The following is a 70,603-nucleotide window of genomic DNA, read 5'->3' on the forward strand; positions in this document are numbered from 1 at the left end:
GAATTATCAACATCATTTACTAGCAAGGCATTATTTATTTTATTTTTCTTGACTTTTTGTTTCTCAAATTCCTAAGGGTCATTTAATATGTAAGAAGATTCCCCATCAGTTCAATAATGTTCATAGGTTTAATGGGTCTAGTTTCATTGATTGTTATTAGTTGGGACATTCATCCATTGGATAGACTCCAAATAATTTTATCCACCTTTTGTGTGTCTATGAAGGTGGTATATAATGATACTAGTTTGCTTAGGATTCCATTAAACTTTTCACTCATACTTTCTATTGATTCCCCAGGTTTCAACCTAAAATTTTTATACTCATTTGTGAGGATATTTACCTTTGCTTTTTTACTTGAGTAGTGCCCTCATGGGTTACTTCAAACTTGTCCCAAACTTTTCTGGCACTTGTTGCACCAATAAGTTTAGAATGCTTTGTAGTAGTTAGAGAACAAAAAAAACATAAAAAAAAATCAAGGTTTTGCGATTTATATATACTTTTTTTTCTCTTCATTAGTGTATTCCTTGGAGATTTCTCTACTTTTTGTCACTTTCCCATTTGATGTGAATTTAGGGACCTTGAGTAGTGGCCTCCTATAGATCAAACTCATATCCTGAGTAGAGTCCTTCTAAATGTGTAGGGTACAAATTGCTCTAATATTGAGTAATTTTGGATCACTCATTTGTTCGTGTACGGGTTAATTGATAGATCTGAAGTATAGTATGTAAATATACCTCTAATTTTGTATAAATAATATATTTTATTTAAGAAAAAATAATTAAAACTAACTTATGTTATGTTTCACTGAAGGAGATGTCGTAGTTGGTGCAAAAGGCACAAGAGGTTGGTGAGTTGGTTGATGAGAATGACATCATGTGTTAGATTCGTGGAGCTAGGTTTGGCTATGTTAAGGGGTTAGGTTAGTCTCAACTACCTCTACCCAAGATGGCCTTACAAGGGGGGGGGGGGGGGGGGGGGGGGGGGAGTGTTAGTCAACAATGAACTTGAAATGAAGTTCACGCTCATTACATAGTTCATTCGATTAGGCTGTAATTGGTGAATGATGCTGGCACTCATTTGAAAATAGAAGGTCATCTACTCGGGATAAAATAGTGGAATTGAGTTCCAGCCCTATTTTCCAAATCTTTCGCTTGAAGCGTCACGTGGGATGCATCTTTGCCTCCCCCAACCAAAATATGTTCCTCATTTGTGCTCTGTTCTCCCTCTTGGCGTTCCTCTCCAAAAAAAAATTCTCCCTCTTGGCTTCTTCTCCCTTCTCCCTTTCTCGTCTCCCTCTCCCGATTTTGCTTTTCTCCCTCTCGGTTTCTTCTCCCTTCTCGGCCTTCCTCCCTCGATTTTTCCCCTCTCGGCCTCTGTCACAAAGCCACCATTGTCGAGCCTCCGTAGCAAAGCAGGGGAGGTCGAGCCTCCGTCACAAAGCCGTGCTGCCACTCCGTCGCAAAGCCTCTTGACCTCCCTCTCTTCTCCCTCTCGGTGTACCGTCGGAGCGCAGCCTCCATCGTAGTTGCTTGTTGGCCCGCTGTTGTCTCCTCCCATTAACGACACCGTGAGGAAGACAACGTTGTGATTTAATTTTTCGTAAGTTAGGAAAAATTAAACCAGCGTTATAACTTCATTATATTTATTTTTAAAATAATCCATCTTTTGTTATTGATAAAATTATTATTTTTATTTATTCAGCATATTCATTTTGTAATTACTGTATTAAATTAGTGATTTAATAGTAGTAATTAAAATATTGTTAAAGTAAACATTTGATCAATTATTTTGGTTTCATTATCTCATTACTATAATTAATTAAACCAATGGTTTTAAATTTTGTGGTAATATATTATTAATTAATAACACGTAAAAATATATAATATTATTGATAAAATAATATATTTATTTTTTATTACTATAATTAAATTAGTGATCTTTAATGTTAGAATATATCTTATGTTATTAAAAAATAATTTATTTATTTATTATATTTTCTTCTATTATTTTTTGCTTTTTCTACTTTTTAATAATTCATTCTAGTCACACGTAATTATTATATTAATTTATTATAAATTATAATAATTAGTTAATATAATACAATATTTCATTATTTAGTATATTAATATATTTTAACACTACACATTAAATCACTTATAAGTGTAGTCATGTTTATTTTGGTTAAGTATCTGTTTAGGTATATGTTCTATTTAAGTATATTATAAAAAGTTACTCATTCTCTTATTTCTATCATATTTTTCATTTGGGGGCACTAACACTGGAATATGTTTTCCAGTGCACTTGAACTCGTCTACACTAATAGCTAGGGGTGGCATCGAGCCGAGTCGAGCCCGAACCTGCCTATGTTCGAGCAGAGCTTGATTTAAATATTTCGAGCCGAGCCTCATCTCGAGCCTAAAATTGTTATCGAGCTCAAGCCCACCGAGTTCGAGCCGAGCTCGAGCCTCAACATACATTTAAAACTTTTCAAAAAATATATATCAAATAAAATATATATAAAATTATGCATACATTTTACATAAAATTGGGCATGACCTCTACATAAAATTAGGCATAACCTATATATTTAATACATGTATAAGATTGGGCATAACCTCTACTTAAAATTAAGCATAATCTATATATATAATACATGTATAAAATTCGACATGACCTCTATTTAAAATTGGGCATAATTAACTTACATAATACCTGCATAAATACTCCATAAAATTGTTTATATATTCCATAAACACTCCAAGAAATTGTTTATACACTCCATAAAATAGTCTAAATACTCCATACACTGCATAATATTATAAATAAATTCCATACAATAATCAAACACAACAAAATTAAATGAAATATCACGATCAATTTACAATCACCCAAATAAAAACTATAAATCCATTATAAATTTACAAACTATAGTTATTTCTCTTCATGATAGAAAATAATATACATCCTTGCTTGAGCAAAATCTCCACCTATGACAAAAACAAAAAAATAAACTAGTTATTGTCAGATAAAAAAATACTCTTCCACTATTAGTTACTTAATGTCATTAAAAATATTAAAATTATCATGATGAGAAAAACATGAAAAATCATGTAGCTGGTAGCATTATCTCCGCACTCTTCTTATCAAGCTGTAATCATAAAACAAAATTTTAATAAATGTAAGTAAAAAAAATATACTAAAAAATATCATAATAAATAATTAATAAAAAAATTCACCTTTTGATTTTTCTTTATACCGTGAAGAGTCTGAACCCAATCATTGCCACAAATCAAAGTTTAAAATGTATTTGGTACCAAGGAAGAACGATACGAGTCTATTACTCTATCACCAGCACTAAATAATGACTCTGAAGCTACTGTGGATATGAGAATTATAAGGGGGGTTAGTCAACAAACTTAAAATTTGAAGTTCATCTTCATCTCCTGCTTCAAATTCATTTAATTCATCTACATGATATTTAGACCCCAAATTAGGTAAAACAAACATGATTACAACACAAATAAGTAATTTAATGTATAATTAAAATAAATTAAAATATTAATTAATTAAATTAGATATTATATTATTTAATGATTGCAGTTTATTATACATTAATACAATAATTACGTGAGCCAATTAAATGTGTACATGATTAATTATAAAAAATAAAAAAATAAACAGGAAAATTTGATCAAATGCTAACTTTAACACACTATATTTTTACGTATTATTGCATCGTCCAGAGGAAAAACACGCTGAGAATAAGATTTGCAAGTTTTTTTTTTTTTTTTATAAAAATCTCACGTGCGAAACTCGCATGTGTGAACTGCACATGCGAGTTCGCACGCTGTGCGGGACGGAGCGTCGAGGGGGGAAAATAATCTCCCCCCCTCAACTTAGGTATCTGAACTTTAGGTATCCGAGGGTTCTGTGCCGTTCCGACGAGAGCGGTGGCCGGCTGATTTGACAGCGGCAGCAGGCGGTGGTAGGGGGGTGACGACGACGGGAGAGGGTCCAAAGCAGCCGCTCTAGTTGGGGTATGACGAGGCGAGGGCGACGCTACGGGAGTCGACGACGACAACAATGACAGGCAGAGAAGGCGATGAGCGGGGGGAAGGATTAGGTGTGGCAGCAGCGGAAGGGGCACCGACTACAAGAGGGAGAAGGGAGATGGAGGCCGAGAGAGGTAATTTTAGAGGAAGAAGAGAGAAAGGAAGGAGGAGACGAAGAGAGCGAGGGCAGGAGAGACCGAATTTGTTTTTTCAGGAGAGAGAGTGCGAGACTCCTGAAAATTTGCCCTATCCCGCCGCTCATTAAATTAACGAGTCGGCTCACGAGCCGACGAGCCGAACCTGGCTTTGCTCGAGCTCGGCTCGTTAACCTAAACAAACCCATTTCTGAGTTAGAGTTCGACTTAAGCTCGATATATAACGAATCGAACCGAGCCGAACACGAGCCGGCTCGGTTCGAAGCCACCCCTACTAATACCCAAGGAAGAGTTTAAGTTGAATCCAATCATTGCCTTAAATTTGAAGTCTAACTTCAACTTCAATGTTGACTAATCCCCCCTAAAGAGGCGTTATCCCAAACTTTGGAGGAGCTGAGAAATATATAACGTCATGCTGAGGAGTTTGACCTTTATACTGAGGAGCATGACCATAAGATAAAAAATTTAGAGATGGAGATGCAATGGTTCTTTGAACATATGCAGACTCAGAGCCAACCACCCCTATCCTCCCGTTGATGGTGAATAGTTTTTAATTATTTTTGTATAATTTGTATATTTTTATATTTTGGATAATTTATAATTTTTTTGGATTTTTATTCTACATATTTATACATTGTTAAATTTATATTCAATTAGTTATTTTTATTTTTAATGAATTTATTTATTAAATAGTGGAAATATTTTAAAAATAAAAAATAAAATAATTTATTTTCCTACTAGTAAAATAAACAATTCGTTGGCAGAATAGTGCCAATGAATTTTTCTCTTCTAGATGGTTTGCTAGCGAAATATTAACTTGTACCAGCAAAAAATTCGCTGACAAAAGTCTTATTGTTTATAGTCTATATATGTTAAAGTAATCTTATTTATCTTTTTAATAAGTAATATACAAGTGAGTGGGTAACCTTTCACTAGCTCTTACACAAATAAGGATGTTTGATTTTCAATTAGTCTAGATACAATTGCCAATCCTGGATAAATGACAATTTTTTACAGAGTGCTTTTATAGATATTCTAGGCCTTGAAAGGGCGAAATTACTAATATCACCATAGAAAATGAAAACTAAATCAACACCATCTAATCCAAAAGATGAAGATTATTTCAATTCACTCATCGACCAAGGTAAGTTTGATTAAGAGTTGGGTGTTGCAGGCATGCACTTTAAATATTATCTTGAGCATTAAGAATAAAATAAGTAAGCAGAAAAGATGATGCCAAGTGCCAAGAATCAGGATATAACATGGAAACCCACGCATGAACTCGATGCCAGGGAATAAAGCCATCCTTTGATGCCTTTAGTGATGAGATGGAAAGAAGAATCATCATAAAAGTCCCTCGAATGCCCCTCTCTTTTAAATTCTGTCTTCTTTATTCTTACCTTGGTGTTTAGAGCTGTTACTGCTGCATTTGAAAGGTCGATGATCCTAATTGGAGCCAAAATACGAGAATTTGTTCTGACAAATCTCTTTAGAACGTGAGCCAGATTGGAAAGTAAGGGCTTTTGGAGGTTTATTTGTGGGAGAAATGGAAAGGGTGTTTTTAGAACATTGTTCTTCATACAAGTAAAAGCAAGAGGAATTGAAGCTGTTATCTATTCAAAGTTTAATTTATACAACCATAAAGAAGGAAAGCATCTTTGGCAAGGCACAAAAACATAGCTTTTAGACTGTAGCTTTTGCTTTATAATTCCATCGAGTTAGTCTTTATTTTTTGCTTTCTTAGCTCACTTTGCTTCCCTCCCTGCTTTGCTGACCACGGAAGAATAGAATGCATTCACTGAAACACTTCCATGGCGAGCTCTTGAGATTACCAAACGATCCTTCAACGATGATAAACCAATAAAGTTTCCTTCTATCTCGATCGTCTGGGCAATAATCGTCTTAGATCAAAAGAGCAAGGTAGGTAATTAAACCTTTTTGCTTCCAAACCTTCCAGATTAAGGAAATGACGGGCTTCCACCTTTGTTGTTGATCAGTTGTTCTCTTTTAAACTGCCTAATTCTTTCTTTCATCCGTTCTCCCTCAGTGTCCAGGCGACTGTGATAGTCTTTGGAGTTGGGAATTTACCATCAATTCATCCTTTTAGCTCTCCCTTATTCAAAACAAAGCCTGTCATTTGCTAAAAACGGAGAACAAAATTCTTAACTGTTCCTTTCTTTTGTCTTTTGCTTTCTGGGTTCAATAACCACCTTTGCTTCAGAATCCAGGCTGCGGTTACTTGACCGGGGCCGCTTCCTCGTAGCTTCTCACTGCAGGGAAGCAACTAAACATAAAGGAGATGCAGCTGGCAGTGGACACCCATGATCTTATGCCCAAAGACGACCAGGAATCATCCAGTCCGTTTGTTGAAGTAGATTTTGATAATCAAAGAATTAGAACCAATACTGTCTACAGAAACCTGAGCCCAGTTTGGAACGAAAAGCTCTTCTTCCATCTCGAGGAACCCGAGAGCCTAAAGCGTCACGGAGTAGAAATCTGTGATTACAACGAGTGGAAGTCGTATCCCTGGCGAAATTTCCTTGGGAAGGTAAGGATTTCTTGGATCCCATATAGTAGTTAAACAGGGAGAAGAAGTTTTACACAGATTTCCCTTGGAAAAAAAAATGGTTTTTCTCTAATGTCAAAGGTGAGATTGGTCTAAAAAGTTTATCTCTCCTCAGTCCTCTCCATCATCTCCGCCACCTCTTATTACTGATAAGTCTTCTTCTGCTACTACAACCAGTACAGCACTACAGATAAAACAGCTCCTTCTGACTCTTCTGCTGTTGCATCTTGCGCTTACTCCCCGGGCTGCCGAAGATAGCACCCCAACAACTGATGCTTCTGAAGCATCCAAAGAAAGGCCCGAGACCCTGAGAGGGCCGAAGAGCCTTTGGAGGGTAAAGTTGAAACAAAGGAGCACATAAACACGCAAGTCGTGTCACTACAGCAGGGTGTATTAGTAGAAGAACGACGGCCGGAAATTGTCCCCTTAACCATGCATCCAGCAAGTCCGCCGGCCGGAGGTCCTGGTCCCAACCCTCAGGACTACAATTTGAAGGACACAAGTCCCCGCCTTGGTGAGCGGTGGCCGGTGGGGGGGTCTCGCAGCATCGGCGGGTGGATGAGCGGCGACAAATATAGCAGCACCTATGACCTCGTCGAACAGATGTACTATCTCTACGTCCGGGTAGTGAAAGCAAAAGACCTTCCCCCAAGTTCCATCACCGGAAGCTGTGACCCTTACATCGAAGTAAAGCTCGGGAACTACAAGGGAACTACAAAGCATTTCGAGAAGAAGCACAACCCCGAATGGAACCAGGTCTTCGCCTTCTCCAAAGAAAGGATTCAATCTTCCGTACTCGAAGTTTTTGTGAAAGACAAGGAGATGGTAGCAAGGGACGACTACCTCGGAAAGGTCACGTTTGATTTGAACGAGGTTCCGACTCGAGTTCCACCTGACAGCCCCTTGGCGCCTCAATGGTACAGACTGGAGGAGCGGAGAGGAGAAGGCAAGGTGAGAGGCGAGATCATGCTTGCAGTTTGGATGGGAACTCAGGCGGATGAAGCCTTCCCCGAGGCTTGGCATTCCGATGCTGCCTCTGTGCACGGCGAAGGCGTCTTCAACATCCGCTCCAAGGTTTATGTGTCACCCAAACTGTGGTACCTCAGAGTTAACGTGATCGAAAGCCAGGATGTCCAGCCGAACGAGAAAGGTCGTTTCCCAGAAGCTTTTGTGAAAGCCCAAGTGGGTAACCAGGTGCTCAAGACAAAAATCTGCGCGACCCGGACCCTCAATCCATTATGGAACGAGGATTTGGTGTTCGTCGTCGCAGAACCTTTTGAGGAGCACCTGGTGCTTACAGTGGAGGATAGAGTCCATCCATCGAAAGACGATGTGCTCGGGAAGACAACTCTCCCCATCTCCATCTTCGAGAAGAGACTGGACCACAGGCCCGTTCATTCCCAGTGGTTCAACCTGGAGAAATTCGGTTTCGGACTGTTGGAAGGTGACAGACGGAAGGAGCTCAAGTTCTCTAGCAGGATACACTTGAGAGTCTGCCTCGAAGGGGCTTATCATGTCCTCGACGAATCTACCATGTATATCAGTGACCAGCGGCCAACCGCTCGACAGCTCTGGAAACAACCCATCGGGATACTGGAGGTGGGCATACTCAGCGCTCAAGGTCTTCTCGCAATGAAGACCAAGGACGGCAGAGGCACCACTGACGCTTACTGCGTCGCAAAGTACGGCCAAAAATGGGTCCGGACCAGAACCATCATAGATAGCTTCAGCCCAAAGTGGAACGAGCAATACACCTGGGAGGTCTACGATCCTTGCACTGTAATCACACTGGGAGTTTTCGACAACTGCCATCTCGGCGCCGGGGAGAAAGTTTCCGCCGGTGGCGCTCCTGCCAGAGATTTGAGAATCGGAAAGGTACGGATCCGTTTGTCCAGCCTCGAAACAGATCGAATCTATACACATTCCTACCCTCTTCTGGTTCTTCACCCATCTGGGGTAAAAAAAATGGGAGAGCTTCAGCTGGCCGTCCGCTTCACTTGTCTCTCTCTAGCCAACATGATTTACCTGTACGGTCATCCTCCTCTTCCAAAAATGCACTACATTCATCCTTTCACAGTGAATCAATTAGACAATCTGAGGTACCAGGCAATGAACATTGTGGCCGTTCGACTCGGACGAGCTGAACCTCCTCTGAGGAAAGAAACGGTGGAGTACATGCTTGATGTTGACTCCCACATGTGGAGCATGAGAAGGAGCAAAGCTAACTTTTTCCGGATAATGTCCCTCCTGTCAGGGATGATAGCCATTGGGAAATGGTTCAACGATGTATCGCACTGGAAGAACCCGATCACCACCGTATTGGTTCATATCCTGTTTTTGATCTTGATATGGTACCCAGAGCTGATACTTCCCACCATCTTTCTGTACATGTTTCTGATCGGGATATGGAACTATCGGTTCCGTCCGAGGCATCCTCCGCATATGGACACCAGACTGTCCTGGGCTGAGGCGGTTCACCCGGACGAGCTGGACGAAGAGTTCGACACTTTCCCAACTTCGAGGCCTCACGACATCGTTCGAATGAGGTACGATAGGCTGAGAAGCGTGGCCGGAAGGATACAGACGGTGGTGGGGGACATGGCGACTCAAGGGGAGAGGTTCCAGTCTCTGTTAAGCTGGAGGGATCCACGAGCAACCAGTCTCTTCATAGTGTTCTGCCTCTGCGCTGCCGTGGTTCTGTATGTCACGCCCTTCAGAGTGGTGGCGCTAGTTATGGGGCTTTACATGCTACGCCACCCGAGGTTTAGGAGCAAACTGCCTTCTGTTCCCAGCAATTTCTTCAAAAGATTGCCTGCTCGAACGGATAGTTTGCTATGATTTGTTTTCCCCATCAGAAAGCGTTTGATCAATTTGGCCTGCAACTCCGGATGCGCCTGATTGTTTTTTCTTTCTCCTTAATCGTCCTTACATACATGTATAAAATGGGAAGATCACTCTTTCCTGGAGAGGATCGAGCTTCCCCAAACAATGGTTTTACAGATCTGTAATAATTGCCTTGTTTTATTTTGAGATTTCATTTGATCTTTAATATGGTTTCAGCTTACTGCCCTCAAGTTATTTATTCGTTTCCGATTTTTTTCTCAATTATATCAGTAACTCTCAAAATGAATATCCTTTTTACAATCATGTTTCAAGTCTCAAGTCTCGACTCCGAACCCGACGAAAATAAAAAAAGTAAAAGAGAGAACAAATGGCAGCTTCGGACATGCAGCAAATAGTACCGTGCTTTCCTACGGCCTTTCATTAGTGCAAAGCTCGCTCATTCATACCAAAGTTCTGCGTCTCGACCATGACTTGCCTTTGGGAAAAAAATCTTCAAAATGGTAGATAAAATGTTATCTATAGTTACTATAACGATTTGTGATGCATAAATTGTAAACTCATAAAATCTTTTTCACTTTCTTCTTCAATTATTTCATTCAAATACATCAAATTTATATAAAAAGATTACAGTTATTCAATTCTGGTCTCTCAGATCTCCGAAGTTGTGTTACAGAGGACTTCTTTCTCTGTTTTTACGGATTTGGAAGAAGTCCTCCTTATCTCACGCCTACAGTCCCCTCAAGTTGGTGCATATAAATCTTTGATGCCCAACTTGACAAGTAAGTTGTAGAAGTTCTTACCGCATACTGCTCTTGGTCTGAGACAAAATATGTCATATATTCGTTATTCTTAAGCACTCCATCCAGTATGGTTAGGGGAAGTCGATTTTCATGTTAGAGACCCTCGAGATTATTCTAAAATATTTCAAAATAGTCACCGATGTCACACATCACTGGAGATCATACACCTGGGAGGTGTCAATGCCATTAACATACATAGTAGTAATGTCGGTGGTCTAGATCGCAACTAAAGCTTTGCTCAAAGCTCCAATCATTCTCGTGGTCACCTCGACCATGAGCAAATGAGATCGAAGGAGATCGCCTTCCAAATACCTTAACTTGTCTTTGCCTGAGATATACATCTCGACAACCTGGGATAGGTCCAACTCAAGTCCGGGTCTGAATTTGGTACGATCTGGTTTGGTTCGAATTTGGTCTGAGTCGGGTAATGGTCTGAGTCATGTCTGAGTCGAGTCCGGTCTGTCCGGGTCAAATCTGGTCCGAGTCGAATTCGGACTGAATCTGATCCAAGTCGAGTCTGGTCTGGTCAGTTCGGTCCGGTCTGGTCTGAGTTGTTGGTCTTCAAAATTTAATCCGCCCTAAGTAAGTGGAATTAATTCGAACCATCGTCGTCCCCGAGATGCTGGTTTCTAAACAGCGCGGGACTCTGCGGCCATTAACGGAGCTTCCCTTGCCAGAATCGGACATCATCGTCCGTCACGCTAGGGCTCCTCGTTCGCCGCCTACACTCCTTTCGGCGAAGCCAAGCCTCGTCCCTGTACGAGTTTGTCGACAAAGACCGTTGCTTGTTTAGCGAGCCCAGTCGAGCCTCAAACATACGATACACCATTCCTTTGACGTACCACACCGGTCGTCCGTCAGGTTTCTGTTAACCCAGGTCGCCCTACATCACCCCTCACTCAAGGATTGTCTCCTTGATCCGATCATACGACGTCGTCATGATCATCGCCCGGTTCACCGTCAGTGAGGACACTCACCAGAGGCTTCTTAGCCTCTATGATTTCACCATCTGGCCGAACGCGACCACCACGCTCACGTAGTTCCAGCACTGCGCCGCGGGAAGTTGTCTATCAACTTGCATCCACACCTTCTACTCCTCGATTCCTTGCTTGGGAATCGGGTTCGTAGCAGGAAGCACAACGTAGGGAGAACCCGAAAGATCTTGATCAAATCTCTGGGTTATTAACCCACTCTGATACCATGTAAACTCATAAAATCTTTTTCACTTTCTTCTTCAATTATTTCATTCAAATACATCAAATTTATATAAAAAGATTACAGTTATTCAATTTGGTATCTCGAATCTCCGAAGTTGTGTTACAAAGGACTTCTTCCTTTGTTTTTATGGATCTGGAAGAAGTTCTCCTTATCTCACGCCAACATAAATTTAGTGTGTTATGGATCCTTCATTTGATTTTAACAAAGTACTTGTTTCATTTGATTTTGCCTAGAGAAGAAAGAAACACTAGTTCTAAATTAAAGTTTTGTGACTTGGGATTGGGACCCCACTCAAAGTCAGTTGATCTCGAGTTGATTGAAAGAGTTTGGTAGAATTATTACTCATTGAATTATATTAAAATTAATCAGTGATCGTTTCTAACATTATTACTAATTGAATTATTGAACTAATTTTATTTTATACTACAACTACAAATATTCTTGTTCAATTAACTTCAAGCATGGTCTGAAAACTCAGATAAATGAGAGTGGCAACCTAAAAATCTAACTTGGAAACCTTGCATAGATTAATTATAAAAAAAAATTATATACAACAAATAACAAAAATTAAAGGTCAAATCTTTGGAATACCTTATTGGTGTTATAAAATAGTTAGTGAATCAATATTTTTTCTCTTAATTTCCTAGTGACTATCTAACTTATTTTTTATATAATTTAATGTGTGTTAAAATTAAAATCAATATTATAAACAATTCGATGATAAATTTGCACATTCATAGTTCGATTAGAATAATTCTTATTAATAATTCTTTCATAATTATTAATTAAATATTATAGTATATTATTTTAATTAAATACATCTTATCCAATTAAAACTTACTTGGAGCTTGAACTCAAAGTCTAATCTATTATTGACCTATTAACTTTTCTAAAGTTCAAATAAAAGGAAAAGACACTTGAAGAGAAGAAGAAGAAGAAGCGAGGAAGGACGATGAAGGGGAAAATGATGCTGAGAAATGCTAGAAATTGTGTGGAATCTAGGTGGAGGGAATGAAATTTCTTAGGGTTTTGTAGGGGAATGGTGTGGATTTGGGGTGGTGTGTCAGGTAGAAGAACCGCCATTAGCCCCGACTTGCATACTTGAATTGCCCAAATTGCATTTTCCAAGGTGGTTCATGTATACAAGTTGGTTTTTCCCTACTAACTGATTAACTAGAAATTGGGATGACTCGATTGAGTGCGAGTCATAAGACCTGTCGTGTTACCAAACCATGATTCATACTAAGTTGTCACCAATAAAGCTAACTTGGGTGAAACCAACCAATGTTATAAAACCTGGAAGGGTCGGTTTGGTTTAAGTTTCTATTATACCAATGGAAAAAGAAAAATCCAACTGAGTCTTGCAAGTTTGCTAAGTGAAATTGGTAATTTGACTAGGCAGTCCATGTCCTTGCCATCATTGTACAAAGACAATGACAAAGGTGGATCCCTCTCCCATTGCCAAAATTGTAGAGAGGAAGGAAGGGGCTCCTCTCCCTGCCAAAACTATGTCACCTTCTTCTTCCTTGATGTTTAGTTTTTAATTTGACTCATATGTTAGACCGATGGTAAAATCATATTGGTCCCTATTTATTTTGATGATAACAAAATAGATAGTTTGTATAAGTGCTACTAAATGTGTTATTATTATATGTTAGACACATGCCTTCTAGTGCAAATTTAGGTGGCCTATGGAAAAAGCTCAAGACAATATGAATCAATCAAGTTGTCAAGTCAAGACTAGAAATAAAAATTCATTGAAGATTGTTGTTGTGAATAAGAACTTACACAAAGAAGAAGATTGCATATTTAAATACTAGAATTCAAACATTATTAAAAAAAATCTCAAGAACTCTAACTATATAAGTAGATAGTTAGTAAATTTGATTGTGAAATACAAGTATTCATTGGAGCACTAGGAAATAAAATATTTTATAAACCATATCTTATCAATGCATATAAGTATTAAAAAATTTTAATCCATTGGAACTAGACTTAATCATGCTTTGAACTTGATGGTATACACTACAAAATAGCATGATCAATCAACTTTCATTAGGCGTGATCAATCATACCTTGGCATCAACCATCTATATAATGATTGATCGACCAACCAATGTCAGTACAATCAATCAACAATTGTGCAAATAAGCAAAAATTATAAAACATAATCAATCAACCTATCTAGGCTTGATTGATCAACCAGAATCATGTCAAGCCAATGTGTAAAGTTTGATCAATCAACCCATATAAAGCTTAATTGATCAACCTATGACACTAATTGATTAATCTATTGAGCATGACTGATTATAAGGCTAAAAATTGTAGTTGTTGGGGCTCGATAGATCGGTCATACCTTTTCATTAATTACTTAACCCTTTGTGTAACATTTTGTAAACGATCAAATAACGACTATTTTGGCTAGACAACTTATATATGAGCTCCCACACTCATAGATGAGCATTGATGAGATTTCATTGGCATATCAAACTTCTAAAAAAAATTTATGCTTCAAATTTTGATTTTACCCTTTTGAAGAGAAAAACTCCAAATTTGCCAAAATATTCCAACTTCTCTTCACATTCTTGGCATTCATAGTTCCATCAACCTCCACTCACATTATTCTACTTGATTCCAAATTTGAAAACTTGGAACTCACTAGGAGAAGGGTTATCTCTCCAAAGGAAAGTTGTAAGTTTCATTTTTATCTTTTTTATGTTTACTTTCTTTGCTACAAATTCTCTAGTACGTTGAGAGTTAAGAGGAATTGGCATCTAGGACCTTGAATCTAGAAAGAGAATTGCCCACTTGAGCTAGAATCTAGTTGTATTAGATCTTTGGGAGGGATTTAGACAGTGTGATTGAAAACTACACTTGGCTTAAAGAGTGCCATAATGTCTTTGTAATTTTCACTACTAGAACATATTAGTGAAATTTTTTTGAGCAAGGGTTTTTGGGCGATCATTATCACTAGGGGGTATCAATAACAGAAAATCGTTGCATCTTTTTAGTTGTGTGTAATGAGAGCAAACCTTAACCATTTGAAATGTAAAATTTGACTTGATTTTATTCAATTGATTTCTATGACATCTCAAGAAGATATTATGTTCCAAGATGGTTGTGATCCTTGCACATCATGATCTAAATATGTTTAATCTATCAGTACTTTACTTACAAAATACGATATTCCTTTTTCATATTTTTTTATGTTAAAGTGCTTTGTTATATGCCCCTATATTGTTTCTTGACTTTATATTAATTTTAGGTAGAATATTGTTTTTGAGGAAGATAACTTTCTAAAATTTACGTATCTCCACGGCTAGTTTTCTCTCAATTTATTTTATTTTATTTCATATGTTTTCTCATGTTAATTTTATTGTTTTTTCTTCTTGTTTATTTTAGTGAATGTTAAATAAATTCGATGTCATTCAGATAACAAATAATTCTTATTTTAGAATTGTATTACCGAAATATAACTATTCACATGTCAATTTCTAGAGTTAACATTTATAATATAAAGAATTAAAGATTGTTGGAAGTATTATTCAAATTCCAAAGATAATAAAAATTATTTTACTATCATAATTAACTATACTTCTATAAAAAAAATATAGTTCATTTCTAGAGCACTCCCAAATTAATTTATTTTTCTTTGAATTTCATTGCTATACTACCAAATTAACATCTCTTGCTCTTCCAAATATAGGGTTCAAATATAAGGAAAAATAATAGAGTTTGAGTGGTTCATAGTGCAAAAGTCAAGGTACGTGACTTACCTCATAAACGATAATCATCTTATCTCATAAAATATCACTACTAAGAGCTTAAGATGGGTCGCAAAGCCCAAGATTCTCAAGGGCCAAAATCTCGATGTAAGCCCACAGCATTGGAAGTTGTAAAACCCTAGTTTCTTCTTCGAGGTTCTGACAAGTGTGGACTGTGCTGGTTTAGCCAAACCTTAAACCCTAAACCCTGAAGCATAGTCGGTGCAAAGCACTGGGATTCTAGTTTTAGGGGAAGAAGAATAGCTTGATGGTCGCAGCTCTTTGCGGTAACTGGTTCAACAACTTGGTCTAGCTAATCGTAAGCTTTCCCCCCTGCTCGTTGGGGTTGTCTCTATGCTTTTTCTTCTACACTACTGTTATTCTCTAATAGCGAAAAACGTTAATTTTATCATATTGGCCAGCATTTTGAAACTGGTGGTTAAATTTCTAGAATTTCGCTTGAATATTTTAAGCAATTTTGTTTTGAATCAGAGAAATGGGGAAGAAGCGAAAGCACGGAGAAGCAGTGCCTCCTGAATATCCCCAAAAGGAAGAAGTCGCTCCTGTGCGGCCTAAGCGTACGTTGTTAGGGTGGAAAGACAAGGAAGAGGTTGAGAGCAAGAGTGATTCTTCGACTTTTAGGAACAGGGAGAAGGTTCTGGTCACGTGTTCCCGGCGCATTGCTTTCAGGTGACTTACCTTACCCTGATTATTGACACTGTTCTTCGGAATTTGTTTTCTTCTGTAACGAGAATTCTAAAACTTCACAGGTATCGACATTTAATGTTGAATTTGATTTCACTTTTGCCTCATGGCAAAAAAGATAACAAAGTCGAATCGAAGGAAAGCAAAGGAGCGACTTTAAATGAATTGGTTGAGCTGAGAAACTGCTCGTCTTGCTTGTTTTTTGAGGTAACGCTTGCTTTTCTGATATTCCTAAGCTTTATCAATTCATAGCTATGATGTTTGAAATGATATCTTGGGACAGACCATTGCGAGATTCACATTGTTGTGGCCATGCTTCAATTGATATGTGTCTTACCTCTAAGCAGTGTTGCTTTATCTGTATTTTGGATTTGTATAATATTTTCTTCCCATGTTGTTTTTTTGATCGTGTACATGTTTCAATGTCTAATTTCAGTGCAGGAAACAAAAAGACTTTTATCTTTGGATGGCAAAATGCCCTAATGGGCCATCTGTGAAGTTCTTGGTTAAAGCTGGTAATTACTTCAACTGCAGCGCTAGCTTACTTCTGAAGACCATATTCTTTAGTAATTACTGTCCCATAAAGATGTTTCTCTATGATGATTCTCATTCTGTTCTAATTCAGTTCATACAATGGAAGAATTGAAGCTAACTGGCAATCACTTGCGAGGATCACGGCCAATTTTGACTTTCTCCTCCAACTTTGATAAAGAGCCTCACTGGATGCTATTAAAGGAGTTACTCGTGCAGGTAGACTATATTAAAATACTTATATTCCTTGAGATTAGAATACTCATTTGTCATTTTTTCCCTACAGTAAATGCAAATGTTATTTCACTTGAGCTAGTCGTGGACAGTAAGAGAGTTGTACAGTCAATGCACACTTTGTTATGCTCATAAATGTGAATGACAATGGTATACTCACTTGTCAATTGTTCTCTATGGTAAATGCAATTGTTATTTCTCTTGAGCTAGTCATGGACAGTATGAAAGTAGTGTGAAGAACCAGATGTCACAAATTAGGTGTGATGCTCAGCTTCAGCATGCTGGATGAGTTTCAGGAGATTGCTTCATGGTTCACTATCTCTGTAGCCGATGCGAGAATATCTCATACAGTTTGGCTGGGAGAAGGCAAATTATCAGCAGCTGACACACCGATATTTTTTACTTAAAAAAGCTAATGCATACTATGATATGGTGAACCATGGATTGCATGTGTGCTTGACTGGATAGTTTGGGTAATATAGACATGTATTACCAAGAAAACTTTTTTAGTGGATTTGAAATTAGAAGAGGTGGATTTTCTTGCTTATAAGGATATGTTTGGGTTTGAAACATTATAATCATACATAGCTAGCAGTATCTAAATATTATTTGTTGTATTAAGCTAATAAATGTTATATTTTATCTATTAGTGTAGAAAATGTGGGTGAACAACTTTATTCAAATTTCAGGAATAATTTTGTTCATATAAAAATGTTACTATTATCATATGATTTAATCTAAATGTTGGGTCTCTAAGGTAAAAATCTTTTGGGGAGGGGGGTGGGAGAGTTTAACAATCTTTGCTCAATTTCAGTCCTTATGGACTTTTCCAACAAGATGAGCATTTTAAATATAAGCAAGTATACTATCAATCAATCAAGCATAATTAACACAATGCTTTTTATGGTAGTTGACAACCCAAACCCAAACTCAGGTTGAATCTACTTCTGACGTGTTTTCACACCTTGGACTTCAATCCACTATGAACAATACTTACATTCAAAAGCTAAAACTGTCAAACGCCTAGTCAATACAGCCCAAAAGACTGGTCTGTTAGGTGCAGAAAGCCAAACTCTAACAAGAGTTGACGGAACCACTCTGACACCCACCATTCCCGGGTTCATTACCGCTTCCTCCGGGATTCGAATGCGGAACGTGGTGCCCAACTCTGATACCATGTCAATAGATTTCTCCAAACCAAGACTTATTGAGAGATCGATTTTCTGTTTCAATGCCTCCCGATTTTCTTCCATTATACATATATACACCACTTACTTTCTTGGCGACAAAGGCCTTGCAAAGATTGAGTATAAGGATGTGGGTTTCTTAGTCACATGAAAGACTTGTAATTAAGATTCAAGATAAATTTTTGGACAATTTCCAAGTGACTTAACAATAAAGATCATTAAGTCTAGCTTAAATCAAAGTCTCTCTTCAAAAAAAAAAAAAAAAGAGTCTAGCTTAAATCAAAGTTAAAGCAATCAAGGATATAAAAATACCAGTTCTATGTTGTTTAGTTTGAGGACATAAAAATACTAATTCTATGTTGCTTAGTTTGTCTAAAATTGCCAAATCATTCACTAGATTTGAACATCTATACTCAAATTAGCTCACTGAATAGTGGAGAATGATTAATCACTAGGGTCAATTCCAACAAGAAGTAAAAGTTCTTTGCAAAAAACAAGATTGATTGAGCTTTGGGTTGATAATCTGACCTCCATAAATGATTTGAAAGTGTAAGAGTTCTGTGCAGAGTCCCCCCTTGCTACTGCTAAGTTTCTTGATTGAAATCAGGCGGAAAATTTCATAAATAACAAAGTTCTAACATTATAAAGTAGAGGCATAGGTTTTCAAAATGGACTTTTTGTCTATTTGTACAATCTAAATAAGATTTTTGATAAAAAAATATGGATAAATACGTAAAATTCTTAGTTTGAACTGCAAAACATAATGGTAACTCATTACAAAGTTGGGTCACTTAACTTGGCCGAATTGAGCCTCGAAGTCCACTTTTGTTGAGTCTCTGGGCAGCACCATTCGGGTGCTGGACTGAAATTCAAATGCAGGGGCTTTTTGGCAGCTTTCTTGTCCTGCATTTGAATGCCATGCTTCTAGGAATCCAAATGCTAGGCTTTTGCATTCCTGTTTTGCCCTTTGATCTTCCAATATTTGAATATTCCTTCTTCCATTCTAATAGAAGTGTTATGGAGGCTTGAAATGCTTTAAAAATCTATCCGAAACTTCCTCAAAATACATGAGTAGTTTCAAATATTTGTTATCATCCAAACTTGGAAAGAGGAACTTGTTGGTCTCCCAACACTAAATACAATATTTTCTAGGTTACTTAGTATAACTTTTCTGAAGGAAGTATTCCTTTTAATTACTATCAGAGAAGCTTGCATGAAGTGGCATCATTTGGGCAGTCATGAATGTACAATAATCAAAGCTAGAGTTGAATCAAATTTAGGCTTTATGTAGTGAATGAAGAAAAGTCTTATTGTGAAGTTGGGGTCCAAAATCCACTCCAAAATGACTAGCCAACTTAGGAAACCTCTTTTCTAACTAATAAACTCAAGATCTTTGTACTCACTAATCCATGTGGGGCTATTTCTTAACAGTTATGTTAGTTGATATTGGATGGGTTAGACGCAAACTTGTCTGGTCTCGTTAAATTAAAATTTGTATCGCCCCCTGCCCCAACTGGTTGAAGTTGAACTTCCCTAGAAGTTATATTGGTAACACAGGCCAGTTGGTGTTGGTGGAGTGGTAAGTGCTATTCTGGTCAAACACTCATTTGTCTACTCAGGTCCAGCTGGCTATTGCAATTCTGTAGAAGCTGAAATGAAAGCCTTACTAACAGGAGTGAAGCTATATATCTGGCACTTCTCTAATTCTGTAGTGTAGGAGGAGACTCAAATTAGTGATTAACTCGTTCAAGACAGATCTCCTCCCATGGATCACAAGGCACATTTCACCATATCTGAAGAAACCAAGGTGATTTATAACTCTGTTCATATTGTATGGCCGCATACTCTACGTGCTGCTTATAGTCCTGCTGAGACACTACCCAAAGATGGGGTTTCTTGTCCAGGCCTTGTATTTTGGGATTTCATTCCTCCCGTGGATTGATCTTTTCCTCCCTCTGTATGCTTTAATTCTTGAAGCCTTTACATGAACTTTGCAAGTTAAAAAAAAAGAATCTTATTATTCGAACAGAAGTTTTTCCTCTTATATTAGGTCTAGAAGTCCTAAATCTCTAATAGTTCTAGGGAACTTTGATGAGGTAGTTATTCTTTAGTTACACATAAATCATCAAAGAATGGAGTAGGCTACTTCAATGATTATCAATGTTGTTTTCCTTTAAAGAAACTGTTCAAACCTGAACCACATTTTTCTTTCCCTTTTTATCCTGTTGAAGAAATTTTGAATTTGGGAAGTCATGAAGCTGTCTTATTTTTTGTCCAAGTGTTTGGTTAACCATTTTTTGCAAATTGATGCTTTGATGCAACTCCTTTAGGAGAAGTTGGTGAAGCCTGGGCTAATCTCTTCTTCTGTACTGTTATTGTTGTTTTTATGCATTTCCTTTCTTAAAGAGTCTTGATATGCTGACAGTTTTTGTTTTCTTGCAGATTTTTGGGATTCCAAAGGATCATAGGAAAGCCAAACCATACCATGATCATGTATTTGCGTTTTCGATAGTTGATGACCACATATGGTTTCGGAATTACCAGGTTATTAACATCTTGATTTTATTTTATTTATTTTTGTTTGTTTGTGTGTGTGTGTGATTAATTTGATGGTTTTCAGCATATTGTAGATGTATTTTGCTTCTAGGACTTAACTTTAAATTTCAATTATTGAGTTTTGTCTGTTCTCCATAAAAATCATGTAAGTCGGGCCTTTGGCTCAATGGCCACCCATTGAAGGGTTCTAGTGTTCTTGGTAACAAGGGACACTAATTTTTTTTATTTTTTGGGGGGAGGGGGAGTGGGAGTAAATGCATTCAAAACTTTATAAAAAACATCCAGCAATTCAGTTGTTATTTACCTTTTTTTTTTGGTTGGTTGGGGGGTGTTAATCAACAGAAAGCGACAGCACAGACAAAAGTACCAATATAAACTTATAAAAACAAAGCACGTGAAAAGGATCAACAGATTGAGTTCCTCAAAGGGGATGAAGTTTCTGCAACTCCATGTGCCGCTCCTCAGCCCCTTCTGAGCTCCAATAGGAAATGGTATCTTCTGCTGCTCCAAAAGTTGAGGTACCAAACTTTGAGGTTGTTGGGTGTCATCCATAAAACTCTGATTCAGGTATCTCTTTTAGGAAGCCGGATCAAGTCTTCACTTGTTTCTTTCTGTAGAGAAACAAAGTGAAGAGAGAAGAAAGGAGAAAGAAGAGGAAGAGAAAGCAGCATAAAAGGTTGCATTCGTTAAGGGTAGAAATTGACCCCTAATAGCCTTTATATTGCTCAAGTGAAAAGAGGGACAAAAAGACAAGAAATACCCCTTAGTACATGAGTTTATAATACACTCAATATAACATTTATAAAGTGAAAAAAACTGGGTAAACTTATGGACTAAGTTCCTATCATGTTGTTGGTCCACTAGGAGTAGACAAAATGATTAAAATACCCCTAATCACATTTTCTAATTCTCCCTTTCAACTGAAGCATAAATATCGAATAGCCCCAGCTTGTTACAAAGTATTATATGCTTACGTTCCCCAAGAGGTTTCATAAAAAAATCTCCCAGTTGCTAAAGAAAGCTCACACATATGTAACTATCTTTCCTTGCATAATGGCAGCTCGGATAAAATGAATTTTTTTTTAATGTGGTTTGTCATCTCATGAAACTCTGGCTTATTTGCAAAGAATATTGCTGCCTGATGATTGCATCTCATGACCATAGGCCTTGTTGACTTGAAGTCCCATTTCAACTAAAATTGATTTTATCCACATGAGTTCACTCACTGTGTGTGCCATGGTTCTATATTTTGCTTCTACACTTGATCTAGCCACCACACCTTGTTTCTTACTCTTCCAATCGATCAAATTACCTCCTACATAACAAACAATATCTGGTTGTAGATCTTCTATGTGATTTTGACCCAGCATAGTTAGCATTAGAATATGTCAAAATATCAATTGTATCATTTGACTTATACCACAATCCTTTCCTAAGAGTTTCTTTTAGATACTTCAAAATTCTGTAGATAACTTCCTCTTGTATTTTTTGTGGGGATTCCATGAATTGACTAACCACTCCTATTGCAATGGAAATATCTGGTCTTGTAACTGTTGCATACAATAACTTCCTAGCCCGCCGTTTATACTATGATCTGTCTCTAAGCTGAGAACTAGTGTCATCATAAAGGGCATGATTAACTTCCATGGGTGTCTCCACAATACAATAACCCAAAATCTACATTCCTTTAATGTATCCATTTCATACTTCCTCTAAGATAAAACAATACCTTTCTAAATTTGAGCTACTTCAATTCCAAGAATATATTTCAATTGCCCCGAATCCTTTGACTGAAATGTCGTGCTAGACATTTGTTAACCTCTTGAATCCTCTTATAATCACTTTCAGATGATACAATGCATCCACATTCACGAGGATCACAACCCCTGATGCCTCCAAGTACAAACATAAAATGTTCATAATGGTTCCTGAAATTCCAAACTCCATAACCACTTTGCTAAAATTTTCAAACCATGCTCTGGGACTATTTCAGACCATAAATAGTCTTCTTGAACCTTCACACTTTCCCCGTCTCCCATTGAGCAACATACCCAAGATGTTGCTCCATATCCAAGAGGTTGCTCCATATTTACTTTTTCCATTTGTTAATGTCAAGTTGAAATAAGGGCCACTTTTGATTTACAACCACTGAGATCATAATCCAAATAGAAGTAAGTCAAGCAATTGGGTAGAATTTCTCAAACACATCGATGCCAAAAGTTTGAGTGTACCCTTTTGCAACCAACTGAGTTTTGCATTGCTTAATACTCCCATTTGCCTTATACTTGTGTTATACACCCAACGCCCACCCACAATAGTAGCGCTTGTAGGTAGATCACAAATACTCGTATACCCCCAGAAACTAATGCATCCATCTCTTCATTTTGATTTGAATGAGGTATAGAAGACTTAGAAAAGGACATGACAAATGATCTGTAGGATGGTGACTGAGAATCAAAAGACACATTGAAATAGGGTGAGAAGTATATACCCTTTTAATTTGTTTGATGGCAACTGGTAAGTCTAAATGGGAGAAAGTAGGATTTGCAGGTAAAGAGGATGATGGTTGGTCTAGAGAAGGAGGCTCATGAGTTTGGACATCTGATGGCTATGCTTGTTGCCCTCTTCTATAAATCTATAGTGGCTTTTGGGATGAACCTAAGGTTCCTGTACTTGAAGCATCCATAATAGCTATAGGTAAAGGGCTATTCAAATGTACTTCAAACAAAGATGCAGGATAGTTAGAGGACACAAAATAGGGTGTATTTTAAATGAAAGTCACCTCAGTATTAACATATATTTTGCGAGTGTTGGAAGCATAACACTTATAGCCCTTTTGATTACGAGGATAGCTTAAGAAAACACACTTGACAGACCAAGGAGATAACTTATCAGTAGAGTGATTGAAGGAGTGGACAAAACAGGTAGACCCAAACACCTGTGGTGGAATACAAAGAATTTTTCAATGAGGTTTTAACAAATGTATGAGGACTTGTCCTTGTAGAACAAATGATGGCATATGGTCGATTAAGAAACATGAAGTTAAGATTGCATCACTCCTAAAAGATTTAAGGACACATTTGAAACAACAATGTACGTGCAACTTCAAGTAAGTGTCTATCTTTTTGTTCTGTAACCCCGTTTTATTTCGATGTATAAATACAAGAAGTTTGGTAAATAATACCTTGAAAATCACAAAATGAAGTAAATTTATGATTCAAATATTTAAGATCATTATCTGTACGAAGGGTATGAATAGAAGTGCCAAACTGATTTTTTATTTCATGAAAAAACTTTAAGAATACATAAAATACTTGTGACTTCTCCCTCAAAAGGTACATTTGAGTAACTCTACTAAAATCATCAATAAACTGGGCAAAGTATTTGAAACCAATATGACTATGTACCTGATAAGGGCCCCATACATTAGAATGGACTAATTCAAAGACTCGAGAACTATTGCTAGAACTTGCTAGAAAGCTTGCTCGACAATACTTCCCTAATTGGCATGATTCTCACTCAAAAACAAAGATCAATTTAAAAAAAAGGAAAAATTGACGAAGCTTAATTGGTGATAGATGTCCCAAGCATATGTGCCACATATATGGACACTTATTTGTTGCACTCGCCATTGCCTGTGGAAGAGAAACATCATTCAGAATCTAGAACCTACCTTTCTTGTGCTCTGAACCAATTGTCCTCTTCAATTGCAAATCTTAAAAGACAAATGAAGTGAGAGAAAATATTTTAGAACAATTTTAAGTCTTAGTAATATTGCTTACAGATAGAATATTCACTAGAAAATAGGAAACAAATAAAAGAATAAGCCAAGTTTATAATACACTCAATATAAGATCTACAAAGTGAAAGAAAACATAGTAAAGTTACAGATTAACTTCCTATCATGCTGTCAATCTACTAGGAGTAAGTATTATTACATAGACAAAAATGACTAAATTACTCCTTGTTGAATTTTTGGAAAGAGAAATACTTCACTGACTTGTTTTAATTTGAGTACATTGAGTCTCTATTTATAATAGAGGAAACTAGTAGAATCCAATTACAATTAAATTACCTTACCCTAGTTACACCCAAAGTCTAACACTTAAAGGTAAGTCCCAATAAAATTAAACAACTAAACATAAATAGAAGAAGAACATAACTAAAACACCTTTAATTGAGAGTCTTCTGTTAGACTTCCTCATGTGAGACTCCTGTAAGACTCTACCATATTAATTCTGGCTCTGTGAGATGTCTTGTTGTGAGAGTCATATAAGACTTCTATACTCGTTCTTCAATACTCCTAATTAATTTTCTAGTATTTTTGTTATATGATGTCTTTAGTAAATGGCTTATGCAAATTTCCAAAAAATGCATTGTGTTCTAATTTTCAGTTTGGTCTTTGGTTTTGGTAAAGATCTTGTTTGCCTCTATTCCAATACATGAACTTGAAAACAGTGTTGTCTATGAAAACTAGCCAAAACATAGGCAAGAAGACCTCTAGGAGAAGAATTTAAAGGTTGATGACCCTAAAATGTGGATTAGGCCACGATTCTTTTTTTTTTTGTTTTCTTGTTTTCTTCCTTTGTATCTATGAGAATGTGATCCAAATAGTTTAGCTATCACTAGTTTTAATTTTTGTTCTTTTAATATCTATGCTCATCAAAATTACTTTTGGCCTCTTGCAAATCTGTGTTAACATGTATGTAAGCTCATAAAATTTGGAATTCAGGTGTTTTGCCCTGGAGTAATGACAGCCTTTCTTGTTGCAGATTTCTGTTCCTCACAATGAAGCAGACAAAGTGGACCGTGGGGGCTTAGATAAAATGACCCTTATAGAGGTTTGTAATGGGTATTTGTTGCTTTGTCATTTGTCCTTCATTGGGTGATTAACATTCTCACTACTAGGGCATTTACTTGGTTGTGGACAGGTCGGCCCAAGATTTTGTTTACAGACAATCAAAATATTTGGTGGCAGTTTTGGTGGCTCAACATTGTATGAGAACCCTTTCTTTCTGTCCCCAAACCTGGTACATCTCGCACTCTTCATCTTGAGTTGGGAGCTATTTTTAGCCTTATCCTTTCTGCCATTTCCAAATCTTATTCCAGATCATATCTCATATCAACAGTTTAACTCAACTAGTGTTACCTGTACTTGTATGATTTTTCAGTAGGCCTTTCTATGATGGCCCCAAAAATTTATGAAGATCAAACAATCTGAGTTAATTGATCAATCAATATTGTATAAGTGCAAAATATATTATATATGTAAACATAAAATAAATTTTTTCCCTAGAGCAGTAAGTTCCTGTGTGAGCGGACTGCATGATGGCAGTTGGTACATATGAATTGCTGAAAGATTCCCAAGTACATTCTGATCTGGATGAGAAATCTGGAGCTTTTCATGCATTTAATCACTTCAGTGAAGACAATGGATAAAAGAAGAGATTAATATATTCTGCTGCATTACCTCAGATACGATCTATGGAGAAGAAGAAAAAGGCTGGGAAATATGCAAAGAAGATCAAGGCGAAAACAAGGAGGAAGGTGCATGAATTGGAGAATCAGTTGGAACGTGATGAATTTGCTGACCTGTGGAAGGAATGATGTCTTGCTCGAATTGTTTTCTTGAGCTCGTTCGTTGTTAAAAAGCATACAGGACTCATGTGGAGCATATTTTGGTGTGTTATCCGTTTTTCCTTCGGTAGAGACATAACCATGTCTTGTATTTTTCCTGCTTGGGGCCATAAAATGGCTTAGTAAGAACATAATGGATTATTACATTCAGAAATGGAAAAGAAAATTACAGTTTCATTATCAGGAAATTATGTTAGTGAAGGTTTCACGTCGGCATTCTAAATCTGAAAGTGTGATTATCTTCCAAATTGTAAACAGGTGGTACATTTGAAGGAGAAGGGGAAGTATGTTCTCTATCATTTCATAACAAGGCTACATAAAGAAATCCTGTATTAGCTTTAAGATAATATGTCAAAAAAAATGGAATAAAAACATATCAGACATTTATTCAACTAGTTCAAATCTACATGAATGCGAATGGCTTTTTATTTGGAACGATGAAATGGTTCGCTCCTAAAAAATGTTTTCGTGCTACAGTTCTGTGATAACGCATTACACTATAACGCCGAAATGATTTAGGGGGTTCAGTGTATTTTCAAAGTAAAATGGAGAGAGAGAGAGAGAGAGGGAAGAGGTAATGTGAGAGGGGAAAGAGAGATTTGGAAAATGTTTGACTGATTTCTTCGTTTGGCCAATACCCCTATTTATAGAATTATGTGGACTCAAAGAAACTATAGAAAATTGAAAGGATTAGATCGTGAGGTGAGGGTAAAATACAATGGTAAAAAAAAAAAATTACCAAGAGATGTTATTATGTTTATTAAAGTGAACATGGGTAAATACGTAAATTTACCCGGAAATATTTACAAAAATATTTTTTATTTTAATTTACGTCGGATTATAAATAGACCAGTTGGCTGGCCTCCTAAAATTGCCACTCAGGAAAAGAGGAAGAAGAGGAAGTATGTCGCACACGGGTACTTTCTCACGTGCTTAAGACTCCTTATTATAAGGAAAAAAGCGTACCTTCCTTGCCAGCACAGCCAGAAAAAGAGCAAAAAGCACACGATAGAAGGGCCCCACATATTCATCAGCTATATAGAGCTTTACTCTTCGCCGCTGAGTAAATCAGCAGCGGCCACGCCGCCACCGCCTCCTTTACTTGTCCATAGATAGATGCTATAAAGCGAACACCTTTAACACGATTCATCCTTCTCTTCCTCTCGTGCTCGCCATGTTGGCAGTCCTACCGAACGAGCCATGAAAAGTCTTCCGAGCGAGGCGCCACCGCCGGCTTCTGCGCTTTTCTCCACTCCGATCCTAGAAGCCGAGCGTTCCGATCTCCTCCAGAGAATCTCGGCCGAAGGCGGCTTCGCATATGTGAGTGTCGCCACACTGGCCCTCGCCGGAGACTTCCGCGCCGCCGAGGCCGCTCGGGAGATGGCCTGGGAGCAGCTCCACTCGGGTCCGTGGCACTCCGTCGTGCCGGTTTGGCGTGACGCCTACTCCATGGCTTGCCTCTTGGTAGCCGCCTTCCACCATGGTGCTGGAGAGTACGGCGAGGCCCTAAGAGTTCTCGACATGGGGCTTATTATGGGAGGAATGTTGCTGAGGAAGGACTTGGATGCCGCTATTAAAAAAGTTCTTTTGTCTTCGGAACATTCGGCGGAGTTCCAAGAAGAGGGGTTGGTACGAAGAAGGCCAACACGTTTCGCAGAGTTTGAGGATTCTGATGAGGCTAAGGTGAATTTGGTTTTTTCCTTTGAAACCTTTTATCTGGAATTTTTATTTTGACCATTTTTAATTTTTTCTTAGTTTTGAAGGAAAGTACTATTAACAAAAAAGATCTTCACTGGAGGTTCGTAACTTCGTTTTAAGCCTTTTTTTGTTTACTATAATTTAATTTCGTTCTTAATTTGCTTTTGTAGTTTTTTTCTTTTCTTACATGCTCAATGGGTCAGTTAACACTTGCTCATATAAATTACGCGTTTTTTTGCTAACCCACTTCAATATTACTCTATAGACCTTTTGTTTTTGGTGCATTTGTTCATCTTGAAAATGTTGTTTGGTCTAATATTTTCTACGAAAGTTAGTTTTCATTCTGATATGTAAACAAAGAGGAGATCCAAAGTGTGAGAATGCAGATGTTCACGAAGTAGCAATACTCATGGATTTATGTCAAGGAAAGTAAAACAGGAAAAATGCATCTGAAGCAAAAAATGGGGGAAAGGAGTGGGTGAGTAACACTTTATGGTTGGCAAAAGTGAGCTCTATATGTCTGCCTCATCCTCTTCCAAGTTCCAAGCAAAGAGCAAATATCCCAACAAAACTACAAAAGGATATTTTTGAGATTTGTACTCATCTACATGCTTACGGCTGATAATGAATGTCCCGAAACTCAATTTTATTTGGGTTTTGGAGATACTCAAGATTTCAAGCGTCTCATGCTCATATACGGGACTTCTTTCTTGTTTTAGGAAGATCTCTATAATATAAGTGTTACTGGGTGTTCAACAGTTTCTTGTCTCGCACTACTCTACCGGAGATTACTGGCACAGTATAAATTAATTTAGCATACTAATGACTTGCTTGTTGTATGCTGTACGGAGAAACCAATAATTGTATTCTGCTTGTGTAATTTCCTTATCCTGTAGGTGCTTCAAATTCTGCCAAGCAAGTCCCTGTCTCATCAAATAGTTGAGAGGAGGTCATCTCTGTCATTGGAGAGTTTCTTGAGCGATTATTTCCTAGCAGGCCGCCCAGTTATAATTAGTGATTGCATGTTCCACTGGCCAGCTCTTACTAAGTGGAAAGATCTTGAATACCTTAGAAGGGTTGCAGGTGACCGGACAGTCCCGGTTGAGGTGATACCTCCCTCATAGGTTTTCAACACTGTTTTGTTGTTTTGATCATGTTATTCAAGAATTTATCTCTTCTGCATTTTGAAATTTAACTTTCATATTTTCTTATTTCTGTGTGACAATTGGACACTTTTACTTAGGGTATTAGAACTGAAATATACAAAACTTTTAACATTCTGTAGGTCGGAAAGAAATACCTATCAGCAAATTGGAAACAAGAGCTTATTACCTTCTCTCATTTTCTTGAGAGGATTCAAGATACTGAATGTTACTTGTCTGGTCCAACTTATCTTGCTCAGCATCCTTTGTTTGATCAGGTCCTTCTCTTTTCTTGATGTGGAAGTGTCATAGAATCACTTGCATGTTAAGGGATTTAAGCTTTTTACTTATCTTCAATGTTTTGCATTATTTTGACAAGGCAGATCCAAGATTTAAGCCAGGATATCTTTATTCCTGACTACTGTTTTGCCGGTGGTGGTGAGCTCCAGTCTCTTAATGCTTGGTTTGGCCCAGCAGGGACTGTCACTCCTCTGCACCATGATCCACACCATAATCTTTTTGCTCAGGTGCTTCAAATTTTATTGCGGTTGACAATTAGAGCTGATCTGTTGATTCTGAAGTTCTAATGCTATTCATTGATGTTTAGCTACTTAGGTAATGGGTGCTAGTTTCTGGCTTTTTAAGGTACCGACCATACAGTTGTTATTTCATTCTGATAAAGAGTGGTGAAACATAGCTAGATGTAAATCTAACATGTCAAGCACTACACATTTGGACTTTAACTTGTTACATTGCAAATATTCAATTCACCAAGTTTTTATTTTAGTTGCTAAGATTACACCCCTTCCTGTAATCATCCAACCAATTGCATATAAACAACTATTTGGCCAAATAAAGTAATGTTTTTTGCTACCAAATATGCTCTCAGTTTTGTGTGCTGACTTTTTTTTTTTTTTTAAATGGATGGAAAATATTATTAGAAAGAAAAAGGGGGGGGGGGGGGGGGGGGGGGGCAAAGAGCCCAAATGTACTGCACTGATCACTTGTATGAGTTCAGAACAAGAAGTTGAAGATTGTTTCTGTCCTTTGCGTACTGGTCAGCAACTGCGGGTCTGATCTTGTGCACCATTCAACTGTGAGAGGGCAGCAGCATAAAAAATCTGAAGGAACTGTTGAGGGTGTTTAGAGTTCCCACTGCCCAAGATACTACAGACTCATAATCACCCTCACCTATGACAGGGGCTGCAAAGTATAGAGTATAAATCTGTACTCAATGCAAGTGCCCATATGTTCTTGCAGTTGTGGAGTCTGGCTCTCCAGGATGCCCAGAATAAGAAATAAGAGTGTTACCATCGTAGTCCCTCCACCACCAAACTAGCAACTCCCAGGTTATCCCGGGAGCTGCCATCAAAATTTAGTTTTAGCCTCCCCCTTTCAGGAGGGGACCAAGCCACCATATTCTGTCAATGAATGCTACAGCCTGCCAAACTTTTCCAGTGCTCCTTCATCGCTGTCTGGAAGCACATCAAATTCCTTTAGCAGCGAGGACCAAGTGAATTGGCTTTATAATCACTCCACCCATAGAACAAGATTTGCAAGCAAAAGTCTAATCATTTCTTCCTAACCACAGACACCAAGGCCATAGTGATTCTTCATAGATGCTGACCCATCCTCTGTATGGGAAAGTTGAAATATTCTGTCAACAAGTTTGAAATAGTAGCAGGCATATAGAAGTAAATGCCAAATCTTCTAGTGAAAGAGTTCCATACCTCTTGAAGGAAATCACAATGCAGAGGCAATCTCTTGTTCCTTCCCCCTTCTAGGGACGTTTAAACTCCAATGATTACTTTCGCCAGTCTGCCTTGCATCTCTGACTGATATGAGGGGATCACGGCCCAGTCTATAAATGGATGGGTAAGCATCCAGTAATGGCTTGTTTGTAAGCCAGGTATGAGCCCTGAAATTAATATCAGCACCTGATCTAACTCCATAGCTAATGTATGGCTTAAAAGTTCCCAGGTTAGCAATTACATATTTCATACTAAGTAGACAATAAGCTGCTCTTTTTCATACCTTCGAATGTTTGAAGTGGGGGGTGACGCTGCTCTTTGACCATTGCCTAATAATATGCTCTAGGGATGCCTCTATTATTTGAAGATGTATGAATACTGAATGTAGTCCTACATTTTAATTCTTTCTGGTTCTCTCTGCCATGGTTTCAGGTTGTTGGCAGAAAATATGTAAGGCTTTATCCTGCTTCAATATCTGAGGAATTGTACCCTTACCCCGAGCCTATGCTGAGCAATTCTAGTCAGGTAGGTGTATTTCTCTCCTGAAAATATACTAGGTTTTGTGGCTGAACCTCCTCATCCAAGATGGCTAAAGTTTCTTGCTGTCTGTCTTTTTAAAGCGTGTTCATCCTAGTTTTAATTGTCTTTGTTTTTTTTTTATACTGTGTTTGCCTGCAGCCATGGCTGAAGTTCAAACTAGGATGACTAGGTAACTAAACTATGTATGTCCATACAAGTTCACATTTGTTTGTCTCAAAGCAAAACTTTACTTTCATATAATCACATCCCTTCCATGGGACAAGTCCTGTCACCACTACAAATGATAATCATCCCTTTTTTCCAGAAAGTTCTTCGGTTTTTACTCATTTTCCTTGGATTCTTAAGGAGTCAAACCTCAGTATAATTCCTGAATTTTGTCTTAAGTACCATGGAGACTTGGAGGCTCACTTGGGGACAGGCATTTAAACTACCTCGAATTTTGGTTATTTTTTATTTTCTCTAATGTGAGGTCCAAATTTTTTTCTAATTGTCATTTAAATTAGCTCGAGTATTTCAACAACTTTAAAATTTTATTATCTTTAGTTAACATTAATGTTATGTATCTAATTTATATTTAATTATATCTGTTTTATATTTGATCTTTTTTAAGCTAACTTTTTCCCATGTGGGTGCTCGTAAAATAAAAAAATCCTGTTTGAATCATTTCTTTCTTCTGAACTTGCATGACTTTCTTTTTCTTCTTTTTATCTGTTTATTATCCAAAGCTCATATTGAAGCTGCTGAGGTAATGACTGTAAAAAATTTATAATTTTAGGTGGACTTGGATAATTTGGATGAAAAGGAATTCCCTAGAGTGCTGAACCTGGATTTTATTGACTGTATCTTGGAGGAGGGGGAAATGCTTTACCTTCCTCCCAAATGGTGGCATTACGTGAGATCATTGTCTATCAGTTTCTCTGTCAGCTTCTGGTGGAGTGAAGGCAGCAGCACGCCTCTTTCCTGATATGCTAAAAAATGCCTTGTCGTGTAAAAATAACTCTCACAGTGAAATAGAAAGCAAATAAGAATTGGAAACCGTCATTGTAAAAAAGGAGTTATGTTGTATTGTCCTAAAAAAGAGGTTATGTTGTAATGTATATAACAGTAATGTATAGAAGAGCTCAGTTATCTAGGTTTTTAGATGAAAAGCAGATCTAAATTTAGAAACAAGTATCAAGCATTTTGTGATTCAAGAAGTTAGGCTCTGCAGAATTTGACGACGTTTTGTATTTTTATTCCAGAATATGATTCCCGGCTGTTATCGCTGTATCAGGGGTAGCAGAATTAGACGAGATAGATTCGAAATAAATCAAAGAGATGGCAAAACAGAGAGAAATGAATAACAAGATGAAGAAAGAGAGTTACCAGATTTCTGTAATGGGAGGGAATGATGATCGTCCATGGGGGTGTGGGTTTAGAGTTGGAGGAGACCGGCTTACCGTAATTGGTGTGCTCCTGAGGTGACAATCAAATGTCACCAGTGTCGACTGTGGGTTCTCGCTTCTTTTGATTGTTTGAAGTAGGCAACCCTGCATGCAGAGGATGCTTACATATGTTCCTTCCACTCATCTTCTTCAACAGGGGGTGATCGAGATGTACGGGAAGAGTGTCGACAAAGTGGCAGAGGCGCAAGTATGTTTGTCGTAGCCAAGAGCGCGCGGAAGGTTCATCTAAAATAAACGTGTGATCGATCGAGATGACGAACCAGCTCAGTTGGTGTCGCAGATAGGGACGACAGAGAGTCGCCATCCAAATGTCCGGTGAGTTTTAGCTAGGAAACAGAGAAAGGAGAAAGAGGGAGGGAAACCAGGCGCCCCCTCGCCAATTTTTCCGGCTCCGGCACGGAGAGTCTCCATTGACAGCTGCCAGAGTAAGCGTCGGCCTCCATTTTCACTTTGAAATAAGAGCAAGAAGGGAGAATGATAAAATTTTCTCCCAATTTTTTTTGTTTCTCTTTGAATTTTCTCTTTTTTTCCGCTATTTCTTTTAGTTTTAGGATTTTTTTTTTGAAACAATTGATTTTTCTTCCTTTTTTTTTTGTTTTTCTACAATGCTTAAAATGCGGCCTTAGGCCCTATTAGTGTCCCTTGTTCGAAATTATATTCCAGGAAAAGTTAGAAATATTTTTCCTAGGATAAATATTTCTAAGAAATCTTTAAATAAAACCTATTTAGGAAATTACATGAAAAATTTAAATGGATACTAAAACAAAAATGAGATCATTTGGACGAACTAATTAACCACCCTACTCTAGCAATATCACGAAGAAGGATAAAGGAACAAAATGAAATTAACTAACCATTTTCAACAATATAAAAGCTCAAATGTTTAATATGACCAATTTGTTTTAGATAAAAAAAAATTTAAATTTTATATTTTATATTTTATATTTTATATTTGATAGGTATGGTAATATATAAAAGTAATATATAAAACAGATTATAAATTTCTATTTATCCTTCTACGTGATATTGCTAGAGTAGGGTGGTTAATTAGTTCGTCCACATCATCTTCATCTTCTTATTGATCTTATCTATATTCTACATCGTTTTCAATAACTTTTATTGGTTCATACTTTTCAATCCCTTCATCATTGCGATATGATATCCGTATAAAATTATATTTTTGGTATACCACAGGTCTTCTCAATTATGTTTCTTAATGATGAATGTTGATGATTGAATAACTCTGCTACTTTTGAGAGATGATTTTCATCCTATTCATTTAAATGATATTTTAGGGGGGGTTAGTCCACAATGGAGTGGAATGAATTCCCCCTGCATTACTTAGTTCATCCCACTTATGGCGTTAGTCCAGAATGATTTGAATTGAAGTGAGATAACACCATTTCATTCGCTCAGGCAAAAACGGGGGAAAGTTGTTTCCTACCTACTTTGCGAATCATCAGTTTTCCACACGCGTTGGTTCTTCCCTCCCCTCCGTCTGCTCCCCCTCTCGTCAGCCTCTCCGGACGATCTCTGCTCCCTCCCTGACCGTTCAGCAAAGTATTTTTTCCTCCCTCTGCCCCCACCCCCGTCGGCCGTCCTCCCTCTGCCCCCACCTCTGTCGCTCTGCGATCGTTTAGCAAAGTATTTTTCCTCCCACTGCCCCCACCCCCGTCGGTTGTCCGCCCTCTGCCCCCACCTCCGTCGCAGAGCACGGGAGGCTCTGTCGCAGAGCCCCCTCGACCTCCCTCTCTTTCCGCCCCCCCCGTGTCGGCCTTCCTCCCTCCCTCTCTCGACCTCTGTCGCAGAGCACGGGAGGCCAGAACCCCTCGGCCTCCCTCTCTTTCGGCCTCCCCCCCCCCACCACGTCGGCCTTCCTTCCTCCCTCTCTCGACCTCCGTCGTAGAGCACGGGAGGCCAGAGCCCCTCGGCCTCCTGGCTTCTCTTCTCTCTCGGCCTCCTGGCTTCTCTTCTCTCTCGGCCTCCCTATTTTCTCCCTCTCGGTGCACCGTCGGAGCGTCGCCCTTGCCCGTTGCTGTCGCCGTCGCCGTCGTCGTTGCCAAGCCCGCGGCAGAGGAAAACGAAGACGATGTTTAATTTTTCCTAAGTTAGAAAAAATTAAACATCGTCATAATTGGTTTAATTATCCAATTAATTAAACCATTAGTTTTTCATTTTTTGTTAATATATTATTAATTAATAATAGTTAAAATGTATATTATGTTATTGATAAATTAATATATTTATTTATTTATTATTTATTTATTTATTTTATTAAAATAGTGAGTTTTAGTGTTAAACTATATCTTATGTTATTACAGAATAATTTATTTATTTATTATATTCACTTATGTTATTTTTAACTTTTTTATTTATTTTAAATAATTTATTCTAGTCACACGTAATTAGTATATTAATTTATAATAAACTATAATCATTAATTGGTTTAATTATCCAATTGTTATAATTAATTAAACCATAATTATTGTTTTAATTTATAATAAATTATAATCATTAAGTAATATAATATAATTTTTCATTAATTAGGATATTAATATATTCTAATACTACACGTTAAATCACTTATAAGTGTAGTAACCACGTTTATTTTTGTTAATTATATGTTTAGGTATATGTTCTATTTAAGTATATTATAAAATGTTATTTATTCTTTTTTTTATATCATATTTTTCATTTGGGGGCACTAACACTGGAATCTGTTTTCCAGCCACTTAAACTCGTCTATACTAACACCCAAACATGAGTTGAAGTGGAAGCAATTCATCTCACTTCAATTCAATTTTCCACTTCATTTCCACTTCATTGTGGACTAACCCCCCCTTAGGGGGGATTAGTGCCCCAAATGGATTCTTGAAGATCAAGTTCATGTCCAATATGAAGATCATGTCAATCATGTACATGAAGATCATCTTCGCACTTGTGTTAGTGTTGACGACTTCATGTGCACTGGAAAACAGTTTCCAGTGTTAGTGCCCCAACATGAGAAAAACATAAAAAATAAGAGAATCTCTAAACCTTTACAGTGCACTTAATTACAACATAATCCTTAAACCCCAAATTAGGTAAAACAACCATTATTACTACACGAATAAATTATTTAATGTATAATTAAATATATTAATATATTTATTAATTGAATTAGATATTTTATTGTGCATTAATATGGTAATTACATGAGCCAATGAAATACGCATATGATTAATTACAAATAATAAATAAATAATGTTATAAATAAAAAAACGAAAGTAATACGTTAAGTTATTAATTTATTAATAACACATGATATACTTTAACCTAAAAATGAATATTTTAAGAGAAAAAAATGTTCTAATCATAACTTTAACACACAATATATTTGTACATAATATATTTTATGTATTATTAATTAATAATATATTATCACAAAATTTAAAACCATTGGTTTAATTAACTATAGCAATCGGATAATTATGCCAAAATAATTTATCAAATATTTATTTTAACAATATATTAATTATGAATATTAAATCACTATTTTAATATAGTAATTGTAAAATCAAAATAATTATTTTATAAATAAAAATTATAAATTAATGATTTTTATGAAGATAGTTTAATTTTTCCTAACTTAGGAAAAATTAAACATCTTCGTCTTCCTCCGCAGTGAGCCAGCGGGCAACGGCGATGGCGACGGGGACGGGCTAAGCAAAGGCGACAGCCGGCGACGGCGGCGGGCAATGCCGACAGAGGCGGCGCTCCGACGGTACACCAAGAGGGAGAAGAGAGGGAGGCCGAGAAGCTCTGCAACAGAGCTCGACCTCCCATACTCTGCGGGAATGAGAGAGGGCTGCGGGAATGAGAGAGGAAGCAGAGAATGAGAGAGGGAGCAGAGAATGAGAGAGGGTTGCGGGAATGAGAGAGGGCTGCGGGAATGGAGACGAGAGAGGGTTGCGGGAATGGAGACGAGAGAGGGCTGCGGGAATGGAAACGAGAGAGGGAGCAGAGAATGAGAGAGGGTTGCAGGAATGAGAGAGGGCTCCGGGAACGGAGACGAGCGAGGGCTACGGGAATGGAGACGAGAGAGGGTTGCGGGAATGGAGACGAGAGAGGGAGTAGAGAATGAGAGAGGGTTGCGGGAATGGAGACGAGAGAGGGAGTAGAGAATGAGAGAGGGTTGCGGGAATGCAATGGCATAGAGGTGTGCGGCAGAGAGAGCCCCGAAAGAAAGCCCCGCGCGAGAGTCATGTAGATGATTCTCAAAATCGGGAGGAAAGCGCTTTCCGCCGTTTACTCTTGGGACATGAACTCCTGATTCATGTATATTCATGTACATGACATGAATTTCGGCGCCCCCTAACTACACTAGGACATGAACTACGTAATGCGCATGAAGATCATGTCCTGAGTCATGTGCATTGACCTCCCCTTAGTTAAACGATAAGTTGCCAAAAAACGAAGCAAGTTAGCATACCCAACATCTACCAAGTAATATTTTTCTTATAATATGAAATAACAATAGTGATTAATATGACTAAAACTAATATTTACAAAAATAAATAAATAAAGAAGCATATTACCTCTTAGGACGACAAACTTGTTTGGTACATCTAATGCGAGCATCAGTTGTCAATCCTTCCCACCCAGTCGCTATAAAAGTGAACTTCATATTAAAATTACAAACTACCATCATATTTTGTGATAAGTATTGTTTTCGATTTCAAAACCTAGTAGTGTCCTTGCCAATAATATAATTTTTTAAAATAAATAATTACATAAATAATAGTTACAATAATTGTTTACCTTGAAATATGGATAATACTTATCATTACCCACTATTTTTAGATGAACATTTCTTGTTGAAGGCAGATATATGTAATCATTAGTCCAAACTGAGCACTTGAAACGTTCTATTGCCATTTGATACCTTTGGCTAACCTATGGTAATTGTGAATATAACAATTTGTTTTTCAACAGGGGAAATCAAAATATAAAAGATAGTTATTAAAATTCATAATATAATGATTATAAAATGAACACATTAACATGGTTTCTTCCTATTACATCCCCCTATTTTTGTTTTCTTTATAGAAGAACTTCAAAAACTCATTCGTTCTCTAAATATCATATCGAACAAATAAAACTTTCTTTTCATTTGTATCCAACAAAGAAAGAGAATGGTGGCAAAGATTTGTATCCAAATCAAGAATTTTTGGAATAACATCAATCTATTTAGTTGCTTTAGAACTATTCCTAATTTATGCTAATTTATGAATTGCAATAGAAAGTTATTCAATATAACCACTATTGTTTCGTCTCTCTTCCTCGTTACCCGAGTTCGATGTTTACATTTACTCAACAAAAGAGTTTGACGGCCTTGACTATGGCTACTAGTTGAGCCACTTCCATTACTTGATCCAAGTGTTTGTTCAATCCCTGAATCTTTTACATTGACATATACTATTTGAACTTCATCTGGCTTATTATGATTAATTTCTATCACTTAATTGGTTGCACTTTCACCACCTTCCATAACAAAACTTCTAGTTGTTAAATTTTCTCCAACCATGGTATAAAGGAGTTCATAGTGGCGACAACTTTGATGCCCAAAGTGTTCAACATTTTGTTTTTCTACAAAAAAAATGGAAATATAAAATTTAACGAAAAATATCATCTGATAATCTATTGTGCAATAAATCATAGTACATAACACATTACCTGAATAATCACTTCCCAAATATGTGCAAACACTTTCATTCACTTATTTTCATCGTTTCGAGACCACCCACTTGATGATAGCAATGCATCCATGTGTTTTTTTTTTTATGATTGATAACATTATCTTCTTCTTTTCTCTTCCTGTTTTGTCTTTAAATTCTTGTAGCATGCTAGGCCACGTATCACTCCTCCCTTAGCAATTTATTAATTTAGATCCTTTATGAATCTCCACTAACAAGATAGTAAGCATAGTCATATAATCATGAGGAGTCAATGTTTCATATGGTCTCCCTTGTCGCTTAGCACTTCCTTCAAAGATCTATAAGAGTGAATTTGACTAAATTCACTTCTAAAAAAAATTAGCACGTTATATTGAAAAGACATATCAAACTCGTACATTTTGATTGTTGTTTAAAAATTCAACCTCTCAAATCCTCTTCTATCTACCAAAAAGGAAACCGATAATTGGTAAACCAATTGTTAAGAGTTAATCAATTGAAGCTTGTCTCACTAACTCGACATCAAAACTTGTCTTCACAAAAACCCTTGATAAAGTTGAAATAGTTTTGATCTGAGTAAGCTCAAATTTTGAAGGTCTTGATATGCATGTCCAAGCTGCAAAATATTGATAAAAAATTTTATTGTGTTAATTATTAGATTTATAATACTTTTAGCATATTAAAAAAGTAAAAATATAAATAACTTTCATATATAATATAATATAATGTTGGACACCACAATTTGTCACCATTTATCACCATCCCGATCACACAGTGTTAAGAGAATCAGAGTTTTATCTTTTTGTGTATTTTCGTTAGTGCACAGGACTTGGTTGAAATCACACTTCCCACATTCTCATCGCTAGATAGGAAAGAGTAGAAAAGCTTGGAAATTCACATCTCTTTTCACTCTCTCAATCAAGATTCTATGTTCCCCTAGAAGGCCAATTGGGAACATACGAACTTCGGCTATGAGAAAGAACAGATAACCTGCAAAATAGAAGCACTTCTTGCCTGCTTTTCTGGCCAAAAACAATACTGGAATCTTCCCCACAAGAGCTATTTATGCTAGTGAAATCCACATTGCCTTTAGTAGCACTCCTTACAGGCACAAAAATGCTCCAAAGACTGGGCAACTTCTCAATTGTCACAGGATGTTTTTCAGTACAAACGAAACAATAAGAGGGATGAGATTGAGTTAGCTTTTGGTGTATCTCATTATGGATAACACTCCATTCTCTCCTAGACACATACAATTAGTTGAATTGATTAACAGGTGAAAAGAATAATATGAGAACAAGAAAACAAATAATTATCAATAAGCAGGACGAAGGGTAACAAAAAAACAAATAATTATCAATAAGCAGGACGAAGGGTAACAGTGTTCTGAAGAAACGACACCAGTGAATTGCTAGAGGCAGGAACTCCCAAGGTGTAGGACAACCTGCCATAATACAACAGAAATGATGCCAACTCTATGTTCATTTTTGTTGGAGTCAATTCATGAAAAAGAGAAAAGAGAATGAGATAGACCATAATGATGTAAAGACGAAGAATGGTAAGCTATCTGTACAAATGTGAACATGGTATCAGGAGCCGTTCCACTCTAATCTGTTTAGGGCGTCAACTATTGCCCTGCGGAACTCGTTGTTGTGGAGGATAAAAGAGGAGACGTGACCCCCAGTAACCCATCTTACCTCTGACCCTGGCCAAGCCTTTTGAAGTTCCAAGACTGAATGTTTTGGTATGTAGCCATCGTCCTGAAATTAATAGAGGAGATCAGTACATAGAACAACAGAAATGGAGACAGAATTTAAAATCATAAAAGTTGAATTTTAGTTAGAGAGTCCTGTTTGGTTGGTATCAGGAAGAATCATTTTGAAAGTGTAATTCTTAGTTAATTTCAGAAAAGAAAATCTCATGTTAGATGATACTTGAAAGCACTGAAAATTTCTTTGACCACATGTCAAGCAGCAAGATCGTCTTATTTCTTACAGGTCATCAGCATCAAAACCTTGTTTAAATTATTTTACGATATATCATTTTGCTAGTTAGTTCACTATTTCCTCCCCACTTCCATCTCTGTCAATTTTGCCATACACTTTTCTTTACCAGTCTCTCAAACAACAATAAAACCTTTCTTGTCTACACTGTACAATTCATAACTGCCTATTTCTATGGTCATTTCTAATTCTCTCCTTTTCACATTATTTTGCCATGAAACAAACTTTTGACCTTCATTTTCAAAAAAAAAAAAAAAAAAAATCCACCTCTGCCGCTCTCACCTTGAAGATGTTTCTTCTTCACAAGCCAACTCTATGGCTGTTATGCATGGTGTTCAGCCAAGAAGATTTTTGTGTAATTTTTTTTTGCACCTTTCTTAGCATGCTCCTGATGCAAGGCACTCAAAAACGAATCCCCACTTCAGCTATCTAACATTTATCCTATGCATTACATCCCCCTTACTGTCACTAAATGTTTTCTCTGTCACAGAAAATTCTCTTTTATTGCATTTTAATAAAGCTTATTGCCATTTAAAAAACAATTCTCTTCAATGGGAGCAAGCCTGGTTGCCAATCGAATTCTCCCGGATTCATCTAATCTCAGATGGGCTAACTTTGAAAACTAAGGATTCCAGGAGAGCCTTATACTTCTACTTTCTCATTTATGTCATAACCAGTTAGTCAATTAACAATCTACAATAACTGAAAAAAAGAAAAGAAGAGTTGACCATTGAATTTGGTTAGTAAGTTCATTTAGGAGCTTGCTCAAGGAAGTTGATTAATAGGTAAAATTCGGCCTCCTAGTGCTTATCATTGTATTTTCCCTGAAATGTACTCTTGTTGTTCTTGTTGGGATAACCCACTGAAATATAAATGCTGATGATGAGAGCATTTGAGGAATCAGATTTGTGGTAGGTTAACTCCACCGACTACTTTGAGAGAACATCATAGATACCAAACAGAATCATCATTTACATCTGGTGGGAACTGAAGGTTTGATAGGAAGCTATGCTTCACTCCTTCAAAAAACTGCAAGAAAGTCCATCTACTATCTTCTATTGCTATAAGCAAATGCAAAAGAAAGAAACAGAGGCTTGCAAACTATCTTTATGAACTTACAGTTGCAGCAACCAGAATGACAGCCTCAGGATTTTTGGGGATTGGAAAGCGTGTCACATCCGTTAGTGAGAGTACAGAGCGCATGCGTTCTCTGACTTCTTCCAGTGTCATTGCAGCCTTCTGGGCGACATCTTTTTGCAGCGCCTCCCATGCAGTCCCATGTTTCAAAATCCCTTCACAAAAAGCCACAACTGCTGAGTGTGGTGAGAGGAAAGGAAGCGTGGCAACGGGGGTTGGATGTAAAGATCCAACCATTGCAGCATGGACTCCCCCTGAAAGTAAGACGACAATCCTCTATAAAACTGATATTTGAGGATGACAATTAGGCATATCGGTAATGCATAACAATTCAAATTTAGAGCATATGGGACTAACCAACTAGCTGTTTCAGACCTATCAAACATAAAAGTGAGCTTTGAAACCAGTTAAGATCTAGTAACTTTAGGCCCTCAACAAGGTTTGCTGTGTCTGATTTTTGCAATCTAGTTTCCAGGCAGCAACATAAATAGCAAGTTACCAGTTATCAATACTGGACAAATTCAAGCAAAAGCACCAAACAGTTTTATTGAGGTTTCAATTCATATATTAACCCTGGCACAAGAACAGGTTCCAGATTGACATCTGACTTACTAAGATAAAACAATCTATCCACGTGTTTTCATACAGCTAAATAATGCAACTTGTGTAAGTGAATGATCCAAACACATTAACAATTAGCATCTCACATTCAAGGGGTGAACTTGATCATCCATGTTAGGATCTCAGACATTTGGGTAGAAGAGTTCTGCACCCATCCTACATAGCACATAGAATCAATACCACAAATAAAACATCTTATGTACTCTCAGTAATTCTTGTAAAGAACCTCATTTTGTAATCCTCTGGTACTAAAAGTAACTTTTTTTGTGATGGCAAGTATACAAGATACACACATTTCATTACAAAAGTAAAGCATTTATTCTCCTGAATGATAGAATCTGAAAGATATTCTAAAACTTTACAATTGCCATAAGAGCAGGTTTCAGAATCTCATACCCATGCTAAGTCCACAGACACCTGTCTTGCCAAAACCAGCCTCAGCTTCAAGCCAGTATAACAGACTTCTAGCCTCCTCTATGGTGGCTCTTCCTAGCAATAGCAAGTCACTCACACAAAGAAGTTTTGCACCATATTGCAGCCTAGGACGTCTTTCTCCATAGAAAGGGCTGACAACACCAGCTTGAATAAGCATATGGTCTACTGATTGATATTTTAGAAGAAGTAGTATGATGATCTTTAGTTTAAAGGCAGGTAAAATGATCATTAATTGTTCACCTCTCAAGCACCATGGTAGCTATGTTTTCCTTTAACAAAGGCCCACCAAGACGTAATCTTCTCTCAAAACTATGGTCTCCAGTTCCTGTGAGTCCTAAAGAAATGTCAGTAGAAGCAACATCTGGGATTCAGGACAAAGTTGAGATTGCCACTAAGAATTATTTCATTTCAATGCCGTCATCTAAAAGAGAGGAGGACAATAAAGGATGATTTCAAATCAATACAGTACATAAGATGAAAATATATATATTTTTAATGAATTCAATGTACCAGGACCCTCTTTTTGTGAGGCAGAGGAATCAGCACCATTGATTCATTAATTTCCATACATGTTCAAAACATGAAGGGTCCTCCAGAACATGATATCTAAGATGAATAGGTAGGCTTAGAATCTTAGTTTGCAGACAAAATCCTAAATTGTTCTAAATTCATTAAGGTACTTTCATCTTAAATGCCAAGCTCACTCATTTGAATAGCAAGGAATACAAATAGTAATTTTTAACAGATCAATGATTTCAACCTTGCATTTTTTGCCTTCATACTTCTTCCAGCAGTAAAGACTTAACAGAGCACCTTTTTTTTTTTTTTTTTTTTTGTTCTTGTGAAAATGGAGCTGTAAAATCCTTTGTTGTATAGTATCAGAAATACTTTAGTGGACATATAAGAAAGAAAAACAACATTAATGTATTATTAAATTAAATCAAGATCTGGTTAGACAAAAACAAGTTCCCTATAAAGCAACCATTATTGGAACTTGTCAGGAAACTTGGCAAAATCTTTAGAAGAAATGTGCATTAACTCTGTTAGCATAGGCGCATGTATAAAGTAAATTTTTTATATCTTCAGTAGGAACTCCACATTACAGCCGATGGGCCATTGGCATAACACAATTGGATTTCACTAATTAATATTCATATTCAAAAAATTATAAATTGGAGTGAAATCAGTATTAAGGAGGAACCAGTAGAGTACAGACCTAGAAACAAAATAATTTCATGAACAAGATGAAAAGCAGAAAAAGGATAAAAGTTTCACCTGCGAGGTGGACCACACAAGCCATCTTGTGCGATGGAATATATTTTGGGGCCAGAAAAGAAACCCTAGCATTGTGACTTTCTGGAGGCAACGCATCGATCAGTTTGTCGTCGCATGGAGTCCTAAAGACACCCTCCCTCAGAATTGCATTCTTTGATTCCCAAGCCGTCCGCCAGAGGGGCTGAATCAAAGTTGGCGGCCAGTTCTGGCTAGCCGCCTCAGGGAAGAGTTGATTGATCATACTTTCCAGTAGATCAAGCTTATTACCCCATCCTCTAGAAAAGAATGGGGGACTAATTTTGGTTCTGTGGACGAAAGCACCGTACACGTGATCCAATACGTAATGAAGAACGCCTAGATTTACAGTTACCATTCCTTGAACCAGATGCAGACCCAAACAGCAGAGAATCAGAAAGGATGAAAACAATGCAGAGTTGCAGACCTGAACACGGAGTTCTCAGCTACAACGTTATGAAACAGTAGAGGGATGCAAAAAAGGGAAAAAATAACAAACAAATCAATCCTTATGAATTAAAAATAAATAAATAAATGAAAGCGTTTCAAACAGTTAGAACCACATTGCAAAGAAAAAGGAAAAAAAGAAGAAGGCCTGAAATCCAGTAAGTCGCAATAAACACAATCGAAGAGCGGACATGAAAAATCTGCAGGAGGGAGCTGATTCAGAAGATCCGGTGTGAGCCAAAAAGGTGCCAGCAAGGGGGAAGAGTTTGTTCAACCAAAACCAGTAGTGGCAATTTGTTGCCTTAATCCATAACCGGCTCTCACGCGAACGCTCCGGGATAGAATAAAAATGACAAACAACGGCCACCGAGATCCAAAGGAGGAAAAGAAACAAGGGAATCCACAGACAAGTGGGAGAGAATCGAGGCGATTTCAACGAAGAGGGAGGAGAGGATAATTTAACGAGAAAACCGGACTTTTATTCCAATTGGCGATGAGACACGGAGCGGAACGTGAAACAAGCCAAAAAAACAGTAGTTTTTCCTGGTTCCGTCAAGCTATCCTACGTGGAATTTCGAATATCGAGACGTGCATCCACGTCAGGCGGGGTCCACTTGCTATTTCCTTTGATTTATGGATAAGATCCGAATGTTTACGTACAATTTGAGGGGACTACTAAAGCTTTTACAGCTCCCATCTCCACCGTCCGCCTGTTGACCGCAGCTGATGGATCAGTTATCCTGCACCGTCGATTTCGATCATCTCCGGTTCACCGCTTGTCGGGTCCGTAGGATGACTTTTTATTGGTACTCCTTTTATTGCGATTTTCATGCGCTTTCCACACAAAAATTAACAGAAAGGCTGGGTTTGATGATAGAATATTCTCTTTATGCATGCTTGAATTGGATTGGACTCTTTGTTTGAAGCTCTTTTTCCTTTTCTCCAATCATGGTGCTTGTTTTTCCAATTGTTCCTTTTTTTTAATTTAAAAAAATAATAATTCGGGTTTGCTCTAAAACCTAACCAGATCAACAACTCCGTTTACGATAATCCCTTTTACCGACTTTTTATTTGCATAAAACAATGATGACAGTAAGCATGATTAAGGTTCAAGAGTTCAAAACGGTTTTTTTATGTAAATATTGGCTCTAAGACACATCCCAAAATAACTAATTAAGTTAGAAAAAAAATTTCTAACTAATAAATTAAAGATCTTTGTACTCACTAATCCATGTCGGTTTGAAATACATTATAGGTGTCTTATGTTAAGAAAACTTGTCACACCCTACATGAAGTTTTGGCCATCTCACCTTGTTCTTACCTTTAAAATTTTTAAAATATAAAACATTAAATTTTGATAATATAAAAAAATTATAAAAACATAAATTCTATTGTAGACATCAACCACCTAATGCTTGAAAGTCAAGCTAGTTTGACCAATATTAGACAAATGGTCAAAGTCAAATATTTTGATCAGTGGCAAACCCGAATCAAGGAGGCCTCAACTCTTGTCAATATAGTCAATCAAAGTCAACACTTTAATCAATCGTGGGTCAATCTATTGACCAATTGTGATAAGTTTATGACTCTACCCTAGTTGACTACGGGTGAAAATTGAAACTTTAACCAATAATATAAGTTTAATTTAATAATTGTAGAAGTCAACACTTAGTCAAAATTGGCAAACCAAAGTCAAAAGAGTTGACTAATCGAGGTGGGACCACTATCAAAATTAAATCGAACATATAAATTATCCATCAAAACTTTCTAATCAAGAATTGATGGTCCAAAATCATTTTGATATGAAGTGGCATAGCCATAATGAACCCCATGTGCCACAATATAAAGTTCTATGTTATTTGACACTTGCCACAACTTAAAGATGGACTTGGCATTACCATGAAGAGAAGATTTAGCTTTGTCACGTGTCACAATCTTGTAATTACTTTTTTTTTTTTTTTTGTGGCTTTGCTGGGTGTTGTGATTTTGTGAAAATGATACATTTCACAATCTCATTAGATGAGGACTTGTAAGGAGAGATTGAAAGAGAGAAAGGTGGGGTGGTTGAACCACCTCTACCCCTATGTCAACAAAGAACCCCTGTGAGTAGAGACAATAGGAGATCCAATTGATCGAGATCGAATCAAAGAATTTACTAGTGACAAGACCTTATACTACTTGTAAATTTTCTTTTCATTATTGCACTCAAGGGTCTCACTACTTCACGGATTGGCCACTTTTGTACTTTCCCCGATTATAAATAAATAAAATATTAATTAAAATTTTATGTGTAAGTAAAGAAGTAAACTTTGATTGAACATTCTTAAAAGCAAAGCATCATTTACGTTACGAAAAAGACTTTTCTCCTTGGCTTATACAAGAAGGTGTTGAAAATCATGAAACTATCCCTCTATTATTTGATTGTGATCATAAGGTAGAAGGTCATAGTCACATTGTCATGGAGTTTAGTGCTTAGAATTTAGCTCCAAAGTTGATAGGATGTTAGGCACAAGGTAGATGCACACCTTCGTACTCTTGGTAAGTAATTTAATTGAATCAAGCATTGAGATGAGGATAAGCATCTTGATTGTCTCTTTGAAGTGCTTTGCTTTTTCATGTGATCAAATAAGTTGGGATTTGAAAAGTCCTTTTTTGAAAAGGACCTGTCATTGTAATTTCGTAAACATTGATGTCCAAATAAAATTTCCTAACTGACGACACTTAAGTTAAAAGAAAAATAAGAAAGGGGCAAAAGATTAACGCCGTTATCATACTTGGAAGTTCGCACCGAAATGTGTACAATAATCGGCACCCTTTGTTGTCTCTTCAAAGCTAAGCTAACCTAGTTGAAAGTCAAAGAAAAGCTCGAGTGCTTTCGGAAAGCGGTTCGCGTCGTAATCACTCCGCCATGCTTGAAGCTGCGGGAAGCTCACATGGGTGACCTGAGTGTTTGATTATAAACGCTATCATGATCCTCTTTTCGCCGCAACTCCTCTCTCTTCCATACTGGCATCCCTTCCGCTTTCTGTTTTGTTTTATCAGTAAGCAGACGTTTCCATCTGTGATTTGCAGGGAGACCATCTGCAGTTCTGCATTAAAATAAGCTATTCCTATTTTTAATAGTTCTGCGGGACATCGTGAACCCATTTGAGCATGATTTACAATTTCAGAGTAGATGAGAACAGAGCGCCTTACCATGAATTTCCATGAGGGGCCCTCGTATACGCGATAGTGTTTACGTTGGGTGGAAGGTGGCATTGCTTTTAACATTTTCAATGTGGTTGAAACAGGGAAGTTTCCCCACCAAGAAATGGTGGAGACTCAATTATGATTTTTGGATGTGGGAGAGTTCATTATTAATTTGATAAGAATGAGTGGAGAACGTAAAAAAGTGCGGAGCAGCAACAGAAAAATCCATGTCTTGGATGGTGGAGACTAAAGGGAGCTCTCATAAGAGATTTGTAGATTGAAATACAGGAAACAAACTGTTCACAGTTTTTCTAAAAAATAATTAATTCACCCAATCCTCAAATACTTACCACACACATCCCTAATTACCACAACTAACCACCAAACTATTATAGGTACAGAGCTACAGATTATTCACAGAAAATTTGATCAGGCTTTACTGGAAGAAGAACGGCAGTTGCAATGAAACACTACATAAGCCTCCTAACATGTCCTCAAACGAGTTCTCTCTCTCTAATAAAGCCACAAAGAATGAATTGATCAACAGCACAGGGAAGGAGCTGGGAGAAGATGAAAACATGACTGCTTGGAAGTTGAAGTCTGATCTTTCTCTCAAGGATGATTTTTTTTTTTGTGCTAAATTTCCCTTTCCAGGGAACCAGCAATCAAGCTTGGTTATGGAGTGACAATTCAACAACAGTTTGACAACTCTTACGGAGCAGAAGAACCTAGACAATGTTAGAACAACTCCAGAAAGTGGGAACAGAAGAACCGTCTTGAGTAAAGACTTTGGAATTGCTAGTTCCTGTAACCGTGACTACCAGTTGCAAACAAGAGATTTGGTTGAAAGGTCATGGTTCCAGTAAACCAGAACATGAAGAATGAATTGTTAGGCTACACTTTTATACCTGCAAAGAACTTTGCATCTTATCACCTTATCACCCATATAAAATCCTGGCATTACCATGATCTTAACCCTGGCTGGACCCCGGGATCTCTGCCTTTCTAACAGTACATCCTCCATGTAGAGTGAATCAAAGCTTCTGTTCTCATCTACCCTCAATATGGACAATGGAGGATTAAAGGAGAAAGCTAATAAATGGAGCAACCAAAGACATTTAGCTGCAACGAAGAAGGACTGCAGTAGCTGTTCAGGCCAGGGTTTTGACCAGCTCAATATGGAGATGATGCAACTCATTTTTTGGTCGCAGAACTTACTGAATTCTTCACTGTAGTATTTGGTTCCCTTCCTCAAAACCTCGTTCCAGCTCAAGTTCCTCAAAGCAACAAATGATGAGAACTTCGTCTGTCGATCTTGCTCAGGGTCTAGAACCTTGGGTGAGCCGTTCTTCTGGAACACGCAGTTCTCAAAATCTTGGTGGAGGCACTGGTTTATAATAGCTTCAAGGTGGTATAAAACCCCTTTGGAGTACTTGGAATTTAGAGTGAGATTATGAGGTTGCAGAAGCAAATTTAGCTTGTCCATCAAGTTCTCATCAGTATCATCAATCTGACCCACAAGAGTTTTGCAAAACTGTTTCACGGATAGCCTAGCTTCTGAAACTATCTGCAAGAAACCTTCCACCATTGCTTCATGTGTGACTGGCATCGACCCATCTCGGCCGTCAATTAATTTGCCTCCCTTTGTCAGGTTAGGCCTTTCAGGGACCTGGGTATCTCTTCCCTGCACGGCTTGTTTCAAAGCGTTCTTCAGCTCATCACAATAAGACTCCAAACGTGATAGCTTCAGTTGTAAGTCGCCTAAAGAAGATCTCATCTCTGAAACCTCCATTAATGCTGCGTCACGGTTCTCATTAGCTTCTAGTAGCTTCTTTTTCAAAGCTTCAACAGTCAAAACGCCCCAGTCCTTGGACACCTGCGAAGTGTCTTCGGATTCCAATCTATTAGGGGAAGTCTCTGCTTTAGGTTTCTTCTTAAATCTTGGAAACAACCAAGAAAGAATCGGTCCTTTGCTCTTGGGATGCGAAGGGAGAGAGGCATGGGAGTCTGTCAGGGGGAACACGGTGTTGTAGTTCTTGGTGTTCTTGTTGTCGGATTCGGTCTCTCTACTAATTGTAGCAGGTCTGCAGGCATTGCAAGTAGTGACACTCCTGAGTTCCTCTGAGCTGGTTCTTCGATCCGATTTGAGAATCTCTATACTGGGGGAAGTTTGTAGAACAGTGATGTGATTGACGCAAGAGCTTGTGTGAGATCTGCTTTCTTCAGGGCCGCAAATACGTAGATCTCGACCAACAAAACCAGAGGCAAATCCGTTTCTCAAACTCTTTTTACTGTCAGAGAGATATGCCTCGCTGTCTTCTCCTCCTCTTTCCACCCCAATCCCATCCCAAATACCTGAGAATCTCCGGTTCTCCGAACGGATTTGTTGATACCCGGGTAAGGGCTCCTCTTCGTAACTCTATCAAGCTTAGCCAAATTAGTTTTGCGATGCAAAAATAAAAGAACAGAGAAAATAGCGGTTATCACAGATCGAAGAGAAGAGAAGAGAATAGAAGAATTCAAAAAGAATTTAGCACAGCATTAGAAGGCTATTGTTAAATTTTCAGTAAAAGAGAGCAAATTGATGGACGTGAAGTAATACAAAACCAGTTTGCTTGCTTTCTCAGGATAATGATACAGACACTCCACTTATTAGAAAATCGGAAAGCACGAGTTAAGTAAAATATCTCTGCTAAGATTTTTTTTTTTTTTTTTTTTTTAAAGAGTTGTTCATGTTTATTGTGGACAGAAGTGCATATCTGACCAAATATAAACAAAAAACTGTTACAGGAAATAAAAGCTAGAATCAATTGGCAATGGGAAAGGAAGGGAAGAGGAATTTTGGCTCACCGGGGTAAATACTGGGTAATCCTGAGCAGAGAATTGGTTAGAAGTGCGGGCAACGGATGGAGAGGTGGAGCTTGGAAGTCTCAGATTCGCAGGACTGGTTCCTTGCAGCAGAGCAGCATGTATAGCTCTCAGCTCAACAGCTTTGGCAATGGCAGCTTGAATTTCCTGTCTGCTTATTTCATGGTTTTCTTCGAAAATTAGAGCAGCCATGAGAAGAGTCACAAGAACCCGGAAAGTGTAGGAGGGTGTGGTTCAAAAAAGCGGGGAACAGGCGAGCATGACGACGATGGCAAAGATAAAGATGAAGAAAGATGGGAGCCGGTATCCAACGACTGGATTTGATTTGCAGGGGAAGCAATCCTATCCAGAGCAGAATTTAGGCACCAGAAAAATAGGATCCTGGTTTCAACAGATGGCGTTTACAACTCAGAGCCATATTTTGTCTTCGCTCTCAAGGGAATGAAGAGCATGTGGGAAGAAGAGTAGCAGCAGAAGTGGTTCGGTGTTTCCTACTCAAACAAATTGAGTGGACTCCAGGTTACCAAAATGCCCTCCGACCCTCGCTGCTGGATGAATTCCCAATAAACTCTTCTTATTGATCGAGGGGAATGATGAATGATATCTCATTATTGAATTAATAATTGCCTTTCGTTTGCAGGAACGATCAAGCCTGCTGCAAGAAATGATAGCCTGAAAACCCCTCCGAGGAAGACCTGTTTAACACTAGTAAAAAACCAAGGTAAAACTATAAGTAGTCCTGAGTTTAATTCTCTTCATCACGACGTGCTGTAGAAGAAAGAGAAAAAATGGTTGAGAATATTTTCAAAAAGGAGGACAGAGATGATGGACAATTTAGTCCTCGGAGAAAGAATCGAGGCTCTTGTTTTGATTCCTTTGCCGAAAGGTGACGAGAGACACAGAAGAATCCAATAGCTTCCGAACAGTTGCTTTCGTTCTTTTCTTTAAAGGTCGTGAATCTTCTGAAATTTTTGGAGGGGACCAAGAGCCCCCCCGCTCGACTGCCCCTCTTGTTTCGATCCCAGCTCGTGCTTTCTACAGAGAGTTGAGCAAGTAAGAGACAAAGGACGTTTAATGGGGATGTATGTGCCCCTTTCCATTCCCTGTTTATCTCGAGCAGTTGGGAAGAGGATGGATGACGGAATTTTTCTAGAATATAGATGTGTGCGGCAGACCGCATAGGAATAATATAGAATTGTTTTGGCAATTCCCATTAACTACTTTTAAGACTATTTTATTCGCGTTTTGGGAATTCCCATTAACCACTCCAGAAGAAAAGAAAAAGGGTAAAGAGTTTGTCAACCCCCACATGCCTGAAAAAGCAGGTCTCGCTTTTCAACCTTTTGAGGTCGAAAATCCAAATACAAATTCATATAAACTGTTGGCGGAAAGGACAGGGACGACGGGACGAACCAGGCGGGCCTCTGGCTGTGGCTATCCTCTCCAAAGGCGACTGGCACTGGGCAGCACCAGCTACCACTTTTAGCAAGACGGAAAAAAAACAGGGGGGCGGAAGCATCTATTTCCTAGAGGCTTAACGAAGTGACCGCATTTGCGTGTGCAACTGGGGGAGACGTTTCTTGGTGTCACCACGTCTGTGTCTCTGTAACCCCCTATGGGATTTGGTAGCCACAAAATTTTGGATATGTGACAAGAGATGGCACGGGGGCGCTTCGCTGGAGCGTGTGGCCTGTGGCTATGGAGAGACTGAGGGAGGCGTGGAGCAACAGAGGCGCGCGTGCCACGTGCAAGGTCACTTTTGAGAGAGCCACATTCGAAAATGGTCAGGTGAGACCAGGACCAATCTATTTCTAGCGCCGTACAGAAAAGCCGACGCAAGTATGTCTTGCTGTACAACTTTAGACAGGTTGTTATCTTTATCGTTGGAATTATTTCACCGCGTGCTGCGTCCATTATAACTGCTATGTTTTTAACTTAGAGTTGGTAAACAAAAAACAAAATAAAGCTCTAATGGATCAATGTCAACGAGGTACGTTACATATGTAACGATTTGGTCCAAACATAAAATAAAAAAATATTTTAATTAATAAATTCAAGATTTTACTATTTTTTCAGGCCCCAATAAGGGTGGAAACTTATGGCCTCAACACCTTGTTCTGATATCATATTAGAAGTTACGTCTAAGACTTATTGCAAAATGGTTAGTCAACTTAAGAATCCTTTTTTCAACTAATAAATTTAATATTTTTTTACTTTTTCATGTGAGAAAATTGATAATTGATTTAGGTTTTTTATGATCTGCGGGTTTAAATGTAACACATCTGGATTAAATGCAATCTTTTTGGAATTCTATTTATTGAAAATTTATAACTATTTTGAATCTTAAGGAAACTTTCAAATTGAACCTTTTTAGACATTATTATTTGGAATACATCAAAATAGATATAATATTTTTGTATAATAATATGATTAGAGTTTAGTAGACAAATGTAATTTTACTATTAAAATATATTAATTAAAAGGCTTTATGTTATCCCTTTTTTTTATTTTTTAAGGTTGATTAGTTATTAAGTAAGAAAGTTAAAAATAAGACGGTGGATCCAACCTCTTTGCAATACCTTCACTTTTGACATGAGAGCAGGGAAGAGTTTCTCTCTTTCAGATAAGACCCTCATTTTTGTTTTTTTTTTTTTTTTTAGCAAAACTTAATGTGGAAAAAGAAAAGTGTTAGATTCTAAGGTTGCATAATTAGGGAGTTTAAAGTTTGTAAGAAGAACGTGGAAGAAGAAAAAAGGAGAATGGAAGAGAGAAAGAAGGAGAACTCGAGTAGGATAGAGCAAGAGCGAGATGAGAGAAAACTAGGGTTGAGGGCACGTTATGTTTACCCTCCACCTTGTTCCTTTATTTATAGATTTTTAAGGGCATAAAACCCTAGTACATGATTGTAGCAAAGTGACTCATAAGTTTAATATAATTATATCTCCATGCCACTCACTCTCTAAAGTACATCAAATATCATTATTTTCTTTAACACTTCCCATTAAGCTGGTGAGAAAACATAATAAATTCTTTACTTAGAACATGTTTTTGATATAGGTTTTGCAGCAATGGCCTTTGAGAAGATATTTGTCATCAAATTCTTGAATGGGATGTATTGTATAGATATTACACCATCATGCAACTTTCTATGAACAAAATGACAGTCTATCTCGATATATTTTGTCCTTTGATGAAATACTGGGTTGTTTGCAATGTGTATGGTTGTCTAATTATCACAATGAAGTTGCATCAGTTTATTTACTTGGAACCCAAGCTTAGATAGGAATGATTTGAGCCACAATAGTTCACTCACTACGTGTGCCATTGATTTGTATTCTGCTTTTGCACTTGACCTTACTACCACATTTTGCTTCTTGCTTCTCCAAGTGACTAAATTACCCCCAACAATTGTACAATAACCAAATGTGGATTTTCTATCGTCTAGTGAACCAGCTCTGCATCTTCAAAGCCTTCTATGTTTGTATATCTATGGTTCTTGAATAATAACCCTTGACTAAGATTTTTCTTCTAGAATAGAAGAATCATTTCCAATGTTTCCCAATGAGTTTGTTGAGGTCAATGAATAACCTGACCAATGACATTGATTGAGTAAGATATATCAGGTCTTATAGCCGAGATATAGATTAATTTCCCAACCAGCTATTGGAATTGTCCAATATCAACATCACTGCCACCTTCAAAACATAATTTAACATTGTGTTACAGAGGTATATCAACCTACTTGCACCCGAGCATTCCGGTTTCTTGTAACAAATCAAGAACATACTTCCTTTGTGATATAACTATGTCATATTTCAATTGTAGAAGTTCTATACCCAAGAAATATTTGAGAAGCCTCAAGTCTTTGATTTTGGAATTTTCTTTTCAAGTCTTCTTTGACTTGCTAAATTCCATTATAATCATTACCAGTGATAACAATATCATCAACATATACTGCCATGAAAATCTTCCTTCAAGTTGTATTTTTTTGAAATATCGAGTGATCGCTCTCACATTTCTTAAACCCAAGTTGAGTGACCACCATAGTAAATTTATCAAACCAGGCCCGTGTGGCTTGTTGGAGCCCATAGATGGCCTTTTGCAATAAACATATACTTACTCCCCTCTACCACAAACCTAGGTGATTGAACCGTATAAGCCTTCTTGAAGAGATCACCATTTAAGAAAGCATTATTGACATCCAATTGGTATTAAATTCCATTTAAAGTAGACGCTAGAGAAATAGGAACCCAAACAAAATTTATTTTGGCTATGGTGAGAATGTCTCACCATAATCAGTACCATATGATTGAGTATAACTTTTAGCCACCAACCGTGCTTTATATCGGGCAATAGTTCAATCTGGATTATATTTAAGTGTAAAAGCCCATTTTCAATCTAATGTCTTCTTACTTTTAGGAAGAGAAACCAATTTCCATGTAGAATTTTAATACATGGCCTGAATCTCGTCATCCATGGCAGCTCTCCATCTTGGATCTATCAATGCCTTTTCATAATTACTCGAACTTGAAAATAAGAAATTGTGGGCAAAAAAGAAACATGATTGAATGGCAAGCAATGAATAGAAACAAAATTAGAAATGGGATGTGAAGTGGATGGTGGATGAGTAGTGGCATGTGGTTCTTGAGGAAGGGTGATAGGAGGAGTATCATGTAGGGGGCCAAATACAATTGGAGAAGAGGGAGGAGAACTCACCTCTACAACGTGGTTAGTAGGATGAGAGACAGGAGTTTCAAGTGATTGTTCCTCATGATGAATGTGATGATTGATATGCACACTTGGCTTGGGCATAAAAGTAGAGTGTGAGAAACCAAAAGGGGAGCTAGCCGAGAAGAACGACTGGTCCTCAAAAAAAGTAAAATCATTAAAAACATATGTTTTCTAAAGACTATGAGAGTAACACACATAGCCTATTTGAGTTTTTGAGTATCCCATAAATATGCACTTAATGGCTTTGGGAGAAAATTTGTTTTGATGTGGCTTCATATTATGAACAAAGGAGGTACATCCAAACACGTGTCGGGGTAACGAAAATGGTGTTGTATTAGGGAATAATTTTGAAATAAAATGTGTCAGGCCATGTAAGACACTAGACGACATTCAATTAATTAAAAAACAAGTTATAAGAACAACATAAAGCCAATAAAATTGAAGGACATTCATAGAGAGCATGATTGCCCTACCGATCTCAACTAGATGCCTATTTTTCTGTTCAGACACACCATTATGTTGAGGAGTGTAGACATAGGGTGGGTAAGTCAACTTGAAGTCTAAGATGAAGATCAACCGCATTACGCCCTTCATCAGTTGAAGTCGTTAGTGGAGCGCATATGATATTTCATCTGGATGTTGGGGATGAACCGGTCCTTCATTTCCACGTTATAAAAAATTTCATCTCGTTGAAGACCATTTTTCCCATTATTCCAGATGAAGGACGTGCGCCGCGATTGATTTTTTTCCCCCTCTCCATGCACCCCCCTCTCTCGCACGTCCTCATTTGCATTTTTTCCTCCCTCTCTCCTGCAACCCCCCTCTCGTGTCCCTGCACCCCCGACATCTCTAATCCCTCTCTTCTCTTGGACTCTTCTCTCCAGCCTTCGTCTCTGCTCCCTCTCGCCTCCGGCCTCCAGCTCTCAGTCTTCTCTCATACTCGACCTCTCTCTCGCACCCCCTCTCTCGTCTCCGTGCCTCCCTCTCTTCTCTCGAACTCGTTCTCCGTTTTTCTCTCTCGCTTCTCTCTCTCTTATCCCTCTCGACCTCCCTTTCTTCTCTCTCTTCTCTCTCTCTTCTCCCTTTCAGCCTCCCGCTCCCTTATCTCTCTCGCTATTCTCCTTTCCCCCAAAAAACCTTCTGATTTTGTTCGATTTCCCCATTTCAATTTCGATTTTGACATTTGGGCATCAATTGCTTAATTTCTACTTCGATTAGGCATCGATTTCACCCTTCGGCTTCGGTTTTCCCCAAATTTCAGAAGGTATGACTAAACCCTAATTTTTTCATTAAATTAGTGTGTTATTTGATTTAATTTTATTTTCAGTGCCTAATTGGGGGTTATTTGTGCATAATTGTTGGATTTAGGGTTACGGTTTAGGGTCTAACTTCTTGATTCTGGTTAGGGATTATTTTTAGGGCATACTTAAAATGGTTCAAGAGATTAACTAGAGATAAAATCAGACATTTATTTTTTGTGAATCAGTGAATCAGAGTTGTTCAACATTTCAATAAACTATCTCAATAACTGGTTCAGAATTCACAAGTAAAACTCGACTGGTGCCTGCAACTAGGGGTGGCATCAAGCCGAGCCGAGCCTCGTCTCGAGCCTAAAATTGTTATCGAGCTCGAGCCCAACGAGTTCGAGCCGAGCTTCGAGTCGAGCTCGAGCCTCAACATACATTTCAAACTTTTCAAAAAATATATATCGAATAAAATGTATATAAAATTATGCATACATTTTATATAAAATTGGGCATGACCTCTACATAAAATTGGGCATAACTTATATATATATATATATATATATATATATATATATATATATATATATATATATGTATAAGATTGGGCATAACCTCTACTTAAAATTGAGCATAATCTATATACATAATACTTGTATAAAATTCGGCATGACCTTTACTTAAAATTGGGCATAATCAATATACATAATACCTGCATAAACACTCCATAAACACTCCATAAAATTGTTTATACATTCCATAAACACTTCATAAAATTGTTTATACACTCCATAAAATAATCTAAACACTCCATACATTGCATAACATTATAAATAAACTCCATACAATAATCAAACACAACAAAATAAAATAAAATATCACTATCAATTTACAATCACCCAAATAAAAACTATAAATTCTTTAAATAAAATCATATTACTATTACATACTTACTAGAAAATTACAAGAAATATTTTAAATTTTTCTTAGGAAAATTAAATGGACCTCTTATTGCCTTTTCTAAGGAAATAAATAAAAATTAATAATTAATCTAATATATTATTATACTTATCGATAAAATTTTAATCACATAAAATGTCAAACACAAAATTACTATGAAAATTGCCTCATGCTCAAAGTATTATATCATCAACTGTCAAATACTTATTCAAAATTTTTCTATATGGTTTTCTTAACCATCTTGGCAAGAAAATCTTACTTGAAAAATTATAGAATTTTTTAAAAAGAATTTATAATTAAAAAAATATTTTGAAAAAATACGAGGCACTAATGGTCCCTATATTTCTATTAAAAATGTTTTTTCAACATTTATTGAAAAAACTAATCTCTGGAAACGTATTTCTACTAAAATATCTTTTCAATTTATTTAAGAGCCATGAGGAAGGGACAAAGAGTTTTTTTTTTTCCTTGTTTATGATCTCGCACGTAGGGGTGGCTTTGAATAAATTATATATAAAATTATGCATACATTTTTAAGAAATATAATGATAGGGGAGGTTCAGGATTGAATTTCAATAATGGATTAAAATGCACCAATATTAATAATTTTTACTCCAATTGTTGTCTAGCTTGTTTTGTAATTTTTGAATTTGGCCATAATTTATTATGGCCTCCTTAGTGCCCCTAGATAAAAATTTATATTCTAGGAAAAACTAAAAATATTTTTCCTATGATACATATTCCCAAAAAAACCTTTAAATAAAATCTTATTACTATTAGTGACTTATTAGAAAATTATAGGAAATATTTTAAAATTTTCTTAAGAAAGTTAAATGGACCTTTTATTGTCTCTTCTAGGGAAATAAATAAAAATTAATAATCAATCTAATATATTATTATACTTATCGATAAATTTTTAATTAAATAAAATATCAAACACAAAATTGCAATGAAAATTATTTCATGCTAAAAGTATTACAGTATCAACTGTTAAATACTTATTCAAAAATTTTCTATACAGTTTTCTACCCCATTTTGGTACAAAAAATCTTACTTTAAAAATTATATGATTTTTAATAAAAAATTTCAATTAGAAAAGTGTTTAAAAAAACATGAGACACTAATAGTTTATAGAAAATTATTTCTATAAAATTTATTTTTAATTTTTCCAGAGGAAAAAGTTTTTTTTTATTTTATGATCTCGCACGTGCGATTTAGATAATCTTCTCGCGAGGAAGGGGGAGATTATTTCTCCCCTGTTCTGGTTTTCCGCCGAGACGACCCCGAGGGAAGGGGCTTACGGCGCCGGGGAGGATTTATCGTCGGAGATGATGGCCACGACGGAGTCGGCGGCGACGGAATCGGCGGTGACGGAAGCGGCGGCGACGGAAACAGAGGCGACGGCGAGGAGAGGAAGAAATTGAACGGACGGACACAGAGGCGGCCGGCGAGCAGCTGCGACGGCGGTATAGACGCCGGAGAACAGCTACGACGGCGGTAGAGGCGGCGACAACAACCGATGGGAGGGGTCGGCGGTGACGGGGGGGGGGGGGGAATTTCCCCCCCTCGCTCTCGCTCCCGCTCCCGCTCCCCCGCTCGCTCGCGATCCCGCACCGATTCATGCCGATCCGACTCATTTCGAGCCGGCTCGCGAGCCAACGAACCGAACCTAGCTTCGGTCGGGCTCGGCTCGTTAAGGTAAACGAGCCGATTTCGGTGTTCGAGCTCGGCTCGAGCTCGAAAAATAACGAATCGAACCGAGCCAATACCGAGCCGAACCGAGCCGGCTCGCGAACCGGCTCGGCTCGAAGCCACCCCTACCTGCAACTTGAATGAGAGAATACCAAGTCGCTCATTTTTGTTTGAAGCACTGCTTTGGATATATGGAGCAGCTAAATGGTACAAATTTTTTAATCAGTTCTTTTGAAAACACTGTTTGTACCCTTAAAGTGGTTCTTTGAGTGTGTCACTGGAAGTGGTAGAGATGGAGCTGCATGGTTAGTGTAACTTCCCTTGCACCAAAGCCAGGCTAGAAAAACTCAATAGAAACCACGACAGGTCTGAAAAAAAGAAGTGAAACAATGCCAGTAATGGATAAAAAAGGCCAAAGAACATTAGAATATTATCACACTTTTGGTCCATAAAAAAGATCGATTTTTTAATCCAAACTCAGTTTAAATACTCAACAAGAATGGAAGGGAATGATAAAGTCCATATTAAGGAGTCCTTAAAAGAGTTAACTAGAGAATAATGTAAACAATAAATAGATTAATCTATGAGTTTGACATAGAAAACAGAGTGATTTGATGCATAATTTTAGAGAATAATGTAAACAATAAACAAGTTAATCTAAGAGTTTGACATAGAAAACAGAGTGATTTGATGCATAATTTATGATTTCAAGCTAATGAAACGAAATTACGTCCAACTTACTTGAAAGAACTCTTGGTGCTTTAAAAGCTTGATTTCAAATGTTAAAAGACGCTCCTCCATTTTCTTTTAAGATTCAGGTGAAAATTGTACATGCTTGTTGCATATTGCACAATTATATACGTGGAGAGGATTATGATGATATATTTGAAGATGAAGATGATGATTTGGGTAGCGAGCTCGGTGGAGGAGGTGATGCGGTCCAATTAGGTGCAATGAATGATATAGACAGCGACGATTGAGATGGTCTTGAGGATGAGGGTAGCCAAGTAACAAGCTTTTGGAAGCAGAGTGCATTACAATCCACAAGAGCCGCACAATTTCGATATGCCATATCGACTTCCATGTGGAACGATAAATGATGGTTGTATCTTATTACTTTTGAGCATGTGTCGTTCATATGTACTAAACTTGTAACTTGATGATTTTAATATTAAAGGCACGAACTCGTTATTTGAATAATCTTTCTTTTAGGTTATTAATAAAGTTGTATATGTATTTATTTATTATTTTTGTTCAATTTTATTACTATATTAAAATTTCATATTTAAGTCTTTGGTAAATAAAATATAATTAAAGTATGCATTTGATTAATTAATTACTTTTAATTTTGTGAAAAAATATTATTAATTAATACCATGTAAAAAATCTATCTTATGTTATTAATATAATACTTTTTTTATTATTTAATCATATTTATTTTTTATTTACTCTATTGTATTAGTGATTTAATAGTGGTAATTAAAATATTGTTAACTCAAGCACTTGGTTTAATTAACTCATTTTTATAATTAATAAAATCAATGGTTTTAAATTTTGAAGATGAAGATGAAGATGAACTTGTCCACACTAACACCCATTTCGAAGATTTCGAAGATGAAGATTATGTAGATGCATGAGATGAAGATGAAGTTCAAATTTCCAATTTGTTGACTAACCCCTCAATAGGAGGATTGATGAATAATCCCCTTTTCTTGATAGAGATTCCAAAATTGAGTAGAAAAATCCTCTTTGGTATTATCAGATCAGAATATTTGAATTTTGGTATGAAACTAAGTTTCTACCACAACACAAAAGGCATTGGATATGAATAGCACATTTAACCTTTCTTTCTTCAAATATAACCATGTTACCCTAGTATGATCGTCCACAAAAATTATGAAATACTTAGATTGAGAGATATTTGGGACATTGACATGTCCTCACACATCTGAATGAACTAAAGCAAATGGTCTTGAAACAACATTATTTTCTTGAGGATAAAAAGTAAACCGATGATGTTTTCCTAAGTTCGCAAAATTCACATGATTATTTAGAAATTGAACTAAGAGAAGGAACTAAAGGCTTTAACTAGGGATGACCAAGCATATTGTGCCATTGTTGTGCCTCTTTATTAGTATCTGCAACAATTGCCACATTTGAAGTATGTAAGAAGTAAAGATCCCCTCTCTCACAACTTCCACTAATCACCTGCTTCGTCTTGATGTCTCGAAATACACAATAACATGGGAAAAAGGTAACAAAATAATTGAGACTTTTGGTTAATTGATTGAAAGACATAAGACTAAGAGGAAAGTGTGATACAAATAAAACATCAGTAAGTGAGAGGGAGCATAATAAAGTTGAAGTACCAGTGCCCTAAATTTTTGTTTGAGATCCATCAACAATGGATACAAACAGATTTGTAGTACATGGTGACACACTTGACAGGTTATGTGTGTGACCAATGAGATGTTCAGAGGTACCTGAATCAATTATCTAAGATGAAAAACTACCACTAGAATCTGAGAGTAATGTGAACGCAACTAAGGTGGCAACAATGGTTCTAGTTGCATTCTAAGTAGATGCCATGAAGGTCTTGAATTTCTGAAACAGTGAATAGTCTTCATCTAACTCTCCCAACATGTTTGTTCGTCATGGGACCTAACACTGTGCTTCCAAGGTAACTCTACTTTTCAAGTAAGGAACCTTTCAGTATTAACATCTAATGCATACATGCTACCTAAATTATAGACCCGACATTACATAATCTCCTTTCTCCAAGTCTTAGTATGTCTTCTTCTATAGCTACACAACATAATTCTTAGTCTCAGCATTTTGGTCTTTCATGGTCATTAAGTCTAGATTAATTTCACATTTTGATCTTCTAAGACTTACCAAATCCTCCATACTATGAATCAACATTTGCTAATTTTAGCTATCCTCATCAAAGGATAGAAAATTTTAATTGATGATTATGGTCAATAATTTTATTTACTATCTCCCCCATATCTAATAGAAGAAGAAAAATGTTTTATAGCTCCTGCTCCCTTGTTGCATGATTTTGGAGGGAATGTAGGAGGCACCCCTACCCAATGATAGGAGAGTGAAAGTTCCCATTGAAGTGCCTTACAGTTTAGACGTGGAGCAGCATTAAACAAATAGTTACTGGTATTTGACTGGTACAGGGTGCAAGAAGCCGAAATAAGTAAATAGAGTCCACCGTAGCTAAACGCCAATTTCCTCGCTAATCCATGGAAGGTAACGAGTTCAAACGAAGAACGGGAGTACACAACAATTGCTCTGATCTAGGAAGTGTCAATCCTGCGGCTTCCGTCATATCAACCTTAGCATTTGCTTCACCATTGCCAAACTTCCACTCGAAGCACTGAATCAGTGCTGCCAATGTTGTTTGTATAACTTGCAGAGCCAGGCTCGTTCCAGGGCAACCCCTTCTTCCACTTCCAAATGGCAAGAGATGGAAATGTTGTCCCCTTACTTCCACCGGGCTGCGACTGCTATCATCAAGAGTAGGCATGAATCTCTCAGGACGAAAATTTAGAGGGTTTTCCCAGTGGTTGGGGTCTCTTCCGATGGCCCATACGTTGACGAAGAGTCGAGTGTTGGCTGGGATGTCGTAGCCAAGGATACTGCAGTCCTTGGTCGATTCTCTTAAGATTAAAGGCCCTGTGGGATGCAATCGCAGTGTCTCCTTCACAATTGCCTGGAGGTAAGGGAGATTTGTGATGTCAGATTCATCTACCAGCCTAGCTTTTCCCACGACTGAATCAATTTCTTCTCTTGTTTTTCTGAGGATGTCAGGATGGTTAATTAGTTCTGCTAATGCCCATTCCATTGTGATGGCGGAGGTGTCGGTTCCTGCCACGAAGATATCCTGCATAGAGTAAAGAAGTTTGTTTGAAACGAGAACCCCAGATGAACTGAATTCGATCTTAGAGATCTGTGAGTGCACACACTGAATTGACGTCAGTAAGCGGGACTGTGTTTGGATTTTAGCCGTCCAAAATGGTAGCAAATTTAATGACGGAACGAGCTGCGAGTTCAACTACGGCAATAATATGGATGTTTCTGGGCTACGGAGGTTTATTATCTGTTGATTTCGAAGACTACAATTGCATGTCGTAGATTAAGAAAAATAAAAAAAGGAAAAGAATTTGAGAAAGCGTATCCTTATCTCTTACCAGAATAAATGCTTTGATGTTTTCTCGAGTGATTTTCATATCAGCCTTGTCATCTTCAGATATCTCGAGTAAAATATCGAGAAGATCCTTCAAACCCGCATCGCCTTTCTTCATCTTGTTGGCCTCTTCTTTTTCTTTTATAATCGTCTCCATCATTCTGTCAAACCTCAAATGCAAGTCTTTGTATCTCTTTTCCAAGCCCTGCAAATCCAGATTCTTGCAGAAACTGATATAATCTGCCAAGTTGAACTTCCCTGTAAGCTCTGCCACTTCCTCTACCAGCTTCCTGACGTCGTCAGCCTCCCCTTCCGTTTCAGTGCACCTCTTGCTCATCGTCATCCTCGAAATCACGTTGTTAGTGAGTTTCAGTAGCCCCCCGCCCATGTCCACCGGTTTTCCCAGTTGTGCTTTAAGTGCTAATGTTGTAACTAACTGTTTCAACTCTTCACGCCTCACCGGCAGTAACTGATCAAGGGTTCGACCTCCCAGGAGCTCTGACATGCAAAGCTTCTTCATGAATTTCCAGTAAGGGCCGTAGGGAGCGAAAGAGAAATCGGCGGAGCCGTAAGTGAGATATCTGACGACCGCCGACGAGGGGCGGGAGGAAAAATGGAGCTCCTGGGTTTTGAGAAATTCTTTGGCTGTCTCTGCGGAAGAGGAGACGATGGAGGAGACGGAGCCGAGACGGATGTGCATTAAGGGACCATACCGGGTGGAAAGCTTGTGGAGGGCTTGATGGGGGATGGGGGCGAGTAGGTGGAGATGGCCGACGATGGGAAGAGCTCTTGGCCCTGGGGGGAGCCGGATGGCCGTGCGAGTTTTTGAGAAAATGATCCGGAGAAGTAGAGTAGAGACGAGCCAGAGGAAGAAGAACATGGCGTAAGTGGAGTGATCCGGCATGGTGTCTCCAGCGGGAAGAGAAGAGATGGTCGCCTGGTCGGTCCCTAATCCCAATTTCGAAGACTTAACGTTGTATTTTAAGGGAAGGGGAAGGGGAAGAAGAGAAAGCGATCAGTAACAGCCTTTGATTCCACAAAAGAAAGAAACTACCACTACGAGATAAATACCATAACTGGTCAAAGTTAGATAATTTTAAAAATATTTTGATGACGTTGGTGTTTTTGAAAATAATTTATTTTAAATAGATATTTTAGTAAAATTCCCAAAACAAATTGAGAGACGACAATAGATACAGGGAGAACAAATGGTGTAGTCTTGCCGGCCTAAAAAGGCTTATTATGTTCAAACAAAAAGAAATTTCAGATTGAGCTGCAGCCTGCAGGGACGTCCAGTTTTTTTGAAAGATCCTGCTTAAGCCATGGACCAGTCAACAGTTGGGCCGGCCAATTGATAAAGATAGTCAGCTATCGCGTCCTCGCGCCATGGGCTACTACAGCACAAAAGATGGTCTGTATTTGAATATTGTAATTCACTCCCGAAGGAATTGACGTTCCTCACAGTCTAGTAGATGAAGAGATGCAACAGAAAATAAAAAAAATGCCAAAGAATTTCAACGATCATCACCAATGGGACCAGATCCGAAGTGAAGATAAATGTGAAGAGTGGAGCCACGACCATCTAATATATGATTCGAGGTTTCGTTCGTGCCTTGCATCTCAACCACTAAAAGGAAGATCTGCTTCTGGCTTAATGCTATTTTACCTTTTTGTTTCTTATCTCTTGAGTATGCTCTGAACATCATGTAGGAATTGAATGCTGAACCTGTGGTTCCAGAAGGATTTCCTGAATGGAAAGCAAATATGGATTCCTGGGGCCACAAAATGATTTCTGCAATTGAGGTGAAGCCCTTCTGTTTTAGATTTTTTTTTTCCCTACCAATTTTACTGACATGGTTGAGTTCGTACCACTGGCACATTTTGAGGTTTTCGTTCTTTTCATTCTTAATTTCGACAGGCTGTTACTGAAATGGATGCAATTAGCTTTAACTTGCCAAAGGATTCCTTCCATCTGTTATGAAACTGGTAATTCAGCTGTGCCTGCATACTTTCTGATTGGAGCATGGTGAATTCTGTCTTTCTTTCTTCTTCTTTGTCCTTTTTCTTTCCAATCTTTTCTCTACTGAGGCATTACGAAGGAGGGTATTAGGAAAGATCTACCAGATATTAAAAAAATTAATTGTTCATTATAAAAAATTCATATGTTTTGCGCGCTTGCATAATGGCTATCAACATTAGCTGTAATAGTTTTCTTATATTACTTATTACTAAGAGATATTTCTCCTTCTTATTAACTGATGGGAGAACTACAGAATATATAAGTACAAAGTCTATAATTCTGGGAAACCAATTCTACATAAAATTAGGAACAACCTCTAGAAATCTAATTAACATTAGAAGAAAAAATCAATTTTTTGTAGGTTGTATGGGAAACAACTTCCTTGCTTGCCAAGTCACCAATAGGTCCTCCAACACTCCCCCTCAAGCTGGTGAATAGATGTTGTCCATTCCCAGCTTGCTTATAATATGTTGAAATGAGTGATTTAATAGTCCTTTGCTAAGGATACCCCGAGTTGCCCATTGGTCGAGACATAAGGAGTACAAATTTAGCCACTATCCAAGATCTCCTTGATGAAGTGTTGATCTACTTCCTCGTGTTTTGTGTGATCGTGTTGTACTGGATTATGAGCTATCTTAAATCGCTGATTTGTTGTCGCAGTACAACCTCATGCTTCCTACCCACTTGACTCCTAAGTCTTCCAATATAATCTTTAGCCACAAGAGTTCACAAATTCCATGTGTCATAGCTTGGAGTTTTGCTTCAGCGCACCACAGTTTGTTCTTTGCTTCTCCATGTCACCAACTTTCCTCCTAAGAAGGTACAATAATCAGATGTTGACTTGTAGTCTACTACGATCCAGCCCAATCAGCATCAATGTAGGCGTCTATACTTAGATCCCTATTATTCCTGAAGAGGACACCTTTCCTAGGAGTAGATTTCAAGGACTGTAAGATTCAGTGAACAACTTCCAAGTGGGAATCCTTTGGAGAGTGCATGAACTAGCTGACTACGCTCATAGCATAGGCAATGTCGGGTCTTGTGTGGGACAAGTAAATGAGTTTCCCTATTAACCGTTGATATCTCCCCATGTCTACCATCACATTGTCTACAACTTCTCTTAGTTTGTGATTCTGTGCAATATGAGTTTATGAGGGCTTGCAGCCGAGCATATCTATGTCCTTAAGGAGGTCAAGTATATATTTCTGTTGGGAAATAGCATTTCTAGAGTATGCCACTTCAATTGCCAAGAAATATTTCACTTTCTCAATTCTTTTATTTCAAATTCCTTGGCCAAATGCTTCTTAGAGTTTGTTTTCAAAGTCATTTCAAGTTACAATAATGCTATCAACAAAAACTATCAATATTGTAACTTTACAAATTTCCTATCATGCTCTATTTGAACTTCATTTTCTTTATTACACTGGTAAATTTACCAAACCATGCTCTAAGGGACTGCTTTAACCCAAATATGGCTTTCGTCAACATGCTCTCACTGTCATTTCTAAAGTTTTTAGTTAAACCTAGAGGTGCTCCCTTGTAGACTTCTCTCTCCAAATCACCATGTAAAAATACATTCTTAACATAAAATTTCTGTAGCCTGTAAGGACTATCCAAGGTTAGCAGCCAAAAGATAATAGTACTGTAATAATGTTCATTTTTTCAATTGGGGCAAATGTCATCTAATAATCTATTCCATATGTCTGAGTGTAGCCTTTGGCTACAAGCCTAGCTTTATATCTCTCCAAGGTTCCATCAACTCTATACCTCAATGTGAACACCCATTTACACCCTTCCAGTTTCTTCCCTTTTGGCAACTCAACTAAATCCTATGTCTCATTTTTTTTCTAGGGCTCTCATTTCCTCACTCATAGCTTTTTTCCATTTCTCATCCCTAAGTGCGTGCCTCTTGGACTGATTGTGGAATTTTAATGGCGTGAAAATCTGTGAGAAATGCTTTATGCAGTGGTGAGAATCTATCAAAGGAGATAAAGTTTGCTATGGGTTGTTGAGTGCATTTTTCGCCTTTCTTTTCTTAGGCCAATTGGTATATCAAGGTCCATAGGCTCAGGTTGTTAAGCAAGAGGATTTTTATGTGAGTTATTTTTAGATTGAGAAGAATTTCTGTACCTGATACAAGATCAGCTTCTTGGGCTTGCATTGGTTCAGGTTCAGACTTTTTCTTTCTTGAATACACTTGTAGTGGCAAGATAGTACTATCACTACCGGTTTTCTTATCAGAAGTTTTTCCTGTTTCAGCGGAAGACAAGGATTTTTCTGCTGGAAAAAGAGAATCAGCAGAAGTAAGTATTTTAGGAGCTGAAATTAAACTTATTTTTCATTGAATGCTCCCCTGAAAGATAAGTTGCACCCAAAAAAGACTTGTTTTCAGCAAAACTGACATCTTTAGAGATAAAGAATTTTTTTGAACTGGGATGGTAGAATTTATACCCTTTTTGGGTTGAGGAATAACCAAGGAAGATACATTTAAGGGCTGTAAGATCCAATTTACGACAGTTTTGTGCATGAATGTGAATATAAGAGACAACCAAATATTCTTGGTGGTAATTGGGTAGATTTATTGCATTCAGGATAGAATTGATAAAGGGCACTTGCTGGGGTTTTATTGCCCAATACTCTTGAAGCTAGACGGTTTATGAGATGAGCTGCAGTCAATACAGCTTCCCCCAAATAGGATTTAGTCACTTGTTTCTCGAATAAAGGCTTGAGTAGTTTCAAGAGGATGGTGAATTTTTCGTTCAGCAACCCTGTTTTGTTGTGGAGTATCAGTACATGAAGAAGTGTATTATCCCTTCCCTTTGGAAAAATAGTGAAAGAATCTTGTTGAAATATTCTGTTCCATTGTCTGACTTGATTATTTTAATTTGAACACCAAACTGATTTTATGTCACTGTGTAGGGAATACAAAACTGACATCAGATTTGTTTTTCATGAGAAACAGCCAAGTAACACAAGTACAATCATCAATGAAGGAAATAAACCAGCAAGCTCCAATAATATTTGGAATCCTAGTAGCCCCCAACACATCAGTTTGAATCAAAGAAAAATGCTATAAAGATTCATTATCAATATAGAAATGAGGCACGATGATGTTTGGCAAATTGACATGTTTCACAATGAAAAGATTTATCATCCAAATTATGAAATAAAACAGGAAATATAGTCTTTAAATAGAGAAAAAAGGATTCCCTACAGGAAAGTGTCCAGCCAAATTTGGGGTTTATTTGGTGAGAATTTTTTTGAGAAATAAAGATAAACATCATTATCCTTGCCACCACTAATATCTATAAAGTAGAGTTCTTCCTTCTCTTTAGCAAGGCCAATTGTCCTCCCTGTGACTAGTTTCTGAAAAACACAAGGATTTGGAAAAGATGTCACTTTAATTTGATGTTTACATAAAAGATTGACAGAAAGTTTGGGCACATGAAGAACAGTTTTGAAAGCAAGAGGTGTAAAATTTATAGTTCCTTTTCCTTCCACGGATGCAAGGGTTCCATCAGCATTTCGGATTTTTTGGTTTCCAGGACATGGGATCTATGGCACCTGAGTCTATTATCTCGGTCTCATGCAATTTACAGTTCTTTAAGGCACTAAAGGGTTGAGATAAGGGATACTTACCTGAGTATGCCAATGAACATGAGCCAACCAGTTTGTCAAGTGAAGTGAAGAGGCTCTGAAGTTTCTCAATTTCCTCCTTATTTAGTGTATCAATCTGTGTTTCTGCTTGTTGAGTCTTGGCTAGGTTTATCATCAACAAGGGGAATATTTGCTCGACTGCCTTGTGGAGCATCCTGCTGTTGGGTGTTGTTGTTTCTGCTGAATGGTGGTTTTCCCTTCAATTTCCCGTGCATCTCCCTGTTATGCCTTGGTTTCTTGCAGTAGCTGCACGAAAGGTCTTCCTTATTGATTGGTGTCCTGTTTACCTCTCCTTCGTGCTCCTTGTCTGAGTTCAAGCCATAGAATTTTTTTGGAGATGATGGCTTAACCACAGCCAAGGCAGAACCCTCATTAGTCGGAGTGTCCAACATTACGGCCTGCCTTCCCTCTTCAGCATATGAGAGAAAATTCCTCATTCAAAGAAGATAAGGTTTCCTTTTCAAGCACTTGCACTCGAATTTGTCAAACTCTATATTGAGTCCAGCTAAGAACTCATAAGTTTTTTGCTTTCCATAAATTTTAACATCATAGCAGCAGCATCACTCCACTTCATCTTCATGTTTTAATAGTAATCTAATTCAATCCATTAAATTTTCTAATTGTTATTGTATTCGGTAACAGACTTTGTACCATGTTTTATCGAGTGATACTTGGTTTTTGTCTCATAAACCAAGGCTGCATCCTTAAACTTTGGAGTAGGTCTGCCTCACAGTGTCCCATATGTCTTTGGCAGTTGCCAAAAACATGCAGGTTCCACTTATCTTCGGTTGCATCAAATTCCAAAGCCATGACATAATTGAGCATTCTACGTCCCAAACCTTGAACTTTGGATCATCTTCACTTGGCATGGGTCCAATCAAGTGGCTGAGTTTGCCCTTACCCTTCACACACGCCCTTACCCACTGGGTCCATACCAGATAATTTCTTCCACTTAGGCGGTATCATGGCTGTAGGTTTTTATAGCCATCTTGTAAAATCTGGACAAGTTGATTTGACTCAGTGTTGGCAGGAGTAAGGGTTTCAGATGTAAAAGACATTGTGAATTTTTTCTGAGTAGTGATTGAAGTGTTTGAAGACAATAAAATGTCAGGAATTAAAAGCAATGAAGGCGCCAAGAAATATTCTGCAACCAGCAATGAAGGCTGTGCAGAAAAAATTCCCAGTAACTAGAAGAAAGAAAAAGAAGAAGCCTAGAGCTCTGATACCATATAAAGAGATATTTTTCCTTCTTATTAGCTGATGGGAGAACTACAGAATATATAGAGTACAAAGGCCATAATTCTAGGAAACTAATTCTACATAAAGTCAATAAACAACCTCTAGAAATTAGAATCTAACTAACAGTAGAGGAAAATTTCAAATTTTTGTAAGTTGTATAGGAAACAACTTCCTTGTTTTCCAAGTCCATCCAACAGATTCTCCCACACTTCTAACCTTCTAAATCCAATTAGTGAAAAAAATGGCATTGTCTTGCCTTGATTAATTTCACAAGACAGTGAATTTTATAATTTGGATCTTTTTTTTTTTAGAATAGTGATGTGCTTTTGTTTCATG

The 70,603-nt window shown here is 37.5% G+C and overlaps 7 protein-coding genes across 15 annotated transcripts in view; 4 read left to right on the plus strand and 3 right to left on the minus strand.

The window, feature by feature from the left end:
* The first annotated feature begins 7,033 nt into the window (after positions 1-7,033).
* LOC137940269 (FT-interacting protein 1-like) lies at positions 7,034-9,822 on the plus strand. Its single transcript, XM_068785221.1, has one exon. The coding sequence runs from the start codon at positions 7,206-7,208 to the stop codon at positions 9,609-9,611; it is 2,406 nt and encodes an 801-aa protein (XP_068641322.1). The 5' UTR covers positions 7,034-7,205; the 3' UTR covers positions 9,612-9,822.
* Positions 9,823-15,556: 5,734 nt separating this feature from the next.
* On the plus strand, positions 15,557-26,424 carry LOC137941279 (ribosome biogenesis protein BRX1 homolog 2-like). The gene is made up of 9 exons (XM_068786613.1): positions 15,557-15,718; positions 15,892-16,089; positions 16,170-16,311; positions 16,541-16,619; positions 16,730-16,854; positions 20,499-20,600; positions 25,385-25,453; positions 25,544-25,642; positions 26,088-26,424. The coding sequence occupies exons 2-9, from the start codon at positions 15,896-15,898 to the stop codon at positions 26,217-26,219; spliced, it is 942 nt and encodes a 313-aa protein (XP_068642714.1). The 5' UTR covers positions 15,557-15,718; positions 15,892-15,895; the 3' UTR covers positions 26,220-26,424.
* Positions 26,425-27,336: 912 nt separating this feature from the next.
* Positions 27,337-32,675, plus strand: LOC137941011 (lysine-specific demethylase JMJ30-like). Of its 3 annotated transcripts, none has more exons than XM_068786209.1 (6): positions 27,337-27,932; positions 28,844-29,053; positions 29,233-29,367; positions 29,473-29,616; positions 31,273-31,365; positions 32,654-32,675. In XM_068786209.1, the coding sequence occupies exons 1-6, from the start codon at positions 27,450-27,452 to the stop codon at positions 32,657-32,659; spliced, it is 1,071 nt and encodes a 356-aa protein (XP_068642310.1). In that variant the 5' UTR covers positions 27,337-27,449; the 3' UTR covers positions 32,660-32,675. The 3 variants fall into 3 exon arrangements, with proteins under 3 accessions (XP_068642310.1, XP_068642308.1, XP_068642309.1); XM_068786207.1 differs by lacking the exon at positions 32,654-32,675 and adding an exon at positions 32,156-32,590; XM_068786208.1 differs by lacking the exon at positions 32,654-32,675 and adding an exon at positions 31,519-31,551.
* Positions 32,676-39,808: 7,133 nt separating this feature from the next.
* On the minus strand, positions 39,809-44,959 carry LOC137941112 (uncharacterized). Of its 2 annotated transcripts, XR_011110362.1 has the most exons (6): positions 44,011-44,959; positions 42,976-43,060; positions 42,697-42,866; positions 41,662-41,933; positions 40,073-40,299; positions 39,809-39,983 (listed from the first exon to the last, which is right to left on the minus strand). XR_011110362.1 is itself a non-coding variant. In XM_068786377.1 (5 exons), the coding sequence occupies exons 1-5, from the start codon at positions 44,381-44,383 to the stop codon at positions 40,129-40,131; spliced, it is 1,071 nt and encodes a 356-aa protein (XP_068642478.1). In that variant the 5' UTR covers positions 44,384-44,959; the 3' UTR covers positions 39,809-40,128. The 2 variants fall into 2 exon arrangements, 1 of the variants encoding a protein (XP_068642478.1); XM_068786377.1 differs by having other exon boundaries at positions 39,809-40,299.
* Positions 44,960-47,901: 2,942 nt separating this feature from the next.
* On the minus strand, positions 47,902-51,063 carry LOC137941416 (IRK-interacting protein-like). The gene is made up of 2 exons (XM_068786813.1): positions 50,512-51,063; positions 47,902-50,080 (listed from the first exon to the last, which is right to left on the minus strand). The coding sequence occupies exons 1-2, from the start codon at positions 50,719-50,721 to the stop codon at positions 48,551-48,553; spliced, it is 1,740 nt and encodes a 579-aa protein (XP_068642914.1). The 5' UTR covers positions 50,722-51,063; the 3' UTR covers positions 47,902-48,550.
* An 11,337-nt stretch (positions 51,064-62,400) lies between these two features.
* LOC137942068 (cytochrome P450 93A3-like) lies at positions 62,401-64,255 on the minus strand. Its single transcript, XM_068787743.1, has 2 exons — positions 63,356-64,255; positions 62,401-63,048 (listed from the first exon to the last, which is right to left on the minus strand). Exons 1-2 carry the CDS (start codon positions 64,253-64,255, stop codon positions 62,401-62,403), a joined length of 1,548 nt encoding a protein of 515 aa, XP_068643844.1.
* A 508-nt stretch (positions 64,256-64,763) lies between these two features.
* Positions 64,764-70,603, plus strand: part of LOC137942129 (uncharacterized) — a 9,219-nt gene continuing 3,379 nt past the window's right edge. For 5 of the 6 annotated variants that reach the window (XM_068787815.1, XM_068787818.1, XM_068787820.1 and 2 more), the window contains exons 1-3: positions 64,764-64,950; positions 65,062-65,154; positions 65,270-65,337. The gene's annotated coding sequence lies outside the window, so the exon portion shown is untranslated. Of the gene's footprint in view, positions 64,951-65,005; positions 65,155-65,269; positions 65,338-70,603 lie in introns of those variants that run through there. The other variant, XM_068787816.1, reaches the window with a different exon arrangement.

The sequence above is a fragment of the Aristolochia californica genome, unplaced genomic scaffold, assembly GCF_029961685.1.
Source record: "Aristolochia californica isolate CCGP_79_NKW_82.1479 unplaced genomic scaffold, dmAriCali1.0.hap1 SCAF_9, whole genome shotgun sequence".
Taxonomy (NCBI): domain Eukaryota; kingdom Viridiplantae; phylum Streptophyta; class Magnoliopsida; order Piperales; family Aristolochiaceae; genus Aristolochia; species Aristolochia californica.

Excerpts from the sequence above, each read along its gene's own strand:
- LOC137940269 (XM_068785221.1), top strand. The coding sequence starts at position 7,206 with ATGCATCCAGCAAGTCCGCCGGCCGGAGGTCCTGGTCCCAACCCTCAG.
- LOC137941279 (XM_068786613.1), top strand. The coding sequence starts at position 15,896 with ATGGGGAAGAAGCGAAAGCACGGAGAAGCAGTGCCTCCTGAATATCCC. Across the intron at positions 20,601-25,384 it reads TATGGTTTCGGAATTACCAG|ATTTCTGTTCCTCACAATGA; the intron begins GTTATTAACATC and ends TTCTTGTTGCAG. Across the intron at positions 25,643-26,087 it reads TCTTTCTGTCCCCAAACCTG|ATACGATCTATGGAGAAGAA; the intron begins GTACATCTCGCA and ends GCATTACCTCAG.
- LOC137941011 (XM_068786207.1), top strand. The coding sequence starts at position 27,450 with ATGAAAAGTCTTCCGAGCGAGGCGCCACCGCCGGCTTCTGCGCTTTTC. Across the intron at positions 29,054-29,232 it reads ACCGGACAGTCCCGGTTGAG|GTCGGAAAGAAATACCTATC; the intron begins GTGATACCTCCC and ends AACATTCTGTAG. Across the intron at positions 29,368-29,472 it reads AGCATCCTTTGTTTGATCAG|ATCCAAGATTTAAGCCAGGA; the intron begins GTCCTTCTCTTT and ends TTGACAAGGCAG.
- LOC137941112 (XM_068786377.1), bottom strand. The coding sequence starts at position 44,383 with ATGGTAACTGTAAATCTAGGCGTTCTTCATTACGTATTGGATCACGTG. Across the intron at positions 41,934-42,696 it reads TGTCTGTGGACTTAGCATGG|GGGGAGTCCATGCTGCAATG; the intron begins GTATGAGATTCT and ends TCTTACTTTCAG. Across the intron at positions 40,300-41,661 it reads TCATTCTGGTTGCTGCAACT|GACGATGGCTACATACCAAA; the intron begins GTAAGTTCATAA and ends TATTAATTTCAG.
- LOC137941416 (XM_068786813.1), bottom strand. The coding sequence starts at position 50,721 with ATGGCTGCTCTAATTTTCGAAGAAAACCATGAAATAAGCAGACAGGAA. Across the intron at positions 50,081-50,511 it reads ATTACCCAGTATTTACCCCG|AGTTACGAAGAGGAGCCCTT; the intron begins GTGAGCCAAAAT and ends TAAGCTTGATAG.
- LOC137942068 (XM_068787743.1), bottom strand. The coding sequence starts at position 64,255 with ATGCCGGATCACTCCACTTACGCCATGTTCTTCTTCCTCTGGCTCGTC. Across the intron at positions 63,049-63,355 it reads ACATCAAAGCATTTATTCTG|GATATCTTCGTGGCAGGAAC; the intron begins GTAAGAGATAAG and ends TACTCTATGCAG.